The sequence below is a fragment of the Helianthus annuus genome, chromosome 10 (genome assembly GCF_002127325.2).
Source record: "Helianthus annuus cultivar XRQ/B chromosome 10, HanXRQr2.0-SUNRISE, whole genome shotgun sequence".
In the NCBI taxonomy this organism is placed as follows: domain Eukaryota; kingdom Viridiplantae; phylum Streptophyta; class Magnoliopsida; order Asterales; family Asteraceae; genus Helianthus; species Helianthus annuus.
In genome coordinates, this window is record NC_035442.2 from 119,428,235 (window position 1) to 119,500,323 (window position 72,089).

Genomic DNA, 72,089 nt, shown 5'->3' on the forward strand with positions numbered 1-72,089 from the left:
AAGAAGAATAAGGCAGCTGTGATTGTCAGCTCCCGAGGTTTTATGCCGGCGATCTAGATTGATCAAGGGCTTTCCTCGTATATCTCGTGTCACCCCCTTTACTTTTTGCTCACTGTTTAATCATAGATACAGCTCAATATCCTGAGCCGTATCCTGAATACTATTTTTCCAAACAACTTAACCAACATATTTTCAACACACTTTTTAGCACACTACCTCACTTAACTAATTTGATCACTTAATTGCTTCGGTAATTTTTGGCCAAAACAATTTGGCGCCCACCGTGGGGCAAGTGGTGCTCTCTTTACTAAATTTTTTTGTGAAATCGCTAATCAGTTTTCTGTTTTCAAAACTTTTTGCCACATTGTTTACAATGGCCTCAAGATCAAACATGAGCTCCTCCACTGTGTCTGCTACAACTTCTGCTACTACTAGTCCGGTGCTTCCACCACCTCCTCCAAGGATGCAATCTTCTTCACAACCTCAGGATGTTATCCCTACTCGGAGTATTCAGGGATCTGCTCCGATTTTGGCTTCTAATGATGAAATTCTAACCTTATTTGGAAGTATGCAGGAACAAATGAGGCAGCAACAGGAAACAAACCAAATGCTGTTGAGGGAAATACAACTCATGAAGTCTGGCTCGAGCAGATCTGCCGAGGATATCGTCACCCCACTACAACCCAGAACTTTGAACTTCAGTTCGGCTGTGTACACTGAGGATAATAGGGGGAATATTGTGCCCAGCCTTCCTCAGAATCATACTCCTGAAATACCCTCCTCGGTCAGAATGTCAACCATGAGGAGCTCAGGATATGCTTCAGGATATGGGCAGAATCCTCAGATGGGTAATGTGTCAAATAATAATAATACTCATGCTGCTAACAATAGTGGATCTTTGCAGGATACAGGTGTAAGATCAGCATTTACCAGGGAGCTTCAGAAGTTGAAGGACATGATATCCAGCGTGCCTGGAGTGGTCCAGCCAATCCCGAAAGTGTCCCAAGACAGCCACAAGATTTCTCGCTTTGCATATCCTATCTGTGATGCTGAGATCCCAAAGAGATTTCAAACCCCCAACATGAAGCTTTATGATGGAACTACGGATCCTGAAGAACATATTGCCCAGTATAGGGAGAGAATGGAGATTAATCCTATCCATCCGGAGCTCAAGGAAGCTTGCTTGTGCAAGGGTTTTGGTTCTACCTTAACAGTATCGGCCTTGAAATGGCTCCTAAATGTTCCTTCTCATTCGATTACATCATTTGATCACCTAGTGAATTTATTTAATAGTCAGTTTTCTTGTAGTAGAAGCTTTAAAAAACTAACAAGTGACCTTTACAGGATAACACAGGGGCCACAAGAATCCCTAAGGGATTATGTGAACAAGTTCAGTCGGGAATCTTTAGACATTCCACATCTTGATGTTGCAACAGCTGTGCAAGTTTTCAAGATGGGGCTGCAAAAAGATTCTCAATTTTACCAAGACCTTGTAATGAACCCATGCAGGAACTTGGACGAAGCTCGAAACAGGGCCCTAAGATATATTCGATTGGAGGATGACAGAAAGATGCAAGAGAGGATGAACTCATCCAACACCTATGAGACAACTAACAGGAAGTCAGAATCCTCATTTAAGCCATATCGCCCTAAGCCATATGGTAGAAATGAAAATAAGAAAGTGAATGCTGTCGAAGATGAGGATCCTGAAGAATATCCTGAATTATCTGAATATTGCTTTTCTGTTAACATTCCTGAATTGATGTATGCCATGCAGGGTTTAGGAGACAAGGCGAGGTGGCCTCGAAAGAATCAACAAAAAGCTGATTGGAAAGATAAGTCAAAATGGTGTGCCCTCTACGAAGATTTCGGACATGTGACTGAGGATTGCATTGCCCTAAGGAAAGAAATAAGCTATCTTCTGAGCAAGGGGCATCTGAAAGATCTCTTAGGAAGAAAGAAGAATAAGGGTCAGGATACTGAGAAGGATCCTGAACGAGCAGCCTCACCTCCCGCGGATGCCAAGATAATCAACTTCATTTCGGGAGGATCCGACATTTGTGGGACTTCGTATTCGGCGGCGAAGAGACATGCAAAAGAAGCTAAGGCTGAAAGGGGAGACAAACTTGTCAGGATGACTACCCTCACAACTGACAAAGTGATCACATTTGATGCTGATGATAGGGATACTGTCTAGGATCCTCATCATGATGCTCTAGTAATAACGTTATATGTGGCTAACCATTTTATACGCAGGATATTGGTTGATAATGGCAGCTCCGTCAATATAATCCAACTAGAGACTCTGAAGAGAATGAATGTATCTCCGATGGATATCACTTCGAAGTCCACCGTGCTTGCTGGGTTCAGTGGAGAGGCTAGGAACACAGTGGGAGAGATAAAGTTACCAGTATATGTTGAAGGAGTCAACTCGATACAACGTTTCTGTGTGATGGATTCTCTATCCTGCTATAACATCATACTGGGAAGACCATGGATTCATGATATGAAGGCCGTGCCATCAACATATCACCAATGCATCAAGATCCCTACCCCTTGGGGAGTTGTCAAAGTCGATAGTGATCAGCAGGAGGCGAAAGAATGTTACTCATCCTCGATGAAATCCTCGACCAAGCCTAGTGCAGCATAGCAATTAAAGATGCGGGCCCAGGATATCGTGGAGGATCCGGAGCAGGATGTGAAGAAAATTATCCTGGATCAGGATAATCCTGATATCTCGGTGCTCGTAGGAACCAATATCCCTCAGGATATTGAAGAGCAGTTAACTAACTTTTTGAAATGCAGGATGTCAACGTTTGCATGGAAGCATGAGGATATGACAGGTATATCCAAAGACATTATCACTCACAAGCTTGGAATTGACAGTTCATTCAAGCCTGTTCAGCAAAAAAGAAGGAAATTTGCTCCAGAGCGGAATACTATTATCCAAGAGGAAGTTGAAAGACTGTTGAAGTCCAGGATGATCAGAGAAGTTAAATTTCCAAGATGGCTAGCAAACGTAGTCGTGGTACAGAAGAAAAATGGGAAATGGAGAGTCTGTGTAGACTACACAGACTTGAACAAGGCTTGTCCTAAAGACCCATTTCCTCTTCCTCACATTGATGCAATGGTGGATGCTACTGCCGGGCATGAAATGTTGACCTTCATGGATGCATCCTCAGGATTTCAGCAAATTCAAATGGAACCTTCTGACCAGGAGGATACTGCCTTCATGACACCAACAGGTATTTATTGTTATACGGCTATGCCTTTTGGTTTGAAAAATGCAGGTGCAACATACCAGAGATTGGTAAATATGATGTTTAAAGACAAGCTGGGGGACACCATGGAGGTATACATTGACGATATGGTGGTAAAATCAAAGAAATCCCAGGATCACCTCCAGGATATTAAAGGAGCATTTGATATCCTGGACCAATATAACATGAAGCTAAATCCTGCTAAGTGTCATTTCGGAGTGGGGGCAGGAAAATTTCTAGGATATATGGTGACCAAAAGAGGAATAGAGGAATGCAAAGAGTTTTATGATATATTAAAGCCATCTTGGATATTAAATCACCCTCAAACATGAAAGATGTTCAACGATTAACAGGGAGATTGGCAGCATTAAATAGATTTATTTCAAGATCCTCAGAGAAATGCAAAGAGTTTTATGATATCCTGAAAAAGAACAAGAAATTTGAATGGGGTGAGAAGCATGAAGCAGCCCTGCAGGATTTGAAGCAATATCTTTCAACTGCACCTCTACTGATGAAGCCTGAGAATGGTGAACCACTATCCCTATACCTCGCAGTATCAGGGAATGCTGTAAGTGCCGTCCTTGTAAAGGATCATGAAGGTCAGCAATATCCTGTTTATTATGTTAGTAAAAGTTTGTTAAATGCTGAAACTAGGTATTCTCATTTAGAAAAATTGATACTAGCATTAGTTATGGCATCAACGATGCTTAGACATTACTTTGAGACACATAGGATTCATGTTAAAACAAATTATCATGTCAAAAATGTGCTTAGGAAACCAGAGATGTCAGGCAGGATGGCCAAGTGGTCAGTGAAGTTGAGTGCTTATGATTTAGTGTATGAACCTAGAAATGCCATAAAGTCTCAGGCTTTAGCTGACTTTGTGGCTGATTTCAGTAGTGACATTCAGGATGAGGTAGACCTAGAAGTCCAACAGTTAGGAGAATCTTCAGGATCCTGGACGTTATATACTGATGGTGCATCTAATGTAAGAGGAGTAGGATTGGGAATACTACTAAAATCGCCACAGGGGGACATATTACCCCAGGCTATTAGGTGTGAGTTCCCTGCTACTGATAATGAAGCAGAGTATGAGGCTTTAATTACAAGATTAGAATTGGCTAAGAATATGAGTATCAAGAATTTGCAAGTATATGTTGACTCCTTGTTAATTACTAATCATTTTAATGGATCCTATGCAGTCAAGGGTGAGAAATTAATCGAATACCTCGATATTCTCAAAAAATTAGCAGGATATTTCGATGTTTTTACACTTGAACAGGTACCAAGGGAGGATAATGCTGAAGCAGATGCCTTAGCAAACCTGGGATCATCGATCAGGATACCAGACAGGACCCAAATACCAATATTACATATCTTGTATCTTGCAACGAATCCTCAGGATAAATAAGTAGCAGGTATTCAGGATCCTAGAGCAGAGTATCCTGAAAAGGATCCTAAATCCTGGATGACTCCAATCATGAGATATCTCAAGGAAGGACATATCCCCGGAGATGAAAATCCTAAGGCATTTAGGATGAAGGTACCACGATTCACTATTATAAACAATGTTTTATACAAGAAATCTCTTGCAGGACCGTATTTGAGGTGCTTGGAGGGTCCTGAAGCCAAAGAAGTACTTCAGGATATATACATGAAGGGGATTGTGGTAACCACACTGGGGGCAGGTCATTGTTCTCCAAAGTATTAAGGACAGGATATTATTGGCCAACGATGAGGAAAGATGCTGCAGAATATGCTCGAAGGTGTGATGTATGTCAAAGGCATAGTAACATACTACATCAACCAGCTGAACCACTATATCCTGTAGCGTCCCCTTGGCCGTTCATGAAATGTGGGATGGATATAGTAGGGAAGTTACCAAAAGCTCCAGGAGGAAAAGTCTTTATGCTAGCAATGACGGATTATTTCTCTAAGTGGATTGAAGCTGAAGCATTTGTCCAAGTTAGAGACCAAGAAGTAGTATCCTTCATAAAGAGGAATATCCTGACCAGGTTTGGGGTACCAGCTGAAATCATTTGTGATAATGGGTCTCAGTTTATAAGCAAGAGGACTACTGACTTTTGCAAGAGTTGGAGAATCAAAATGATCACGTCTACTCCGGTGCATCCTCAAGCGAATGGACAAGCAGAATCCTCAAACAAGATAATTGTCAATAACTTAAAGAAGAGACTTGGAGCCAAAAAAGGAAGATGGGCAGAAGAATTACCCTTTGTTTTGTGGGCTGATAGGACAACGATAAAGAATGCGATAGGCCAAACCCCGTTTTCCTTGGTATTTGGAGCAGAAGCAATGATTCCAACGGAAATGGCGATACCTACCCCAAGATCTATCCTACAGGCATCTGAATAGAATCCTGAAGCCTTATGTCAAGATTTGGATACTATAGATGAAAAAAGGGATGCAAGAAGGCTAAGGATGGCAGCATATCAACAAAGAATATCCAGAGCATATAAGAAGAATATAAGGACTAGGAGATTTCGAGTTGGTGATTGGGTGCTAAGAAAGGCTTTTCAAAATACCACTAATCCTGCCGATGGCAAGCTAGCTCCAAAATGGGAAGGACCATATGAAGTTGAGTCAGAAGCAGGGAAAGGAGCATATAGACTCAAGAATATGGAAGGGGATATGCTACCGAGATACTGGAATGCAATACACTTAAAGCTCTATTTCAAGTAAGAATAGAATTTAATTTCTATCTCAGAGTGGTATGTATTCTGTCTCTTTTAAATATATTTGTGTATTATCTTGAACCCAATACTGACTTAAGCATCGGAGGGGTGTTAGCCAGGCTAACACCCACCTTAGTTTATAGTTGTTTTGCAGCATATGCTCCAGGATATAGCTCCAGGATTTGCACTCAGGATAAATTGAAAGATTAGAGGATCATGTTTAAGGGATCCTGATCCCTTCAAAGGTTTAAAGGTACCTCACCTGGAGCGCAAGTTATCTAGGTATAGTTCAAGGTAGCGGGACCAGTTCATGTAAAAGTGGCTGACAATTTCGTTACTGTTGGCTATATCCTGGATCCTGAAGGTATATGAGGATTGATCACCCTCTCTCACGAAAGGGTATGTTCATACTCTCTAAGGTTTAAAGGTTTTCACCTTTCTAAGATTTGGAGTTTATACACTCTCGCCTGTAGCGCATGAAACTCAGGGTTTATCCCCAGGATATCAGGGTTTATCCCCAGAATATTAAGGGTTTACCCCCAGTATGCTAAGGATTCATTTTCAGGATATCAAGGTTCTTGCCTCGAGGTGTTTGGAATTTACTCAAGCCAAAGTATGAATACGTTTGCATTTCTGTGTCATACACAGGGGACATACATTATACTATTCAAAGGTTGGATCCAAGTTTATAAGTGTGCACTGGGGACATTCCTAAGGTGGAAGATTGGAGTTGACTCTCTAAGAGTCTTTGGTATGATCTCTCCTTTTTTCAAAAGACTTAAGTTTTCTAAGTTATATGATGATATCCTGACCAGGATATCTCTTAGGATACTTGTCAGGATATTCTCAGATGGTGTTCCCATAATATTTCCAAGAGTTCTCAAACAAAACAGTTTTCATAAGTAAAATTGGTGTCCTAATAACAACAATAGTAAGGCCAAAAGAAAAGTTATATTATTAGCATAGCAAAAGTTTGTGCTTTTGGTTTCATCTCAAACCGAGATCCATCCACCAAAAGCACAATTAGTCTTTAAAATATTTACCCAACAGTTGAAGGTTTCATCTCAAACCGAGACCCATCCACCTCCAACTGTTGTATAGTTCAAAAAACATGCAGGAATGTAAATTGTTCAGGTGCAGAAAGTAAAGTGCGGAAAAAGTAAAATGTTTAGGGGATTACAGACCAACATTCAAATTCGAAAAGGTGGGCTCCGGCCTTGGCACGTATATCCATCATTGCCCACCCGAATGCCCTCACACAGCGGCATCTTCTCCAACCTTCTCTGCCTTCTCAGCTTCAGCATCCTGAGCAGCATCCTCACCAGCATCCATTCCAGCATCCGCTCCAGAATCCTTCTTATCTCCAGCCTTGTCCACCACCTCTGCTGACTTAGAGGATTCTCCGGCTTCAGCAGGAACTGGCACAGCTTTGCCTCCAAGCTCCTTCAGCTTGGCCACCCAGGATTCAACCGGCCAGGATGGGCATACAAGGCCTGTCTCCTTGGCCTCGTAGGCCATCTTGATGCGAGCTTGTAGCAGGGAGACGATAGCAGAGGCTTTGATTCCTTCTCGGAAAGAAACCATGGCCTGTTCGTGATCCATTTGGAGGGTGGCAAGTTTGAGCTCAGCATCTTGGGTGACCTTCTTTAGCATGCCCTCGTAGTGCCGGGACTTTGCTTCAGCGATGGCACCTTGGTCAGCAACGGTGCTTTCGAGCTGTTTAATCCTGGCTTCGTGGAGTGCAACAATACCACAAGCATCATTGTACAGGTGGAGCAAATGCTGGAGGCCCTGCACATTAAATTCAGGTATGAGTCAGAATATATTAGTCAGGATATCCTGTCAGGATATCCTATCAGGATATATAGCAGGATATTACCTTGTTGAGGAAGGATGTCATTGGCTCTAAGGAGTCAGAAAAGCTGAGTTCATCGTAGGAGAACCCCTCTAGGCTTGGAGCACTGACCTCAGGACCTTTCCTCTTTTTTGCTGTGGAAGCACGAGTCCTCGGATTAGCCTTAGGAGCCGGGAGTGGCTTGGAGCTGGTGGCAGCAGGTGTTTCTTTCTTGACCGTGACTGGAGTAGGATAGTTGTCAAGTTCGTCAAGGTCTAGATAGACTGGAACCTTGCTGGAGTCTGCATACAGGGAGTAAAAATTTCTCCTAAGTATTTCAAATAAAAAACATGTATGTACAGGATATTTTGCAGGATCCTTACCAGACATGTTTGCACTAGAAAGAGGACTTGGAGATGGCGGAGACGGGTTGAAACTTCTTTCAGCCTCTGGAAGGAGTCTGATGGCGTCAATCATTTTTTGTGAATCAACAAGAGGAGGTGCAATCTTCCTAAAATCAGCTGCATATACAACAGAAAAAAGAAAGTTGATCAGTTCAGGATATGAAACAAGATAAGAGGCAGGATCATCCTTAAACCCTAAATCCTACCCTTTTTCAACCATTTCAATGGATATTTCGTTCCACCAGGGATTGAGTCCCTTTTTACAAAGAAGAACTTGGATTGCCAATTATCCTCGTTCCTGGTGGCACGAAGTATCAGCGGGTCGCCGGAAGTGGAGTAAAACAAAAAGCTACATGATCCGTGGCATCTAAGCCGGTAAGCTAAAGGGAGATCATGAACGAAAAGATCAGGAATGTGGTTTTTCTTGATCTGGTCAAAAACGGACAGAACACGCCAAAGCATTGGCATTGTTTGACTAAAGGAGATTTTGGTAATGTTGAAAAATTCCGTGATGAAGTCTGGAAAGGGGAACTGTAACCCTAAAGTGAAGGGAAAGGCACTAAAGCACAACCACTCATTGGAAACCATATCCGATCGGATTTCCTGGTCGAACGGCCGGAATACCGTTCCTTCCGGAAAGATACCGGAGGATTTGAAAGCCGCCAAGTGGGCACTATCAAAAGAGCATATCTCTTTCTCCGGTTCTTGGAGAAGATTCTGCTGGATAAATGTGGGAGTTGAGTCTCCGGAACTAGATCTTGTCTGTCTCGGCATTTGATCGCCTGAATTATTGACCGGAAAAGGAGGATGGAGATGAAGATTAGAGAGAGAATGTTTACCTTTTCTTTTTCGAAAGTGATTAAAAAAGAGATGGGGATGAGAGGATATAGGATGTAATGAGTAAATATAGGCTGAGTAAGTTGCAAACGGTCACATCATGGGTCTTATCTCTTAATTACCTCGATCTCCATGAAAAATGTAACCGTTAGTGGTGAGGATACTAAACGGTGACATTTTTGGAGACAATTGTTATGGGTGAAATTCTGAGCCCATATCCTGAGAAATATCTTGGATTATATCTTGGTTATATGATATCTGTTCACATCCGGGATGCTGATTCAGGATATTGGTAACATCCTGAATTGTATCCTTAGGATCACTAACGGATTATGTGCAGGTACGTGGGTTAGAAGCTAGCAACGTTCACAAGGAATCATTTCGCGGAAGACTCGGTCCAAGTCGTTCGGATAAAGACGTTGAAGCCGCATTACTCGGTCTACAACGTTTACAATGGAATATTCGGAGCATCCCATATTTATAGGAATTTTCGTTTGTAATCTGTTACTATAAATAGGTGGGTATACCAGATCGAATAGGACATCACATCAACACTCACTACACTCTTACACTTGTTCTTTAGCAATTTTCACTCTCGCATTGTAACACTTAGCGATCTGGTCAATATCCTGCACTGTATCCTGAAGTTTAAAGCAATAAGAAGAACAAGGCAGCTGCGATTGTCAGCTCCTGAGGTTTTATGCCGACGATCTAGATTGATCAAGGGTTTTCCTCGTATATCTCGTGTCACCCCCTTTACTTTTTGCTCACTGTTTGATCATAGATACAACTCAATATCCTGAGCCGTATCCTGAATACTATTTTTCCAAACAACTTAACCAACATATTTTCAACACACTTTTTAGCACAGTACCTCACTTAACTAATTTGATCACTTAATTGCTTCGGTAATTTTTGACCAAAACAGTTATGTCTATGTAACTCTTTCTAGTTGGATTTATGCACAATTGTTAAAGGAAACCGGAACCTAAGATGGTCATTTTCTCTCAATCTGTTAAACAACCAATTTTGATTCGCAATTAGTTAGTAATTTAGTTCTTAAAACCAAACAATCCAAACTCTTGAATTTTAATTTCTGCAAATTAGTTTAATTGTAGCTAAATCACAAAGCTATAGAATCAACAAACTTTCCACAAATTCCGTGTGTTCGATACTCATTTGCTGCTATCTATTAGTTGTAATTTGGATTAAATTTGCGTGTGACTACGACAACACGTCAAATTTTGGCTCCGTTTCCGGGGAGTAGTGCGCAACGTGTGTTAATTTAGTAGTTTTGTTTTGTTATTTTTGGGTTTACGCTGGTTGTGTTTAGTGTGCAGGTACTTCAAGTGTATGCATACTAGGGGCTCTCACAAGTCATCACCGCTATCGTTTGATCTGGAAATTGAAAGAACTTTGCGTCAAAACAGAGTTTTGTTAAGAGAAAACAAGATCGTTGGTTCACCCACTTCACCCATTACACCAAGAAACATTATGGTTGATTTACAAATCCCACCCACAACGGGTCAAATGACCTCATCATTCATTCCTACATCAATACAACCTTCACCAAATACAACCATGCCTAATTCCACTACCGATCTTACTCCATCACATGATGTTACACCAACCAATACTACTACACCACCTATTACTACCCAAGTTGAACCTATTCTTACCTTTAGCCCTTCTATTACAATTCCCCCATTCTCACATTTTTTCCCAAGTACGGGTCAATCATCTTCTACCTATCCACTACCACAAAGCTCAACCGTCATTCATGCTAATTCTACATATCGACCACCGAACCAACCGGGTTTCCAATATTCGTCTTTTCCATTTGTGCAATCTTCGGGAATAGGAGGAGATGGGTATGATGGTGGTTATGAAGAAGAATTTGGAGGGTACGAAGAAGAAGGTTTTTACTATGGGAGTGATGGAGGTAATTTGGGACCTCAAGGAGGAGCGGGTCAACAAAGTCAACCACTACAACAAATTCAAGATATGGGTAGACTACCGGTTGGGATACAACATATTCGACCACAAGTGCCACAATTGCAATGTCCTACGCCTTTACATCAAGTGCGTCCACAAAATACACAACCTCAATATCAAAGGCCGATTCAACAACCACCAATGCAACAATACCAATTTCAGCCGCCATTTGCACCCCAAGGGCCTATGCAAGGGCAAATGGGTCAACCAAGAGCACCATTGGGTGCCCCTCGAAGACATCACCGGGAGGTAGTACGGGGAATCGAAGCTCATTTCTGACCCATTATCACTAACAATCCTTCTCCGGTAGTCATTCCTCATCACGCAGATGGAAGGACTTTTGAGGTTAGAACAACCGCTCTCCAAAGTTTTCCAAAGTTTAAGGGGTTAGCAACGGAAGAACCTTACTTTCATTTGGAGACATATGACTCCATATGCAACACTATTGGAGGTCAAGGGTTTTCATCGGACAATGTCAAGTTGGTTCTCTTCCAATTTTCTTTGGAAGATAAAGCGAAAAGATGGTTTCACACTTTGCCCTCCACGCCCATTTTTACATGGGCCGACATGCCACAAATTTTCTTGGACGAGTTCTACCCTTCTCAAAAGACCAATGATGCAAGGAGAGGTTTGAGAAGCTTCCAACAACAATCGGGGGAAATGTTTCATGAGGCTTTTGAAAGGTTTAACATGATGTTAAGGAATTGTCCTCATCACGGTATCCAACTTTGGGAGTTGTTGAACGCATTTCACGAAGGGTTGAGTTCGGAGGATGCTCGTGACTTGATGTCGATGACTAACGGTACATTCGGTACAAACTTTGAGCATGATGATTGGGCATTCTTAGAGCAAATGGCAGTTAAGACATGTGATAGCAAGGCCATAAGTGCATGGAGTACAGAGTGGAGGCGTTCAAACCATGAATCAAGTGTACAACGTGTGCACTAATTGCAATGAAATAGGCCACACAGCGGAGGTGTGTTTAGTAGGAGTGGTGGAAGAACAAGTGGAAGAGGTGAATGCTATTCAAGGGGGTGGTCGAAACTTTAACATGAATTCGAACACATACCACTCCGGGTTACGAAATCATCCTAACTTCCGTTACGGGAACCCGGCAAACCAAGCTAACCCAAATTTTCAAGGAGCTCAAGGTAACTTTGCACCTCGCCAACAATTCAATCAAGGTAACTATCGGGGTGGAAATAATTATGGCTACCAAGGGAAATTTCAACAAGCGGGTCAAAGTGGTTTGTGTTAAGCTTCATCAAGCGGGAATGAGGTTATGGATATGCTTCGGGCAATGCAACAAGACTTGCAAAAAAGGAATCAACTTGATAAAGTCCGGATGCAAAAATATGAAGTTCGTGACAAACGTATTCAAACACTAACAACCCAAATGGGTCAATTAGCAACCGACGTGGTGGAGTTGAAGAAAAGCAAGGGTCAACTTCTTAGCGACACTAAAGTAAATCCTTCCCATAGTCGTCACGAGGTAATAATGTTAATATTAATCATATTAGTGTGTTAAGAAGTGGCAAAGAATTTAAAGCAAATTTGTCATCGGGTTTGGTTGAAGGGGTGGTTGAGGATGTAACGGGTAATGAAAGTGAAGAAGACGAAGTTTCACCGATTGTGTCTAAGGAATCAAATGTTAAAAAACCGGGGTTAGGTGAAAGTGAAAAAGATAAAAAGATGAAGGGGAGCCGAGTCAAGTCCCGTTTCCATCGGCTCTACTTGACCCGAGTAAGAAAAATTTTATTTCATCAAGGGGTCCCCAAAAAGAAGAGTTGTGGGACATTTTCAAACAAGTGAAAGTTAATCTTCCATTACTTGATGCAATAAAACAAGTGCCCGCCTATGCTAAATTTTTAAAAGAATTGTGCACACAAAGAAGGCAACAAAAGAAAAAGATGCCTAAGCGGGTCGACTTAACCAGGCAAGTTAGTGCGGTATTGAATGGGGAGTTTCCTCCTAAGCTCCAAGATCCGGGTACACCATTAATAAATATTCAATTGGTAATTTTCAAATGTCAAAGGCGTTACTAGATCTTGGATCCGGAGTGAGCATTTTACCGGGGGGCTTATATGACCAATATGACTTTGGTCCATTAGCAAGGGTAGAGACAACGGTTGTGTTAGCCGATTTGTCTCATAAGCTACCTCGGGGGATGGTTTAAGATGTAATAGTGAAAATTGATGAGTTTACTACCCGGTTGACTTTTTAGTCTTAGACTACTCATCCGTGGACCCGAAACAACAACCAAATGTTATTTTGGGTCGGCCATTTTTGAGCACCGCGCATGCCGTGATTGATTGTCCATTTGGTACGGTCGATATGACTTTTGGAAATTGGAAAATGAGATTGGATGTTTTTACTAGAAATTCTAACTCTAATGGTGTTGATGAGTGTTTCAAGGCAGATTTAGTCGACGGATGCAACCCGCATGAGTATGAGGAGGATAGTATGGATATGTGTGTTTGTGATTTTTCTGAACAGGTACATGGTTGTGCATTACGGGTTGAAGAGGAGAAACAAGATGCTATGGCATTGAAGGAGGGTCGACCGCCATGGACCCATCAATTTGAAAGCTTGCCGGTGGAAATAAATTCGAGTACTAAACCATCATTGGAGGAACCACCAAAGTTGGAGCTCAAAGACTTACCAAGCCATTTGAAGTACGCATTTCTAGGGGATAATGACACTCTACTGGTCATTATTGCCTCTAACTTGGAGATGGCACAAGAACAAGCTCTATTGGAAGTCTTGAAAGCAAAAAAAAGGAGCTATAGGATGGACGATTGCCGATTTAAAAGGAATTAGTCCATCAATCGTCATGCACAAAATCATCACCACCGAAGAGGCAAAACCAACAAGGGAAGCACAACGAAGATTGAATCCGAACCTAAGGGAAGTGGTAAAAAAATGAGGTAATTAAGTGGTTAGACGCGGGAATTATCTATCCTATTTCGGATAGTGCTTGGGTAAGTCCTACCCAAGTTGTGCCTAAGAAGGCCGGCATTCAACTAATCAAAGATGAAAATGGTGAACAAATAGCCACCCGACCGGTCACCGGGTGGCGTGTTTGTATTGATTACCGCAAATTGAATGCCGCCACTTCTAAGGACCATTTTCCGCTACCTTTTATTGACCAAATCATTAAAAAATTATCGGGTCAAAAATATTACTGCTTTTTGGACGGGTATTCGGGTTACAATTGATACGTGGTCGAAAACCGGTGCTTGTAATTGTTTAATTTGATGTTTTTACACAAGTTTTAGTTTCGAATTGCCTACTCTTGATTAGATATGTGTTTTGCAGGTCTATTGGAGTTTAAGGAGCTTTTTGGGAGCTTTACGAGTCACCGGAGCGAAAACGGGACCACCGGGAAGCGAAACGGGTCAACCGGGAGCAAGGAGTGCGAAAAACAGAGAGAATGGTTTATGGGCACCGTCGCCGACGCCCATATGGGCCGTCGCCGACGGCTGGTGTAAATGTCCGTCGCCTGAACTTCACCGTAAGCAGCAAATTAGGCCGTCGACCAAGTTTTGAGTTCCACACACCGTCGGCGACGGCTCCTTAGTCCGTCGGCGACGGTCCTCATAAATGGGCATCGCGAATTTTGTTGTTTTGTTGATTGGGACGAGTTAAAAGAGTTTTTCACCAACCAAGAACGGGAGTTACACAATTCTGGGAGGTTTGAACTTCACCTTAGAGCCATTATTGATCATTCTTCACCTACTATTTCCATCTATCATCCTCTCTACAACCCGAATCAAGAACAATTCATCATCATCTTCTTGATTCGAAACCCTAGCTCCACGAATTCCCCATTCCATCAATTCACTCATCCATTCACCATCACCAATCATCCAAATCCCTAACCTTCATCCATCAATCCATCTTCAAGCTTCACAATGATCCAATTCATGCTTCCAACATCTGGTGATCAAGTTTCTTCGATCATGCTTGGCTAATTTCTTGGAGGTTTCACCCCGGTGTAGACTTTTGTAAGGTTTAGGGTTTATTATGTTTTGTTAATTGTTTCGTGACAACTTGAATTGCGTTTGAATCTTAGACAATTGTCCTACGTTGGTATTGAATTTGCAAACTGTCGAGTGAATGATTAAATTTGACTTTGTGAAATGAGTACACGTATTTATGCCTTGTCTTTTGGTAGGATTTGCTAGTCCAAAGTAACGAAGTGTATCATGGTCCGTTGTTTACGACGTTGATAGCGATTGACACCTAAGCCTTGTGATTGTGATCCGTTAATGAACTATTTCCAGTGAAACTAATTAAAATACATAGTAACCCTAAGTCTTGCAATTGTTGAAACCGGGTGTGAACCTTGTTTTCTCATTATTGTTCAAACAATCATTTTCAATTCTTGCATTTAGTAATCTCGAGTAGTTAATTTAATTAATCATTTTAGTAATTCTAATTCACATCTTCCAATCAAACAAAAACACAAAAATATATCTTAGCAATCTTCATAATTGTGACAACTTCATAATTCAATCAAATCCGTACACAAACCACATACTCTTCGTGGTTCGACCCCTCACTACCACTAGCTATTTGTTAAGGGTAATTAGGGTATATAAATATTATCTTTGACCGGAGCGCGACACTCCGATCAACAATCAAATTGTAATACACCCGGATGACCAACACAAGACCACCTTCACTTGTCCATATGGCACCTTTGCCTTTCGGCGAATGCTGTTTGGCTTGTGTAATGCACCGGTAACTTTCCAACGATGTATGATGAGTATTTTCTCGGACATGGTTGGAGAGTCGCTTGAAGTTTTTATGGATGACTTTTCAATTTTTGGCACTAGTTTTGAATCTTGTCTCAACGAGTTACAAAAAGTTTTAAAAAGATGTGTTGAGAAAAATTTGGTGCTTAGTTGAGAGAAAGTCATTTCATGGTGCAAGAGGGTATTGTGTTAGGCCACGTAATTTCGGAGAGTGGGATGGAGGTAGATAAAGCAAAGATTCGGGTAATTTCATCTCTACCTCCACCAAAGAACGTTAAAGGGGTAAGGTCGTTTTTGGGACACGCGGGTTTCTATTGAAGGTTTATTAAAGGTTTTAGTGTAATTACAAAACCTTTATGTAATTTGTTGTTGAAAGATGTCCCTTTTGATTTTACTAACGAATGTTTGCAAGCATTTAATGTTTTGAAGGAACATTTGGTGAAAGTTCCCATCTTGCAACCACCGGATTGGTCAAAGCCATTTGAAATCATGGGTGACGCAAGCGACACTACAATTGGTGCAGTTTTGGGTCAAAGAATTGATAAAAAGCCGGTGGTGATTTACTATGCAAGTAAGACGTTGTCCGAAGCGCAACTGAATTACACCACAACCGAAAAGGAGTTATTAGCGGTGGTGTATGCTTTGGATAAGTTCCGTTCTTACATTTTGGGAAGCAAAGTGGTTGTGTACTCGGACCATAGTGCGGTCCGGTATTTGATGGATAAAAAAGATGCGATGCCCCGTTTGATCTGTTGGGTGTTATTACTACAAGAATTCGAATTAGAAATTCGAGATAAAAAAGGAAGTGAAAACGTAGTGGCGGATCACTTGTCTCCAATTCCGGTGGAAGGGATTGATTATTTGAGCGAGATAAATGAAAGGTTTCTCGATGAGCAACAACTAGCCATGTCTACTTTTGTTGCACCGTGGTATGCCCACTATGTGAATTACTTAGCCACGGGTGCCATCTCAAATCATTGGACCAAAAAAAGAAGACAACAATTTATGGTCCAAGTAAAGCAATACATTTGGGATGAGCCGGACCTTTTCAAGATTGGGCCCGCTCAAGTCATTCGGAGGTGTGTGCCCGAAACGGAGGTGTTAGAGATCTTGACTCATGCCCACTCATCCGCTTGTGGAGGTCATTTTAGTGGCCATAAAACGGGCTACAGGGTTTTTCATGTAGGTTTTATTGGCCCACAATTTTCAAGGATGCATGCAAGTTTGCAAGGAATTGTGTCAATTGCCAAAAGATGGGGAGTATTTCAAAGAGGGACGAGATGCCATTGCAACCGATTTTGGTTGTTGCAATCCCCGAGGATGAACCTTACAGTGTTCCCGGTTATCACTCACCGGAACATGTAAGCATTCATACGGAAAACTCGGATGATGGGGGTTACTATGATGATCGAATGAACGATGATGAAGATTGGGGATACATCAATAGGGGTAACGTCTACAACGCAAGAGGGTACGAAGATGAAGAGTTCGGCTATCAAAATGCCAACTACATTGGGGAAGAAGAGTATGGTTACGGGAATAGAAGGAATGACGGTTATGGGAATAACCGCCAACCACGAAACAACAACCAACGGAACCGAAATGAAGGGTATGACAATAACAATAATAACGGATACCCCAATCGGATTCCTCGTTTCATGGGAGGTGGCAATCAAAGAGGTAATCAAGGTGGGAATCAAGTAAGGGGTGATAGAAGGGATGAGAGGCGAGATGAAAGAAGAGATGATAGGGGTGGTGATCGAAGAGGTAACCGAAGGCCGGGAGATCAAGAGGTCAATGGTCCTTATCGTCGTCAACAACCTCCACGGGGGGTAAATGACCGTTTCAGGCCGATTGTCACCGAGAACGATTCGCCTATTGTTTGTGAGCGAAGGATGTTTGATTGTAAACCACATTACATCAACATACTTCCTCATTTCAATGGGAGGTCTAACGATGAGCCTTACACACATCTTGCGGAATTTTCTTCGGTTTGCAATACTATTGGGGGACATAACTTTGCTCTAGAAGAAGTCAAACTTCGCTTATTCCAATTTTCACTAAAGGATAAAGCGAAGCAGTGGTTTCTTACACTCCCAGCAAATAGTATTCGCACGTGGGGAGAAATGCAACAAGCGTTCCTCGATGAATACTACGCAATGGCGAAGACCGATGATGCTCGTGATGAAATTAGGTCTTTTCGCCAATTATCGGGTGAACCATTACATGAGGCCTTTACAAGATTTAGAGAAATGATGCGAAGATGCCCTCATCATCAAATCGAAAAGTGGGAGTTAGTTAAATGCTTTGTGCGGGGTCTAGATAACAATACATGGAATCGACTTGAATCCACAAGCAATGGGACCCTTCTAAGCAACCATGAAGATGATGATTGGGAGTTTTTGGAACGAATGAGCAAGCGCTCGAAAGAGAAAGAATCGGCCGACCGAGCCAAGAAGCATCCTGTTTCCCGGTCACTTCCCGATCTTGATTCTAAAGATCGGATTTCTACATTAGAGCGGGAAATGGCTCGAATGAAGAAGAAAGAAGTAAACGCGGTTCAATTTGAAGTATGTGAAGATTGTGGTGATATTGGGCATAGAGCGGAACAATGCCCAACGGGGTCGAGTGACTACACCGAAGAAGTTAATCAAGTGTATGGGGACCGAAAGCAATATGACATGAACTCCAACACTTACCATCCGGGTTTAGAAATCACCCTAATTTTCGGTATGGTAATTCTTCGAATCAAATGAACCCGAATTTTCAATCGGGTAATCAAGGTGGTCAAGGTGGATCCTCGTATAATAATCGCCAAGGTGGTAACCAAGGGGGTTACCAAAGGAATTACAATCAAGGGGGTAACCAAGGATATCAAAGTCGTGAAAGCAACTATCAACGGGGTTACAACCAAAGTGGAAATGGGGGTGGTGCATCAAACTCCCAAGGTGATGAGTCGATAAGTTCGAAGTTTGATGCTATCATGAATGCCGTGAGTAATCTTACCAATTCACAACAAGCTCTTACTAACTCACAACAAGCTCTTACCAATTCATATCAAGAGTTCAAGGCCGAAGTGAAGAAAGAGTTTGAAGTGAAGGATAAATCTCAAAAGGCATTAGAGAAGCAAGTAGGGCAACTCGCTCAAGAGATGGCTCAAATGCGTGGAAGTGGAGGAGGACTCCCAAGTGATACCACGATGAACCCCAAGCACCAAGGGTTAAGCTCGAGGAACACACGTGAGGTACCAATTAATCAAATTTCTTTGCGTAGTGGTCGAGTCATAGATAGTTGTGTTGAGCCACAATCACCCAAGTTTGTTGAAGGGGTGGTGGAAGATGCGAGTGATGATGAAGGTAAAAACGGGCAAACGGGTCAAAAGAAAAATGATCTAAAAATTAATACTAACACCCCCGTTGAGACCGTTCCTGTCCCAAAGGCTAAGGAAAAGGGCGTGGAGGTTAATACCGCCCCTTATCCCGAAGCTTTGTTGGGACCATCTAAGAAAGTGGTAAACAAGAGAGGTCCACATCAAGAAGAGATGTGGGAAATTTTTAAACAAGTTAAAATTAGCTTACCACTCTTAGATGCTATTAAGCAAATACCTTCATATGCTAAATACTTGAAGGATTTATGTACCCAAAAGAGGACTCACAAGTTTCCTAAGAAACTTGATTTAACTGAAAATGTGAGTTCAATTCTTTCGGGTGCACTTCCACCAAAACTTCAAGATCCGGGGGCGCCCATTATTTCTATACAAGTGGGTGAATTCAAAATGACACGGGCACTTTCGGATCTTGGGGCAAGTGTGAGTATCTTGCCGGGTAGTTTATATGACCAATACGATTTTGGTCCACTTCAAGTGTCTAACACCACCGTGGTGCTAGCCGATTTGACTCCTAAACTACCCCGTGGGATAGTCACGGATGTAATAGTCAAGGTCGAGGACTTTTACTATCCGGTGGACTTTCTTGTGTTAGATTATGTTTCTTTGGACCGAACCAAGCAACCAACGGTGATCCTTGGTCGACCATTTTTGGCAACATCAAATGCCCAAATTAATTGCAAATCGGGCACGGTCGACATGACTTTTGGTAACCGTCGGTTGCGGTTAAATGTCTTTTCAAGATTAACGGATCCTCTAGTTGGCGATGAATGTTACATGGCGGACATCGTTGACGAGTGTATACCTCTATGTGACACTAGTGTCGAAGAGGAAAGCACAATAGAGGAGTGTTTCATGTTTGACAGGTTGCAAGGAGAAACAAATCGGAGCATGGATGAAGAGATGAAGGAATTGGAGGTTTTGGCGGCAAGGGAAGGAAGACCTACTTGGACACATCAAGTGGAAAGTCTTCCGGAAAACATCGACACAAAGTTAAAGCCATCATTGGAAGAGCCTCCGGTATTAGAGTTGAAGGTGCTACCCAAGCACCTTAAGTATGCTTATGTGGATGAAGGTAGCACGCTCCCGGTAATTATTGCATCCAATTTAACCGGGGAGCAAGAAGAAAAGTTGATGAAGATATTGGTCATCCATAGAGCCGCTATCGGATGGACCATTGCAGATTTGAAGGGAATTAGTCCCTCGGTGGTGATGCACAAGATCATCACGGAAGATGGTATGAGTCCTTCCCGTGACACCCAAAGAAGATTAAACCCAAATATGCGAGAGGTGGTCAAGAAGGAAGTGTTGAAGTGGCTCGATGCGGGTATCATATACCCTATCTCGGATAGCCAGTGGGTGAGCCCGACACAAACAGTTCCAAAAAAGGCGGGTATTCAGGTCGTCACAAATGACGCAGGTGAAGAGGTCGCCACTCGGCCGGTAACCGGGTGGCGTATTTGTATTGATTATAGGAAGTTAAATGCTGCAACTTCCAAAGATCATTTCCCTTTACCTTTTATTGACCAAATAGTTGAGAAATTGGCCGGACAAAAATTTTATTGTTTTCTGGATGGCTATTCCGGATACAATCAAATTGCCATACATCCGGAAGACCAAGCAAAGACTACCTTTACTTGTCCATACGGTACTTTCGCATTTAGGCGAATGCCGTTTGGACTTTGTAATGCCCCCGCCACCTTTCAAAGGTGTATGATGAGTATCTTTTCGGATATGGTGGGGGAGTCTTTGGAAATCTTCATGGATGATTTCTCAATATTCGGATCATCATTTGATACATGCCTTGACCAACTCGAAAAAGTTTTGAAAAGATGTGTTGAAAAGAATCTTGTTTTGAGTTGGGAAAGAGCCATTTCATGGTTCAAGAGGGGATTGTGTTGGGGCATGTAGTGTCGAGTCGTGGGATAGAGGTTGACCGTGCAAAAGTGCAAGTCATCTCTACTTTACCTTATCCCATGAATGTTAAGGGTATTCGATCATTTTTGGGTCATGCGGGGTTTTATAGGAGATTTATAAAAGGCTTTAGTGATATAACTAAACCTCTTTGTAAATTATTGTTAAAGAATCAACCATTTGAATTTAACCAAGAATGTCAAAATGCTTTTAATGTGTTAAAACAAAAGTTGGTTGAGGCCCCAATCTTGCAATCACCGAATTGGTCATTACCATTCGAAATTATGTGTGATGCAAGTGATTATGCGGTGGGGGTCGTGTTGGGTCAAAGGGTAGATAAGAAACCGGTTGCCATTTACTACGCAAGTAAGACTCTCTCGGATGCACAATTGAATTACACAACTACCGAGAAAGAGCTACTTGCGGTGGTATATGCGTTGGACAAGTTTCGTGCTTATATATGGGGTACTAAGGTCATTGTTTATTCTGACCATTCTGCAGTTAGATATCTCATGGACAAGAAAGATGCGAAGCCGAGACTAATCCGATGGGTTCTTTTGCTACAAGAGTTTGATTTGGAGATCCGAGACAAGAAAGGGAGTGAAAATGTGGTCGCGGACCATTTGTCTCGGTTGAGTGTGGAGGATTCTTCCCATGAAGAAATTAATGAGAATTTTCCCGATGAGCAAATTTTAAAAGTTGGAATATTACCATGGTATGCTAATATTGTCAACTATTTGGTTACAGGTGACTTGCCGGCTCATTGGGACAGAAGGAAGAGGTTGCACTTCCTATCTCAAATCAAGTACTACAAGTTGGAAGAACCGGACTTATTCAAGTTTTGTCCGGATCAAGTCGTTCGAAGATGCATACCCGACGAGGAGATTCCTAGCGTCTTGATGCACTTGCATTCATTTGCTTGTGGGGGCCATTTCAGTGGTCACAAAACCGGGCACAAAGTGCTCAATAGCGGCCTTTATTGGCCGACTATTTTCAAAGATGCTTTTAATTTTGCTAAAAATTGCATAAAGTGTCAAAAATTAGGGAGTATATCAAAGAGGGATGAAATGCCCATGCAACCGATCCTCATTGTAGATATTTTTGATGTGTGGGGGATCGATTTCATGGGTCCATTCCCTAATTCGCATGGCAATTTATACATTTTGGTGGCGGTCGATTATGTATCCAAATGGGTCGAAGCGATTGCCACCAAAACGAATGACCACACCGTTGTTTGCAATTTTGTTCAAACGAATATAATTTCTAGACTTGGGGTTCCCCGGGTGATTATTAGTGATGGGGGATCTCATTTCAAGAACTTTAATTTTGGCAAACTTTTGAAAAGGTATGGTGTTGACCATCGAATTGCTACTCCCTACCACCCACAAACAAGCGGTCAAGTCGAGGTTTCCAATAGGCAAATAAAAGAAATTTTGCAAAAGACCGTTCGACCCGACCGAAAGGATTGGTCAACAAAGTTGAATGATGCTTTATGGGCTTATAGAACGGCTCATAAAACACCAATTGGAACCACTCCTTATCGCTTAGTTTATGGGCGGAATTGTCACTTGCCGGTTGAACTTGTGCATCGTGCTTGGTGGGCTATTAAAGAAGTTAATATGAAATACGATGATGCAGGTAAAGAGCGGAAATTAAAGCTTTGCGAGTTGGAGGAGCTTAGGGAAGAAGCGAATGAGTGTGCCTCAAAATACAAGGATGACATGAAGAGGGCACATGACGCGAAGTTGAAGCCAAAGGAATTTGAAGTGGGTCAAAAGGTTTGGCTCTACAATTCAAGGATTAAATACTTTCCCAGAAAGCTCAAGAGTAAGTGGATGGGCCCGTATGTGATTACACGGGTCGGAAGGCTTGGAGATGTTACAATCAAGGACCCGAAGGATGGGTCGAAGCAAACAGTTAACGGGCATCGCCTTAAACCATTCCTTGATGGTAACAATGAGAAAAAGGATGAGAATGTTGAGTTGGTAAACTTCGTGGTAAGTGTACCAACTTATGAGGTCAACTGAAAGGACCGGTAATGAGTTTTGTAAAGTTATGTACATTTGATTTAATTGTCTGATTATTTTTAGTGTGAATCGTTTCATTTCCTACTAATCTCTCTTGATTGTGTGAAGTCCAAGCATTCCGAACGGGTCATGGAGATACAAGGTATGTTTTTAGGCTTGTTTATGTGCATTGAGGACAATACACGAATTTTTGGGGGGTGGTAGGACCGTTGACGGTTATTGCGTTTAAAAATTTTAACTTATAAAAATTCACAAAAAGATTTTTAATAATTTTTAGGATTTTTTAGTGTACATAGGCCCTTTGTTAAAAAGTCATTATTTTCCTCCTATTTTCAAAAAAAAAATTTATTAAAATTGAAAAATAAAAAATGGAAGATACAAGAGCCGTCGCCGACGGCTGGGGTCTTCGTCGCCCACGGCTTCTCAAAAGCACCGTAGCCTCAATTTCACCGTAAGCAGCAAGATAAGCCGTCGCCAGCCCCATGCTTTCCAAGGACCGTCGCCGACGGACCATTACACCGTCGCCGACGGTGTGTATTTAGTCACCCGATGCTGAACATGTTTTGTGGCCTATAAGTCGCATCCAAACTCAATTGTGAGTATCCAAACTCAAACCGAATGCTCTTTTCACCACACAAATAACCCGGAAACCTGACCATATGTCCCAAACATCTCACAATATCATCAAATCAGTAACCTACGTATTCTCTCTCCTGCATCTTCACCTTCTTCCCCAATTTCTCTCTAGAACCCTAAATCTTCTCTTCTCCATAACTTCCTCAAATCTCCATCAAATCACTTGATTCTTGAGTCTATCTTGAGTGATTTTCAGAGAGGAACAAAACCCCCATAACAAATTTCATCAATTCTTGCTCGTTTGCAAGGTTTCTGGACGTGTGTTTTAGGGTTTTGAAGAGTGTTCATCCAAGTTTCTTGTTTTACACTTTTCTTTAGTTCTTCTTGTCAATATTCATTAAAGGTATGAACTTTCACTTAATTTATGCATGATTTTCATATGTGCTGTTGATTTGGGTGGGATTTGAGCATGCTTAGTTTTAGTGATGTGATTACACTAAGATTTTGGCATGATTGAACATAGAAGTGATGTTGAACATTGTTGAACCATGATTTTCTTTTGAAAAATCTTAGGATTAAGCATGTTGAGTTAATATAGATGATAAAATGAGCAACTTTGAAAGTTTAAAAAGGCGATTTTACATCTAAAAATTTGATTGAAGTTCAACATTGCATACCATGTTCAAAGTTTGAGATTGTTGAAGGTTGGAATGTACTAATTGTTGTTGTGTTTGTTTTGTGACTGTAGCCATGTTCCGAGGGGGAAAGAAAGCAAAGACTTCCGGTCAAGGTTCATCTTCGGGAGCCGGTTCGGGCTCCGGGGTATATCAAAGACGTTGGGAACAACTTAGTAATGTAGAAGAAGGCGATGGGCAACTTGAAAGACAAGATTGGGATTGGGAAGAGGCTAAGAACAGTGTGTCGGCCTCGGCATGGAAGGAAGAGAAAACAAAGGCCCTTTCTCGATACAAGAATAAGAGGTTGGAAGCCAAGATGTGGAAGATGAAAATGGTTACGGGCATTTCAAAACCCGTACCCGACAGGGCGGTTTGTGAACGTACGGTAGATGTTGAAGAGTTTAGGAAGATTGGTATAGTGCAAAGGTTTGAGAAACTTGGTTGGGAACGGGTGATTGACTGGTGTGATGACATCACCACTCGGGTATACTTGGGGGCAGTTTGTGAGTGGCTATCCACCCTTCGTTTTGAACACTCTGATCAGCCGGCTCATAGGTGGAAGTTGATTGGTAACATTGGAAAAGCTCAAATGGTCATGTCCTTCGAGCATATGAATGCTATTGCGAGGTTTGATTCGCTCGGGGTTGATGCGTATGACTATTATGGATACAATCAATTCTTAGACAACAAGAGAAACGAGTCTGATCTAGTGAGTCTTTTAGAGGATACATTACCCGGTTCTGGGGGTGCAGGTAATGCAAGGGCAGATATGTCTCTGATGGGAAAGACATTGCAAGGTATCTCGTTGGAGAACATTATGGTACGGTTCGGAGACCGTGGAACGGTGAAGGCACCCGACTGTCGGTTTGTGCATGCATTGTTATATGGGACGCCCAAGCTCTCGTGGCGTCAAATTGTTATGATTAACACCTGGGACACACGGGAATCGTTTAAGCGCAAAATGATTCCTTACGCAAGGTTGATCAGCGCCATGATTCTCCAACAAAATGCATTACCTCAAGACTCACTATGGGTATCCAAGCCCATTGATCAATTCAACTTCGCCTCTATGAGGCGACAGTGGAACATAACCGTGAAAGCTTTTGGGCATTTGCACACGGTTGAAGATGAGCAAGGGGATAGTTATCGGTTCAACGACAAAGAGGGTGATGAAGAAGGTGATGAAGAAGGGGGCGATGAGGAGATGCCCGATGTTGAGGAGGACATTGATCCTTCCGGTCCACGGGGACCGAGGCGTAGGTACAGGAAAAAGCATAGGGAAATCTCTGCTAATGTGGCAGATTTTGTGAATCAAAGGCAAATACCGTCGTATCGGTTGTGGAACCGTGGGGATCAAGCAATCTACGACAATGTGTCGGCGGGTATTGGTGAAGCAAGAGAGTACCATGCTAGTCGGAAGGAATGGGAAGAGGCGCAAGGGGCGTACTCACAACAACAATGGGGTTTTCAATCATCTTTCCGCGAGAGGGTGGAAAAGCAGTTGGAGGAACAGCAGTTGCAATATGCGTTGCAACAATCACAAATGGAACGCATGATACAGCTGCAAGAAGAGGAAAGGGCCAGCAGACAAGCATGAGAGGAAGAGGATGCTAGGCGCCGAAATGCATAGGCAGAGTTGGACCAACGCCGATGGGGGGCGTTGGCTTTCTCCAACCAGATGGCGATTAATAATTTCAAGGTGCTCCATGACCAAGAACGCCATCAACGAGATTATCAAGCCGGGCTTCCATATGCTGAACATTCGGGGTGGACCGATTACCCCAACCTTCCTCACCCGCAAGGGCCATCCGATCCAACCCCTCATTGGCCCGAAGCAGTCGGCTCGAGTTTTGTTCCGATGCCGTACCAACCGCCACCTCAACAAGAGTCAAGCCCGATGGATAACTATAGGGATATGTTTGAGGCCCTTACTGGTTATCCGTACCAGCCAAATCCGCCCATGAACCCGAATGAGAGATATCAGCGGTAGAGGCGAGGTACGTCTTTTGTTGTTGTTGTTGTATATTATTACTTTGTTTTTGTTGTTTTTCATTTTGTTATTTAAATTATCGTCTAGTTAAATGAACTTTGTGGGTGTGTTCCTTATATAACCCTCACGAGACCTCTCGTCCTCCCAAGCTATTGGGGGGTTTAAAAGGGCTTGTTGCATAAGCTAAATGCAACCGTGATTCCTACGAAAGTGAGTTAGGTTTGTTATTGTTGTAAATTATTTTTCCACATAAATCAAAGTAAATTAATGTATGACTTGGTAATATTTTCATAAAAGTGGTAGAACTAGGTAGCTAATAAATTTTAATGGTTGTGAGAAGCATGTTTCTACACAAGGGTTAAGATTTGTAGGTACATGATGTTCGTGGGACGACCGCTTTCTTGAAGAGAGAAGAGCACACGAGGAATGAGCTCAAAAATCAGGTGCATACGTTTCTTTTTACTTTTGATTTTTAGTTAGCACATAAGTGGATTGTAATTTGTATTTTAATTTCCGGGGTGAAATTTTGGGGAGGTTAGTCGTGTCACATCCCTTGTGCGTTTTCAAACTCTGGTTCTTACACATTGAGGACAATGTTTACCTCAAGTGTGGGGATGGGGGAGTAGTAAAAATTTTCGATTTTGACCCATTCATTTAAACACTACACATTGAGGACAATGTTTACCTCAAGTGTGGGGATGGGGGAAAAATTTCAAAAATTTTTCAAACAGTTCTTGTCTCAAAAGCGATCGTAAAAAAAACACAAGTAACTAAGTCAACGAGGGATGTCACAAACCATTTGGTCTTTTTTCATGGTCAAGTTCAAGTTAATAGCATGACGGGTATTTAGTGGGTGGCTATTTGGGAATAATCCGCCTAAGAAACTAGTTGTTTATGCATGTCACATACCATACCTTTCTAGATATGTGAGAATTTGAGCCACTTTTATATCATAGATTACATGTTTGTGTTTCTTTGTTTGAGTGGACCATTAGTCATATATTGTAGAACTTGCAACTTTTGATACGTTTAAGACTATAGACCGAATACAAGCACGAGAATGATTAAGGCATTAGGTAAACCTTTTCTCTTAAAACCATTTATCTATCCTTACCCAAATAAATCCCCTAGTTGCCCAATTTGAGCCTAAACCTTTCGTTTGACCACCTATAGCCCATAACCATAAGCCTTTTCTTTTTAAACCCGTGTGATGAAAATTCGATTCTAGGAATTCAAGTTTGTATAGTTGCTTTGAAAAAAAAAATCCATCAAAATCAGAAAATGTTATGAAAAAGAGTAGAAATTGAGAAAAATACAAAAAGAAGTGTTAGTAGTCGTTGAATAAAAGGCGAAAGTTGTTGCCTCATAGTTGATAGTTATATCTAGTTTTGTTTAGTTTAGTGGTTTGTAATAAAAATCGAATTTTTCATCACCTTAGCCACTTTAAATATCCTATTTCCTACCCTTAGCCTGGCCCCGTTACAACCCTTACAAAGACCTTTTGACTTGTGCTTAGTGTTCGTGATCAATAGTGGAGAATGATTGAGTTGCAAGCTTATGCGGGTATATGTTCTAATCGGTTTGAGTGCATATTCTTTGAAGTGCTAATACATTATAAACATTAGCCAATTTGTAAGCCGAGTGGAGAGAACATTGTGAGGGATGTGCATGAACTGTTAGTTTCACGGGCGGATTAATCTTGGGTAACCATTTGTGCATCTAAAAGCACCTTACCATTAAATGCATTGAACATTGTAAAGAGTTTGAACTTTAGCATGACATTCGACCTTAACCTTTGTCTCGGGAATGGGATGTATATTCGTTGTTCGACCCACGTGAAAGTGAAAAACAGATTTGCTTGAGGGCAAGCAAAAGGCAAGTGTGGGGATGTGATACGTGGTCGAAAACCGGTGCTTGTAATTGTTTAATTTGATGTTTTTACACAAGTTTTAGTTTCGAATTGCCTACTCTTGATTAGATATGTGTTTTGCAGGTCTATTGGAGTTTAAGGAGCTTTTCGGGAGCTTTACGAGTCATCGGAGCGAAAACGGGACCACCGGAAGCGAAACGGGCCAACCGGGAGCAAGGAGTGCGAAAAACAGAGAGAATGGTTTATGGGCACCGTCGCCGACGCCCATATGGGCCGTCGCCGACGGCTGGTGTAAATTTCCGTCGCCTGAACTTCACCGTAAGCAGCAAATTAGGCCGTCGGCCAAGTTTTGAGTTCCACACACCGTCGGCGACGGCTCCTTAGTCCGTCGGCGACGGTCCTCATAAATGGGCATCGCGAATTTTGTTGTTTTGTTGATTGGGACGAGTTAAAAGAGTTTTTCACCAACCAAGAACGGGAGTTACACAATTCTGGGAGGTTTGAACTTCACCTTAGAGCCATTATTGATCATTCTTCACCTACCATTTCCATCTATCATCCTCTCTACAACCCGAATCAAGAACAATTCATCATCATCTTCTTGATTCGAAACCCTAGCTCCACGAATTCCCCAATCCATCAATTCACTCATCCATTCACCATCACCAATCATCCAAATCCCTAACCTTCATCCATCAATCCATCTTCAAGCTTCACAATGATCTAATTCATGCTTCCAACATCCGGTGATCAAGTTTCTTCGATCATGCTTGGCTAATTTCTTGGAGGTTTCACCCCGGTGTAGACATTTGTAAGGTTTAGGGTTTATTATGTTTTGTTAATTGTTTCGTGACAACTTGAATTGCGTTTGAATCTTAGACAATTGTCCTACGTTGGTATTGAATTTGCAAACTGTCGAGTGAATGATTAAATTTGACTTTGTGAAATGAGTACACGTATTTATGCCTTGTCTTTTGGTAGGATTTGCTAGTCCAAAGTAACGAAGTGTATCATGGTTCGTTGTTTACGACGTTGATAGCGATTGACACCTAAGCTTTGTGATTGTGATCCGTTAATGAACTATTTCAAGTGAAACTAATTAAAATACATAGTAACCCTAAGTCTTGCAATTGTTGAAACCGGGTGTGAACCTTGTTTTCTCATTATTGTTCAAACAATCATTTTCAATTCTTGCATTTAGTAATCTCGAGTAGTTAATTTAATTAATCATTTTAGTAATTCTAATTCACATCTTCCAATCAAACAAAAACACAAAAATATATCTTAGCAATCTTCATAATTGTGACAACTTCATAATTCAATCAAATCCGTACACAAACCACATACTCTTCGTGGTTCGACCCCTCACTACCACTAGATATTTGTTAAGGGTAATTAGGGTATATAAATATTATCTTTGACCGGAGCGCGACACTCCGATCAACAATCAAATTGCAATACACCCGGATGACCAACACAAGACCACCTTCACTTGTCCATATGGCACCTTTGCCTTTCGGCGAATGCCGTTTGGCTTGTGTAATGCACCGGCAACTTTCCAACGATGTATGATGAATATTTTCTCGGACATGGTTGGAGAGTCGCTTGAAGTTTTTATGGATGACTTTTCAATTTTTGGCACTAGTTTTGAATCTTGTCTCAACGAGTTACAAAAAGTTTTAAAAAGATGTGTTGAGAAAAATTTGGTGCTTAGTTGAGAGAAAGTCATTTCATGGTGCAAGAGGGTATTGTGTTAGGCCACGTAATTTCGGAGAGGGGGATGGAGGTAGATAAAGCAAAGATTCGGGTAATTTCATCTCTACCTCCACCAAAGAACGTTAAAGGGGTAAGGTCGTTTTTGGGACACGCGGGTTTCTATTGAAGGTTTATTAAAGGTTTTAGTGTAATTACAAAACCTTTATGTAATTTGTTGTTGAAAGATGTCCCTTTTGATTTTACTAACGAATGTTTGCAAGCATTTAATGTTTTGAAGGAACATTTGGTGAAAGTTCCCATCTTGCAACCACCGGATTGGTCAAAGCCATTTGAAATCATGTGTGACGCAAGCGACACTACAATTGGTGCAGTTTTGGGTCAAAGAATTGATAAAAAGCCAGTGGTGATTTACTATGCAAGTAAGACGTTGTCCGAAGCGCAACTGAATTACACCACAACCGAAAAGGAGTTATTAGCGGTGGTGTATGCTTTGGATAAGTTCCGTTCTTACATTTTGGGAAGCAAAGTGGTTGTGTACTCGGACCATAGTGCGGTCCGGTATTTGATGGATAAAAAAGATGCGAAGCCCCGTTTGATCCGTTGGGTGTTATTACTACAAGAATTCGAATTAGAAATTCGAGATAAAAAAGGAAGTGAAAACGTAGTGGCGGATCACTTGTCTCCAATTCCGGTGGAAGGGATTGATGATTTGAGCGAGATAAATGAAAGGTTTCTCGATGAGCAACAACTAGCCATGTCTACTTTTGTTGCACCGTGGTATGCCCACTATGTGAATTACTTAGCCACGGGTGCCATCTCAAATCATTGGACCAAAAAAAGAAGACAACAATTTATGGTCCAAGTAAAGCAATACATTTGGGATGAGCCGGACCTTTTCAAGATTGGGCTCGCTCAAGTCATTCGGAGGTGTGTGCCCGAAACGGAGGTGTTAGAGATCTTGACTCATGCCCACTCATCCGCTTGTGGAGGTCATTTTAGTGGCCATAAAACGGGCTACAGGGTTCTTTCATGTGGGTTTTATTGGCCCACAATTTTCAAGGATGCATGCGAGTTTGCAAGGAATTGTGTCAATTGCCAAAAGATGGGGAGTATTTCAAAGAGGGACGAGATGTCGTTGCAACCGATTTTGGTTGTTGAAATATTTGATGTATGGGGCATTGACTTTATGGGTCCCTTCCCGAATTCCAATGGGTTCTTGTACATTCTAGTGGCGGTGGATTATGTCTCGAAATGGATTGAAGCTATTGCAACAAGAACAAATGATCATTCGGTTGTTTGTAAATTTGTTCAATTCAACATCTTTGCCCGTTTTGGTATTCCGAGAGTTATCATTAGTGATGGTGGGTCGCATTTCAAGAATTTCAATTTCGGAAAACTATTGAAGCGGTACAACGTGAACCACCGGATTGCTACACCGTACCATCCGTAAACAAGTGGACAAGTCGAAGTGTCCAACCGTCAAATTAAAGAAATTCTCATGAAGACGGTTCGAACGGATAGGAAGGATTGGTTAAGCAAATTAGATGATGCATTGTGGGCATACCAGACGGCCTACAAAACTCCAATTGGTACAACACCTTACCGGATGGTGTATGGAAAGGGTTGTCACTTACCAATGGAGTTAGCTCATCGGGCACATTGGGCAATCAAAACGGTGAATGCAGATTACGATGAAGCGGGGAAGATACGGAAGTTGCAACTAAGTGAGATAGAAGAAATTCGAGACGAAGCTTACGAGTGTGCATCGGCATACAAGGATAAGCTTAAAAAGGTCCATGATGCAAAGCTGAGAAAGCAGACCTTTGAAGTGGGTCAAAAGGTGTGGTTGTACAATTCGCGATTAAAGATGTTTGTAGGCAAATTAAAAAACAAATGGATGGGCCCATATGTCATTCGGCGAGTCGGTAGATTTGGTGATGTTGATATTCAAGATGAGCAAACCAACAAGCAACAAACGGTGAATGGACATCGGTTAAAGCCTTACTTGGAAGGAAACGACATCAATAACTTGGAGCTTGACAAAGTGGGCTACATTCTACGCCCGGTAGATGAAGAACAACCATGAGAGGCCCAGGTTTGGTAGTGTACATAGTTAGTTTATTTTGTTTGTTTGTTTTGTTTAGTTTGCACAATTACCGTATTCGCTTGAAGCTCGTGTTTGAAACAAGTGTGGGGACGTTCGTATGAATAGTTCTAGCATAGTGTTGAGGACAACATGGGATTTTCGAGGGGGTAGGGTAATTTTCAATGTTTTTGAAAAATATTAAAAACAAAAAAAAATTAAAAAATTAGAAAACTGAAAAAAAAAGAAAAAAAAAGAAGAAAGAAAAAAAAGCAATGAAAAAAAAGTGATGTGTGAGTTGTCTTGTATATAGAAGTTTATGTCTTGTTTGTTTGTTTCATTGTGTAATAAAAGACCGGGTTAAGTCCTTCGCTACTACATATATATTTTCATTTCCTACCCGTATACCTAGCCACGTTACAACCTCAAAGTCCCTTTGATTTACATTCATATTTGGCACTTGTTAGGTGGAAGACCGATTTAGGTACAAGCATATAGTTGTGCAATCACCCGTTTGCCTTTTGTGTGTCTAGCTTATCTTTGCTGGTGCTTACTTGTTGCCGAGAGGAGAGATAGCGAGGGGTGTGTTGTTTGGGTGTTAGGAAAGGGTTAGTAAAAAGATGACATGTTTATGCTTGATTTATGTTGATCGCTTATGCATTTGAAAATGGTTTTGATAGGTTGCTTAGGGCAAGCAACGGTTAAGTGTGGGGATGTGACGGGTGGTCCATAGGACAACCCTTAAGTGTGTTAAAATACAAGTTAATTCCCCATTTAATCATGTAATTGTCTTGAATTAGATGACTACAGTTGCTTATGTTTCAGGTGCGTTTGGAGCTTAAAAAAGAAGAAAACGCCGCTTTGGATGGAATGGAATGGAGCGGGATACACAAGGATGGAAAGAAGAAACAAAAGAAAGAACTCAGGGGTCCACCCCTTACGGTGGCTACCGTAATTTACGGTAGCCCCTGAATCCTTCCATTTCCTCACCGTAAGGCAGTAGCGGAGTAGCGTACCAATCCTGAAGCTACCATAATTTACGGTAGGTACCGTAAATTACGGTAGAGCCTGACGCAAAAAGTGTAACTGCCCTATAATAAACCGTTTTCAATTGTCTTTTCATATCTATCATCATTGGGAACGTTTCTCTGGAGTTCTTGGGCGAAATTTAGCTTGTGCAAGTGATTGGGAACATTTCTAAACAATTCGGTTTGTATTTTGATTCATATGAACATTGATTTTGTTGGAATGATGATTCACCAAGCCATGTCCGGCTAAACTTTCAGTGATCATCTTAGGTGAAGGTTCCTACTATGACTTTTGTGTGTTTCCTTTTATTTCTAGAATAATAAAATTGGTGTGTTGCTATGTTTATTATGATGTATGAATGTTTGATTGTAACTTGTTAATTGATGTTTTGATTCTAGTCTAAATCGTACATTCTTGGTGTCGTTGACAATCGAGATATCACGGGAAGGGTTAGGGTTGGATATTGATTAATTGATCATCGGGTAACAACCTCGCATTTATATAATCCGAGTACTTTGTTCCCTTTTATCACAACAAATGTTTATGCATGAGTTATGTCTATGTAACTCTTTCTAGTTGGATTTATGCACAATTGTTAAAGGAAACCGGAACATAAGATGGTCATTTTCTCTCAATCTGTTAAACAACCAATTTTGATTTGCAATTAGTTAGTAATTTAGTTCTTAAAACCAAACAATCCAAACTCTTTAATTTAAAATTTCTGCAAATTAGTTTAATTGTAGTTAAATCACAAAGCTATAGAATCAACACACTTTCTACAAACTCCCTGTGTTCGATACCCATTTGCTGCTATCTATTAGTTGTAATTTGGATTAAATTTGCGTGTGACTACGATAGCACGTCAGGGGGGGGGTGTGACAGTTGTCAAAATTCCATGTATCCGTACAATAATTAAACAGTAATTAGTGCTTTAATGACTGTGCTGATTTAAATTAATGATATGAATGCTTTCTGATTATTGTCATAATACATACATGTGCATCACATATTGCATGATGTCATATCATTATTGCATGCAATAGTTTATAATTCAAATGATGCACGAAACAAAGTTAGCACAGTTATCAGACAAATAAGAAATACTGACGGGAGTTCAGTACTTAGACAGACATGGTATTGAGACACAGAATGAGCCAGAAACCAAGAGTTACACTAGTATAGTGTATAGGAAAGTAAGGATCATAAAACTGCCTTCCTAGTGATAGTTTAAGTGCCGGAAAGTGCCTAAAACTCACATAAACTGCAGAATTCAGCAAAATTCAGCATTTAAACAACTTAATGTTATGCAGAATTATTGTTTAATGGTCCAGAATACTTTCCTAAGTGTCGGGAATCAAAACTGTCACAAAAGGTAACATAAAGCTCACTAAACTGCATAGTTTAGCACCTTAATGAACCGGTAACCAACCGAACAACCAGACACTACCCGAAACACCAAATTTTCACTAGAAGCATTGTTTTATCATTTCCGAGCTAGTTATGGTCCCTGAACATCATAACACATCATATAACAACATAACAACTAAAAACACTAACTACACACTTGAAATCTAACCAATTAACTTAACTTACCATTACATGCTAACCAAGACCCCCCCCCCCATTGGCGACGGTTCAAGGGTGGCCCCCACCCTTGATTTTCTTTGCATATTTTATTTGGTCATGTCTCAAGCTTTAGTGAACATATTATCCAAAAGATTAAGTAGTGTTGGGAGTTTATATAATTAACCAAGAGTTCATCATTCTTTCATTTCTCACAAACAAACCAACACTCAAAACTCTCTCCTCTCCTCTCCCCACTCACGCCCGAAACCACCACCATCAACACCATCATCTTCAAGTCTTGTTCTTTTATTTACAAGTGATACAAGCATGCTAGGAGCTTAACTAAGGAGCATGGTGCCATTGTAGATTGAAGGACCTCTCTCTTGTGCTTTTAATCACCAAGTTTATCATCATCATCATTCTTGATCTCTTCCCTAGCCTTGTGCTAGTAGTAAGACCCTTCTAATCTCATTTTACTTCTTGTTATGTTGGTTAAAAGTGTATGTAAAAGACTTATCATGAAGAACATCAAAGATCAAGAACATAATCTCTAACATAAAGCTCTAAATCATAATGATCTATGTTGTTTAAGTGTATGTATGCTTCTTGATTGTTGATTATTTGTGTTTATGATGTTAAACATCATATGGAACTTGCTAGATTGTGATTAAACACATGATCTAGCAAGATGAGAGGATGATCTTATGAAAGGTCAAGATGATCATCCTTTATGTTCATCATGAACTTGAAAACAAAGATGATTTTGTGGAAAATGATTATGAATACATGTTATTAGTTTAATACATGGATGATTTCATAACTAGTTTTCTCAAGAAACTAAGTTAAATTACAAGATTTACATAACCATGATTTTTAAAGAAATAAATCACATTTTTAGTGTTAAATCAAGTGTAGAAACATGTTATAAACAAGAAAAATTCAAGAAAAAATATTTTTAGAAAATCATGTCACAAGTTGTGAAAGTCTAAAATTTGCAAGAATGTGATTTTTAAATAAATAAACACACTTTAAAGGGTAACTAAGCTTACTTAACACCCTACTAAGTTACTACAAATTTTTATAAATTTTTAAGTTCATGAAGTAGTGTAAAATGCATGATTTTGGAACTTGGTAAGTATTGTTTGATTTGTTGATGATTTGTGATGATTTTTAAAAGAAAATGATATGCTTTGAAAGCATGGAAACCTCCATTTTTAAGGGGAAACTATAGCAAAATTTTTCTAGAATTTAAACACTTAGAAAAATATCGTTAAACAAGTGTTTATGAGTAAATTTTAAACATGGTTTTTCATATAAAATTTGCCATAATTTTTGTTACAAAAATTATAAATATTGGAGGTTGGTTTTTGATAATTAAAAGTGACTAAATATGTATTTAGGAAAATATATATTTAGATGTCACAAGTTGTGTGATTACATGTATATTATGTGTATTAGTTATATTATTTTAGGACTTGAAATAATATAACTCACCAAAATACCAAAAATTACAATACAAAATATTACAAATATTCCAAGAAAACGAATATATAATTTATACCCAAAAATTGGAATAAACCGAACAAGGAATGTAAACTACAAAATATTCCGGAATTATATATGTGTATATATATATATATATATATATATATATTGACAAGTGAGTGAAACGGTATTTTGGAAACCAAGGAAACGAAAAATATGATTTTTATAATTATTACAAAATATATCATATTTTTGTCAAGAAGAAAATATATTATTTTTAGGTAAAGAAAAATATATATGTTTTCTTGAACAATTAGAAAATATAATATTTTTGAAGAAAATATATATTTTCTTAAATAAATTTAGAACATATTAATTTGGGGTGATAAATGGATTTATAAATATTTTCTAAGTTAAACTTGAAAATATATTATTTTTGAAGTTTATATGAAAATACAATTATTTTTGCCAAGGGAAAAGTTATAGATAATTTCCTATAAAAGTTTTTCTTAAAATATATTTATATTTTAAGAATATATATGTTGGTGATTTTTATTGGTTAAGAATAATATTCCGGAAAATATAAATACAAAATTAAGTATAAGAATACTTAATAAATACAATAAAAATACGTATTCTCGTATGTATAAATACACACCGGAATACGCCACCAATACTTGGCAAAATACACAAGTTTAAGAATACATGTATAAGCATACCTATCCTTGGGGAAAATATTCTTTGAAGAGTTACTAAACAAATAAGTTAAAATATATTATTTTAACAAATATTCCAATAATTAATAATTATAATTTAAGTTAAAATATTATTATTTTAACAAATAATTATATACTTTGGAATAATATTTATGACACCAAGAAATGTAACTCAAAGATACTAAATAAGACTAAAAGTCAAGGTACGACCCATCCGTCTAACAAACCGTAGCACGTGTGTAGGTAGTCGTGCGACCTAGAAGAAGCTTTGAGTTATTTGATCGAAGAACGCAAGATTGTGAGTTCATGTCCCCTTTTCTTTTAACTGTTTTCAGTTTTATAACTTCGAGGGTGAAATACATGTTACAAATGTTATGATGATTACAAATGGTATGGTTAGCTAAGGAATGAACTGTTAGATCATGTGAATGGGTAGGCGTTGACTTGAGACCATTAATCCTTTATAAGGACCGAGGGGCATGAGTGATAGATCTATTTGGGTGTTGCTAGCCCCACCCATGGGTCCGCGAGTTGACCGCATGTGGTGACTATGTCGTTCCAGCCGGGAGGCCCGGTACGAAATACGCAAAGGATTGAGTCTTCCTACACCGTTACACACACATTAATGACCTTGCAAATCATTAATTGATCTGTTCATATTCGCTTTCATACCGGGTTTACAAATACATACTTACAAATGTTTACAAGGTTATTCGTGCATGCATACAAAACACATGAACTCGCTCAACTTTTGTTGACGTTTTCAAACTACATGTATTTCAGGGAATTGAAAATGGATCTGGCGGGCGTTGAAGGTTTTTTCAAGTATTGTCTTCAATAAATGATGTCATCACATCTTTTGTAGGGGTTGGAATGGATGTCTCATCCTAGATAAGACATACATTTCAAAGCCTTGTTTTATCGTTGTATCGTGTTAAGTCCTTTATGGAACTTTAAATAATTTGGATGGTTTGTATTACGAATTTGAAGTCTTGGATTTCTGTTAAACAATGTTGGCTGTAATGTTTTGAAACTCTTTAATGGATGAACGTCATGGTTTCTATCATTTAGTTGTTTGATATAACTGAATGCAATGATATCAAGCAAGTCACACGTAATCACGCTTCCGCAAAAGTTAGGGTGTGACAGGGGGGTGGGGGTTAGGTTTTTTTAGGTTTTTGGGGGTGGGTGGTTTAGGTTTTTGGGTGATGGTGGGGTGGGGATGGGTGTTTAGGTTTTGGATGGTGATGTAGTGGGTTTAGGTTTTAGGTTATTAGACACTTGTCAATCTATAAAGCCTTCTTTCACTTCTTACAATTAGAATCCTTTATAGAATAATTTAACCCTACAATATAGTATAGATAATTACCAAAAAATACATCAACATTTATTTATTAAGTTCCAACCTATCTTTCTTGTCTCTATCAACATTTTTTACACTTGCTTTTTTTTTTTTAAATCTATATCAACATTTATCTAACTCAAGCCACACAGGATGGAAGACGTGTATGAGCCTGGAGCCGAGGTGGTAGAAAGCCACGCGTGGGACATAACGCCGCACTACCATTGTCCACGGTATTGGTAATTTGGTGTAGAGAACTCCACAATTGGCACACAATCAAATGACTTTATACACATTGAACGCCATAAATATCCTAGATCTACTGAAGGGGTATGGTCTCAGATCTCACGTCAGCATGACCGCGAGTGACCATTACCCTTATCAAAAACCCCCACCAGCAAGAACTTATCTGTGTCCGTGCGGGCACGCGCGAACACAGCGGTCGAATCCAATCGGTCAAGCGATAGGAAAATAAGAGGCATAAGCGATGCGGCCTGGCACCGCATCCTATGTGTGTCTCCTTACCTGGTGTATGAAAATGGGTGCACAACGATGCGGCCTCGCACCGCATCCTGTGAACGTTTTCATCAATACAAGGGATCTGGACAACAGCAACAGTCACCACAAGTGGCGATGCGGCCTGGCACCGCATCCCGCAAACTTAGCCAGAGTGAGAACGCGGAAACAACGGTAGTTACCGCAGGCAGCAATGCAGCGCAACACCGCATCCTGCCCACGAGGCAAGTGGGACTGACACCACAGAGCAAGTGGCACCAATGACAGTCGCTTGTCAGGCTATACGTAAGCGACAGACTGACACTAAAGTAGGATGTGGCTTCACCTCCACAACCGACAAGCCTGACACACCTGCATAAGGGCAGCACGTCGTCAGTCCGTCCATTCAACTCCTCCTTCACTCCTCGGCTATAAATACCAACCCCAAACCAGGTTTGAGGTATCTCTTCACAACTCTCTCACTACTACTACTATCACACTTTGCTTCCCAAGCAAATTACTGATTCTCACGCCGGAGAGTGGTAACAAGGAGCACCCCCCACCCCAGCCTCCTTGTTACGAGTCACGTCTTGTTTCCTTGTGCAGGAGATCAACCAGCGGACGATCTAGCCAGCGATCCTCGAGAGGAAGGGATTAACTCTTCTTGACGAGACCAGTGAGTTAACCCTGCCCGGTTAACCATTGTTTCATCATCTACATGTTCAAACGACGACATAAGGGGGGTCGGAGTGATTGCGGGGAACCCTTCGGGGATGTGGAATCACCGAGTGGTGATTGAATGCCGGGCCCAAATCAGTGAGTGGGGAGTTGATCATTCGGTGTATAGTCACCGATGAGAGGAGAGATACAACCAAACAATTTTTTTTTTTAAATTGAGGGGGTGTTTAAATCGTTCCTAGTGTTTGAGTAGAAAATAAGGAGTGAAGGGGGGGGGGGAGTTGAAATGGTATGAGATTATCGGGTAGAGAAAACTCAAACACCCTAAAGTGTTTTAATCATACCCTCCACGCTAAACATACTTGATTAGTCGTTGATATTCGATGACATGATAAACGGAGTATCACTCGACTCTTCCTTAAGGTTAGAGCAACACAATACATGTACGGTTAGTAACTTACTGATGATATATATCCCAAGTATGCTACTTTGGTCAAATCCTTTACATGCTCGCAAGATGAGAAAAAAAAAAGAAAACAATTAGAGCAGGCTCAAGTAGATGTTGGAAAGGATATTGAATGAGCATTAAGTGTCCTAAAATAACGATATCATGAAACCTCGGAACCAGGGGCGGACTTAGGTGAAGCCCAAGGTGGGCGAGCGCACCCCTTGAAAAAAAAAGTTAGTGTGATTTTTAGGCAAAAACCTTGACCGCACCCCCTGAAAATATGTTTAAACCACTCATCCGCACCCCCAGCAAATAATATATGGGTCCGCCACTGCTCGGAACACGCATGGAAGCTCCATAGAATACAATGTGCAGTACATGTTTATTATCTCACACAAGATGATCTTAGGGGAGGAACAGGGGCCGAACTAGCATTCAACGAGCTGATAGCACGGGCTACGACTCAACTTCGTATCGGTAGTGTGTTTTTTGTCGGTTTTATATAGAGGATACCCTAAACAACTACGAGGATACCACTGACAAAAAAAAAAAAAAAAAAAAAAAAAAAAAAAAAAAAAAACTTTAGCCCAAAGTAAATAATAAACCTTTGAATGTAAGCCCAATTGTTATGTAAGCCCAAGTCCCAACCCAACTAATATTTTAGCCCAAAACAAATAATAACCCTTTGAATATGGGGCAGGGGCGCGGCAATAGATTTGTGGAAACCAAACGTCATACAAGGCACAAGCATCTGAACTCCATAACATCAGCAGCGACAAAGTGCCGAAACTGATCAAAATTCGACAAAGTGTAACCCGTGTGAGACTGATAAAAAAATCGTACAAGCAATCAAGCATAACTGGTCATAATTTCGATTTTCGAACAAGTAGAAGCAGCGGTGTAGTCGCAGAACCGATCAAAATTCGAACCAACATCGACTGATCAAAATTCGCAGATTGTTTGTGAGTATTCTTTTTTTCTTGTGCTTTGATAGTTTGATTTCTTGGTTAGTTTGTGCTTCGATATTTTGAATTTTGTTAGGTTATTCAGAATTTTGGTGATGATGATTAAAAAATTCTAAATGAAACAACTCCGAATGTTGATAATAATAATATTGATGCAAGTCCGATCTAAAAATTAAAAATAAACCTAGCCCAATCTAAAACCTAAAAACTTATTGCCAATATTAATTCATAAAGCCTAGCCTCAATGTAAAATGTAAAATGCTTAATATTGATTCATTAACCTAAATACTAATAACGTTAAAAAAACAAGTTTATAAGATTTAATTCGGTAAAGCCTAAGGGCCTTTTTTTGGCTCGCCCAGAGCACTTGAATTTTCAGGATCGGCCCCGCCCCGTAAGGTAGGTAAAAAAAATTCCGTTCTCTAAATGTACAGTAAAAAAATTGGGATATCCCTGCATATTTCTTATAGTTCCGCCACTGGGGAGGAAGGTGAAACAATATGCAAGTACAATTAAAATGAGTTTGAAGCATCAATCGGGTTAAAAGAATTTAGTGAATCACTAAAACATGTTAAATAAATGCAACAAATAATAATCTTGAAGCGGATTTGGTGGTACATATCATCACTTCACGTCAACAATCAAGTCCCGTGTTAGAAGTTGTTATTCTGTTTCTAAGCATTCTTTTAATTATTATTATGCATGTCTTTTAACTGTTAATGTATTGTAAATTATCAATGGAATTTTAACTAAAATGTATTTTTATTTATTATGCATGTATATTTTATTTTTTTACAAATCATAAAAATTAAAACTTTTATTTATATTTAAAAAATAAAGTTGACATGATAGTGTAAATTTAGTGGAGCAGTGAAAACACACCCACAAATGTGAAGGTAAGTGAAAATGATGTGATGTTAATATTTTTTTAACGATAAACGTGGATTACTGACAGATCACTGGAGTATCATCATGTCATTAGTATTACTGGAGTATTATCGTGTCATCAGTGGAATCACCCGATTATATCTATCTTCATTAAGGAAACTCAATATAAATATAGAAAAACCCCTTTGTAAGAATCAAACTAAAGACCTATTGATTTCAAAATCTTATCTCACCTAAAAGTTTCACTAGGCTATAAAGTCATGTAGAGTGTGATATTAATATGATAGTGAAAATTCAAGCAGAACGTGGAATCACACCCAACGCATATTCTTAGATTTTACAATATGATTGTCTATATAGGTTAGGTTCATTTATTACTGCAATAAATGTTTTTCTCTATTTCAACTAATATTACATTTATTGATCGAGCACGTGGGTTCTGGTGGTAGGAGGGACGAGGCTCGTAATTAGGCCACTCGAGGCGCTATGTGGTGACACATTAACCACACGTTGTTTAGTGTGAAACACTGTCGCCACTCTTGTCTATCAAGCGTGATCATTAAAACGCGTTGTAGTCATAACGCGTGATCATTACCGTTGATATTCGAATGTTATGTGACCGTTGATGATGAAAAAATAAAAAAATTGAACACTATATATATACCATCCACACAAATACATATTTCATCCACACAAATACATAATTTTATACCACTTTCTTGCATAAAAATGGAATTTCCAACCGATTCGTTTCTGCTAGACACCGATAGCTCTTCGTCTTCCGATGATGTCCAACAAAACTTGCGCAATGAAGAAATTCACTTTCGGTTGAGATATGATTTAATTGAATTTGTATGTTCTCTAGGTTTGGAATTTCTGGATTCGGACAAGGAGTAGGTTTTCTTTATGTATCTTATTTTTATATGTATTTTTAAGTTGTAACCTAAAATATGTCTAGAAATATTGTCTTTTATTTAAATAAAATTATTATTATTAATTTATTATTTAAAAAATAAAAAAATCCATCACTAGTAATGGAATCAAGTTCAATGACGTGGCGGACAATGATTGGGTGTGGTGAGTGATGGAAAGTGGAGCACCCTTACCCCCTTAAGATGGACACGCAACACATAGTGTGTTTCACGACTCCATATCTTTTTTTTAGTGGCAAATTTGGATCATTGACGGACCACTGGAGTATCATCGTGTCACCAGCGGAACCATCCGATCATATCCATCTCCACTAGTCATAATGCCTATACACCAAATCAGGAGGAAACCCAATAAACATGGGAAAAACCCCGCTTGTAGGAATCGAACCCAGGACCAATTGGTCCCAAAGTCTTATCCCACCCCCCAAGATCATTACGGGAATAACAAGCTTTTATTAACCTATTTTCGGAAAGCCAACTCCCACAAACCTAGTAAAATTACATCAAAACCACACCAACGTCCACAATACTAGAACCCTCCACAACAATGAAAATACATTTTTCTAACACACCTTGATACTAGTAGACCACAAAACCTAGTTGTTTAAGTTTAATAACGAAAAATAAAAAAAAATTATTACCCATATGTCTTACGGGTGCAAATTTGCCTGAAATGAATAAGTTTCTAGCGATAGTGATCATTGATCAAGCAAAATTAGCAAGAAATGTATAGTATCTAGATGTAAAGCCTATGTAAAAACACGGGTGGTTTTTAAAAAAATTACATACGACATTTTATTAAACCGACGAATGACTATATATTTTTTAAGGTTTAATTAAAAATAGATTATAAAAAAGGGGGAACATCTTTTAAATAACAAATAAATAACAAACATGTTTAATCGTTTTAAAACAATAAACCGAAACCTAAATACAATTGAGCACACATTGTTCTATATTCCATGGTTGTAAATCTTGAAACATCTCTTGATGCAAGATCCTTCATTGTGGGGGTATATTGTTCCATAAATTTTTCATCTTCGTTTCTTAAAATACAACCATCACTACATGATCCTACACAGAGAATAAGATGAAACTCGTTATGATATGCTTCAACTTATCTTTTATTGACACTAGTTACCAAAACCACACCAACCTTTGTAACATCCCGAAAATGGGTTTGTTAATCAAACCACGTTAATTTTGATGAGCGGGTAAACTACCGTTAGTGGTAAAAGTTAAACCGTAAACATTAAGATTTAATTAAACAAACCTAATGTTAAATAAATAGTAAATAAGTGCTTTATAAGAAACAGTTTATTAAATGCCCGAGTCAGCTAATGATATGTTTGTCACACCCTGTCTTTTGCGGAAGCGTATGATGTGTGACCGGTTTAATATCATTGCATTCAATCGTAATAAACAACTACATGATCAAAACGATGTTCATCCATTCATAAAATTTACGTATTACAAACATTGTTTATTCAATTTTTTAAAACACAACCTTCGACTAGGTTACAAACCAACAAAAGTGGATGACATCTAAAATTCTAGTTACGACACCTGCGTCCAAGATCCATCCTGTTACTTGAAATACATGTAATTTTGGAAAACATCAACAAAAAGTTGAGCGAGTTTATGCGTCTTGTTTTGTAATGTAATTCTTGTAAATCTTTGAAAGACTCCTTTGTAAACAGGTATGAAAAGCGTGTATGAACATGAATGTTTTACAAGAACTTTGAAGCATGTGAGGACATAGGGAGCACTCGTTATGGCTCATAGGGAGCACTCGTAATGGCTTGTAGGGGGCACTCGTAATGGCTCATACCCTTGTCGATTTTCCTCGACTGTGTCGATTAACCTCGACTGTGTCAATTTACCTTGACTGTGTCGATTACCCTCGACTGTGTCGATTAACCTCGACCGGGACTCCGAAGCACTACTAGGTACTAGTTGTGACCATGAGTGGGGTTCGGCCGTACCCGTTAGATCTAACCCTCGTCCCTAATTATGTATTTACAACTTGGTACTAGTTTTCACCAAGAATTTATGGCATTTTGAATATTAAGTCTAAGCACACATGATCTAGTATTTCATAGGCGTTTCATACCGTTTAAGCATTTGTAACATGTATTCCACCCCCGAGAGTTATAAAACCAAAATCAGTTAAAGAAAAGGAGGAGCATGAACTCACTGTTTTGCGTCTTCAGTACTAGTAACTCAAATCTCATCAGAAATACGACTACCTACAATGTGCTAGGGTCTATTAGACGAGCGGGCTGTGCCTTGCCTTAGTATTCATGTTTTGAGTTACGTTTTCTTTATGTCTTTACATCATCCAGAGTTATAATACTTTTCAAGTATTTGTTTTAGTGTTTCCTTCCCAAGGATGGGAGTGTTTCATACATGTATCCTCATATTCTTGTATTTGTAGTTTCCAAAATAATATATTTTCACTTAGAAAATATACGTAGACTTGTTTTGTCCAAAAATAATGTATCGTCAAGAAAATATATATTTTTCTTCATAAATCATATATCTTCTGAAATATTCTAAGAAAATATATTTTACTTCCAAAAGTAATATATTTCCTTTTTGTCAAAAATATGATATACTTTGTAATAATAATGAAAATCATATTTTCACCTCTGTCGTTTCCAAAATAATATTTACCAAAAATATATTTGTAATGGTATTTTACGGAATATTTTATAAGTTACGTTCTTGTTCGGTTGTCAATATTTAAGCGTGTAACTTATATACCTTATTCCTTGTAATTTTTGGTATTATTTTGGTGTTGTAAGTTCTTGGTATTTGTAAGTTATATTATTTTCCTTAAAATAATATAACTTTTTCACATAATCACACACAATGTCTTTAATGTAAATATATATTCTAAATACATATTTACCCATTTTTATTTGTAAAAACCAACCTCCAATGCTTGTATTTTTGTTACAAAAATCTATGGCAAAGTTTATATGGAAAATCATAGTTAAAAATACACTTGTAAACACTTGTTTAGAAAATATTTTCTAAGTGTTGGTATTTTTGAAAAATTTCGCCATAGTTTCCTTTGTAAATGGAGGTGTCCATGCTATTTAGCATATCATTTTCTTTTGTAAAATCATCACCAATCATTCAACACTTACCATATGTCAAAAATATGAAATTTATACTATGTCATGAACTTGAAACCTAGTAAAAATTTGTAGTAACTTACTAGTGTACTTAGTAAGTTTAGTTACCCTTTAAAGTGTGGTTATTTATTTAAAAATATCATTCTTGAAGAATTTAGATCTTCACAACTTGTAAAGTGATTTTCTAAAAATATTTCTTCTTGAATTTTTCTTGTTAAATATATATTTCTACACTTGATTAACCACTAAAAATATGATTAGTTTCACGATCTTGTAAATCTTGTAAATAACTTTAGTTTCTTGAAAATATTATTCTTGGAATCTCTTATTTTCAAGTCTTATAACATGTATCACAAATCATTATCCACTAAAACAAGTTTATTTTCAAGTTCATGTTTAACATAAAGGATGATCCTTACAAATTTCTCAAGATCTATCCTTACACTTGCTAGATCATGTGTTTAATCATCATCTAGCAAGCTTCATATGGTGATCTACACCACAAACACAAGAAATCATCAAACAAACTCAATACATGCACTAGAACAACTTGATCTTCATGTTTTAGAGCTTTATGTTCATGTTTATGCTTATGTTTCTTTATGATTTTTAGTTTACCAAGTTACTTCATACTTTAACAACTAAAATTGTGAGTAAAAACAAGATCAATGGAACTTACTACTAGCACTATGGCTAGGGAAGAACAAGTATGAAGATGATGAAGAAGTAGAGTGGATAAAAGCTCCTAGATGAGGTCCTTCCACTTCCAATGCTTCCAAGCCTCCTAAATATGCTTAAGACACCTTGTAGTATGCTTGGATCTTGAAGGAATGGATTGAAAATGGGGAGGTTAGAAGAGGGTGTTTGGGCCGTGAGTTATGGGGTGGAGAGGAAGAAAGAAAGTTGCTTGAATGGAGGTGATGGTCATGAGTTATGGTCTTTTGGTTATAAGGAGATTACTTCCACCATTAAGGAAAGCATATGGCATATTGTTGGTATATTCCTAAACACAATCTAATAAAATATATCAAAGAAATCAAATGTGGGACCTGTGTCCCCTAACCGGCCATTAAAGTGGGGGGGGGGGTCTAGTTGGATCTTGATTCTTAGTTACTTAATCTAGTTACATATTAAGTGATATGTTTAGGGATTTTAAGTGTTTAAGTGTTTTATGATGTAATATGGTGTTTGGTGATCATACTAGCTTTGTAACACTAAAACAATGCTTCTAGTGAAAACTTGATGTTTCGGGTAGTGTCCGGTTGTTCGGTTCGATACCGTTCCGTTAAAGTGCTAAGTTATTCCGTATTGTGTCCTTTATGTAACTTTTTGTGACACTTTTAATTCCCGACACTAAGGAAAGCATACAGGACCATTTTGCCATATTTTTGCAGGTAATAATCTTGTTAAATGCTGAATTTTTGTTGATTTGTGCAGAATTCTGCACTTTATGTGGGTTTTATGCACTTTGTCTATCACTTAGGCATGCAGTTTTGTGGTCCTTACTTCCCTACACACTATACTAGTGTAATACGTCATCTCTAGCTCATACAGGGCCTCAAAATATCGTCTGTCTATGTACTGAACGTTGTCAGCATTTTTAGTTTGTCTGGTAATGGTGCCAATTCTGTTCTGTGTATCATCTGAACTATCTCGTGTTGCATGTAGCAACGAATAAAGTCTTGTATCATGAAATGCCATTGTATATATATATATATGTATGTATATAACAGTAATCAAAATTTCATTTGTCTCGTAAACTAGATCATGCACAATTATTTAAGCACAAATTACTGTTCAATTAGTGTACGAAATGCACCGAAAAGTGACGGTTGTCACAATGTTGCTAAATAGTGAAACCATGAATGGTGGCCCTGTTTCTAACAAAACCATACATGAAGGGCTAAAATGGCTAATTTGAAAAGTTGTTTTATTAAAACAAAAACAAAACACAAAAACACACACATGTAGGTGTGTGTGTGCGCGCGCGCGTACAGAGAAGAGGTAGAAGGGGGAAACCCTTGTTCTTGATAATCTTCTCAAAATCACTCAATCCATCGAAATTGAAGCACTTATAATGCATGTTTGAAGTTTTGTTGAGTACTACTTGATGTCTGATTTTTGCAATTAATTTTTATGATCAAGTTTTAAAAGTGGAACTCGCTAACTACATACAACGGCAAGTGAACTTGACGTGAAAATAGTATAACTAGCAAGACCGAGTATCGAACCGTGGATTATAAACTGGTACTTATAATAATTAACCCTAATCACAATTCTAGTCCTAAATTGATTTTAAGAATTTGGTTTTATTTTAGAATTATTTAACTAATATTTTAAGTAAATTTACTAACTTAATAGAACTAACGAACACGAAGGCAACTAAGATTGTGAATTCAACCAGGAAAGATGAACAAACCACATAGGTAGGAATCACTAATGACACGTGAAGACAATTATCTAACCAATGACTTAGGTGGTGTTTGCTTTTTAGAAAAAGTACTTCACAACCTCTTTTGTCTTCTCCACGCAGACCACGCGCAGACGTAGAAGTCTGCAGCCTGTTTGTTTTTTTTGGAAGAGGTTTCATTAAAAAACCTCTTCCCTACTACTTCCTCGTGCAGACAAGGCCCAACATCTTCATTCCTCTTCTCCAATCCTCCCTCTTTCAAAACACTGAACCCTAGCACCCATCTCCTCCTCCAGCGCACCTCACCTCCTCCGCCACCCCTTCCACCTCCGCCGCCCTACACCTCCGCCACCCCCTCCACCTTCGTCGCCCTCCTCCTCCAGCCGACACCCACCTCCGTCCGGAAAAAGTCCATATCACGAACCACTGCTGAGATCGACGATATTATAAATCATATGCATGGCTTAGATCCCGTTCGTTTTGAGCAGAATTGCCTGGAAAATCAATTGCGAGGTAAAACTATGTTATTATTGTTCGATTTGATTGTAATGTTTGATTTCTGTTCGGTTTTGGAGAATAGTTTGACTCGAAAAGCAACTGTGAGATAAAATTAGGTTATAATTGTTCAATTTGATTTTCGATTTTTGTTCAATTTTGTAATAGAATTTAGCTAAATTAGGTTATTAATGTTCAGTTTGATCACAATTCTTCAATTTTTGTTTGGTCTCGGAGTAGAATTTAACTCGAAAACCAAATGCAGAAGTTAAAAAAACAAACAGTCTTCTTCTTGCAGACTGCAGAGGTTTGGTCCACCTCTTCTGCTACAGATGTCTGCAGATGTGGTCCGTAGACTGCAGACGTTTTACCTCTGAAAAAACAAACAGCACCTTAGGTTTCGTTTTCTAACTGACTACTCCCTTGTGAGAGAGAATAAATCCTATAATGATTAAGTGACAAGGAAAGTGATCCACAAACTCAAGAACCTAAAAACCGACCAATGAAAACACCCAAAACATGTGATGGAGTGCTATGAGGAAACAAGCCTAACCAACCCTCTAGATGTGAAGCAAGCTATAAGATGATACACCAAAATTCTTGGACTGACCGACACACGAAAAAGTAGACGAACCCCAAGTTATCGGGTACTCAACACTACCAAACAATGTACAGAATTACCTAACAACTTCTAATTATCTTTCGAATCAAAGAAGATGGGTGCACCCTAAAGTCTAGCTGATTTTAAATTGATTTTATGTTATGAATTGTTACCAAGTTCAAACAATTAGATTGAGAATCGCGAATAAACAACCTAAAAGCGAATTTTAACACAAATATAAGTGACTTATTCCTACCAAAAGCATCAAATTCATCAACCAAATCAATAAATTCAGCAAAACAATAACATACACAATCAATTCTAGCAACAACTTAGAACCAATTTACTCCAAAACATTGTCAAAATCAAATAGTCAAAATAAACGTCAAACACGCGTCATTTAATCATCTGAACCTAAGCAGCTTAAAAAGTTTTAGCCTCTAAACATTATTTCAGATTCAAAACAAAGTTTAAAGAACGAAAACAAGTTGTTCATAATTGTTTAAAACGAAGAGAATTGGAACCAGAAATGTTACGGGTTGCAATCTTAACCTTGAAAAATCTCCAATCTGCGAATTCAATAGTTACGTACTCCTCTCAAACTGTTGCAGCCCTCTGATGTATCCATCTTGTATTCGTCCAAAGCAACCTTTCTGATGTCCCCTTTTGCAGCCATTCCTTTTCTTCTTCTTCTTCTTCTTTTTCTTTTTTTTTTTATTTATTTATTTTTTTTACAATAGGGTAAACCATGATATATTGTATCACAACTAGGTGATGCCCCACCCGCATTGCGGGGAGATGATCGAATAATTCTCAACCAATAAAAAAACAGTACTATAGTTTTGCTAAAAAGAAAAAGTAAAACGATGACAAGACCGAAATTTTGAGCTCAGGGCAAAACAATAATTTGTAAGGACAAATGAGCAAGTGTTAGGCAGCTCCTTGACATGATTTTTAGCTGGGGGCAAAGTCATATTTTTTTTAGTAAAATCGTACTTTTTAGCTAGGGGAAAATAAGATTTTTATTTTGCACTGGGGGCAACAACGTCGTTTTGAATTGAGGGTAATATCGTAATTTTCAATCAAGGGGAAAATCATAAATTTTAACCGGGGGCAAAAGCATAATTATATTTTGAACGGGGGGCAAAGACGTAATTTTAAATTGGGGTCAAAACTGTAATTTTAAAGTTGGTATAAAATAATAAACTGGTATAAAATCGTAATTTTGAGCCAGAGGGAAAAACAAATTTTTATTTTGAACTGGGGCGAAAACGTAATTTTGGCTGAGGGTAAAAGCGTAATTTTTTACGGAGGGCGAAATCGTATTTTTTATTAGCTGGGGGCAAAAGGGTAAATGTATTTTGAAGTTGGGGCAAAAACGCTTTTATTAACGGGGGGCAGAACTGTAAATTTAAAGTGGGTATAAAATAGTAAACTGGTTGGTCCAATGGGTATTGTTCGCCGCTCATTTGATCCAATGGTAGAGAAACACTATTCCGGGGTAAAAACGTAATTTTAAAACGTGTATAAAATAATAAACTGTTTGATCCAATAAGGGAGGGCCGGCCGCCCATTTCAGCCAACGGCTGTGAAGCCCTATTCCCACCATGGGAATTGTATACGTAGGTAATATAAACATAAATATAAAATTCCAGTTTCCACCGCCGGCCGAATTGCAATTTCCTAGACTACAACCCAATACTTCACACAATTGCCTCAACTTCAGCGATTTCTTTCTTTTTATTTGTTGAACCTCTACAAAATATATTAATATTATTTGTTCACAACCAAAATCCATTCATCTCTGCATCTCTTGTTTTATCTAGGCTAATGTCATGCGAACATCCATCTTCAAGTGGGCCCTTCCCAATTAATTCCTACAATATTGTCAAATTAGTGTACGACCCAATTGCAAAACATATACATATGTATTCATTGACTACTTGTTTCACTCAAAACCCATTAATAAATAACAATAAATGTGAGCTTACCAAATTGATATCTTTTTCTTTTCTTTTGTCGTGAACCACTTTTAAAACTAGAGGAGCAATTTTGACCCAAAGCCTTCCAAGTGGGTCAATTTGGGTTGTTTTTAAAATTATATGGGTTGGTTTGGGTAAGATATTTTAACTAAATGGGTCACAATGGGTCACTTGAAATCTCATCTTGTTATTTTCGGGTCAAAGCGGGTCGACAACATTAAAGAAATGGGTCGATGTGGGTTACGACATGAAATAGGTTTTGGATCGGAACGGGTTCAGTTCAAATTGAGTTTCGGGCCGAGACGGGTTTCGGCATGACGCAGGTTTTGGATCGGAACGGGGTCGGTTCGGGTCGGGTTTCGGGCCGACACGGATTTCTGCACGGGACGGCTTTCGGATCGCAACGGGTTTTGGGCCGACACGACTTTCCGCACGAGACGAGTTTCGGGTCGAGACAAGTTTCGTACCGTTTCGACGCGAACTGTTTTGACACGAACCATTTCGACCCGTACCGTTTCGACCAGTACCGTTTCGAATCAAACCGTTTCGACCAGTACCGTTTCAACCAGTACCGTTTCGAATCGAACCGTTTCGACGCGAACTGTTTCGACCTGTACCGTTTCGACGCGAACTGTTTCGGCGCGAACCGCTTCGACCTGTACCGTTTCGACCAGTACCATCAGACGATTTAGTGAAATATGTATCCTTTCAAGGTTTAGTGAAATATGTATGCTGTCAAGGTTTGAAAACAATTTTGTTTTTATGTACGTGGCTCACGTATGAATCAGACGATTTTGAAAACTTTATAAAACTCATTTTTAAGGGTTTTATGATTCTTGCGAAATTCATTTAGACCAACCGCAGTGGCAAACAAAATGGGCGTTTTCTTTGCCCAATCACCCCCAATCACGCCGCGTAACCATTACGCATGGGCGTGTTTGGCTTCTTTTTTGTTTGGGCGTTTTATAAAACACGCTGGATGGGGAAATGCTTCTCCAATCATATTTCAGTTTGCATTAATTGGCCAGTAAGAATTTTAAGTTCTTTTTTTTTTTAATTTTATTTTATTACAAAATATAATGCCCAATAATGTCCCTTCCCCACTACATCCATTTTAGAAAACGCCCAATAATGCCCCATTACTAACTAGGCTGTCACATGGCGCAAAACGCCCAAGGGTGAATATTGCCCACTATGCATGGTCTTAGTGAAGGATGGAAAAGAAGACAAACATGTTTATTTCAAAAAACACATAAAAGATCTTATTTAAAGTAAGTTAGCATAGTATAGAGAGGAAGGGAAACAAACAGTGGATCTTAATTCAAATAAAAAAAATATTCGATTTTAATAATACAAGTACATTATTCTAAGGTTACCAATCCGGACCCGTTTTAACCCGATAAAATTGCCCCTGTGTGTACAATCACTTTTAAAAAAAAACATTTTTAACCAACCCGTTCCGACCCGAACCCGTTCCAACCCGAACCCGTTTTGATCCGAACCCGTTTCGACCCAAACCAAAACAACCCTTTTTTTAATTGACCTGTTTTGACCCGAATCCGTTTCGACCCGAACCGTTTTGACCCATGACCCGACCCGACCCTTTTGCCAGGTCTATTTAAAACTTTCACTCCATTATTAATTTGTAAATGAGTTCATTTAATATGTTATTAAAACATATAAAACTTGTAGAAATTGATTGTCCATTATTTCACTTACCAATCAAGCTAACAATTTTATCATATGATCCCTAGATAACAAGTCTCATTTATTTTAGCTCGGTTTTTATAAAAAAATCATTAAACTTTAACTACGAACAACTACAAGTGGATTTTAATAAAAAATAACCGTAAAGCCACTCAAAAGTATAGGAATAATTATATAAAATATGTATATAGTAGAGCATATCAAATATCCCCACACTTAAACTTTTTTTTTTGTCTCGAAAAAAAACTTTGCAATGGAATCAAAATCAAGACCAATGGTTCCAAAAACTATAGATTACTTAAGTTCAGATTTTGAAAAAAAACATGTTTTTATATTTAAAGTTGATTTTGAAAAGGCATATGATTCCATAAATTGGAAGTTTCTACTTTCCAACCTAAAAGCTATGAACTTTCCTCTTTTATGGAGAAAATGGATCGGAGCGAGCCTTAAGTCAAGCAGAGCATCCGTCTTGGTAAATAGATCGCCTACGGATGAATTTAAATTATCTCGGGGGTTACGCCAAGGGGATCTGCTGTCACCTTTTCTCTTTATTTTGGCATTAGAAGCTTTGGATGTCATAATGAAAAGGGCTATAAAGATTGGGGTATTTAAAGGGGTTTCGTTAACAAATGGGGGCCAATGATTTCACATCTTTGTTATGCGGATGATGCAATATTTCTAGGTGAATGGTCTGATAGGAATATTAAAAGTTAAACAGGATATTAAGATTTTTTTATCTATGTTCGGGGTTGAAGGTTAACTTAAATAAATGTAATTTATTCGGGGTTGGTGTCCATGAAGAGAAAATTGAACAAATGGCGGGAGTAATAAATTGTAAGGCTGGGAAAGTATCTTTTATTTTCTTTGGGATTCCGGTTGGGGCAAATATGAAAAGAATAAAATACTGGAAACCTATAATAGATAAATTTAATTCTAAGCTTTCATCCTGGAAGGCTAGATGTTTATCAATGGCGGGTAGAATTGTTTTAGCGAAAGCGGTTCTCGAGGCATTACCAAACTACTATTTATCTCTATTCCTAGCCCCTAAAAAAGTGATAAATGATCTTGAAGCGATTAGGAGGGACTTCGTTTGGGGTAAAAAGAACGGGAAGTGAAAAATGAGATGGGTTGCATGGGATAAAATGGTAAAAGCAAAAGGGTATGGGGGATTAGGGATAAGGGATATTAGGAGCACAAACCTCGCTTTATTAGCGAAGTGGTGGTGGAAGTTTAAAGAAAACCCGGGAGCTCTCTGGGTTAAAGTGGTTGAAGCCATCCATTCAAAGAAAAGGCCAGTTATGTTTATTCCTTCAAAAAATAAGTTATGTCGTATGTGGAAAGATATTATTGGGGTAGACAAGGAGTTAACGAAGTTGCATTTGTCGTTAAGTAAAAACCTGATTGTAAAGCTGGGTAATGGAAAAAACACAAAATTCCGGGTTCACATGTGGGCTGGGGAAACAAATCTAAGGGACAGGTTCCCTTCTATTTTTGGTTTGGCAAAAGATAAAAACATACAAGTCTACGAATGTGCTACAAAAATTGGAGAAAGGCATGGCTGGGCTTGGGAGTGGGTTCGTGGGCCAAAGAATGCTCAAGAGTGGGCCCAATATCTGGAGCTGTTGGGAGTATTAAACGACTACAACATAAGTGAGAAGGAAGATTCATGGAGATGGAAACTGAAAGAAAACGAATTACTTTCGGTCTCGATTCTTAGGAGTGAAATACACAGAAGAGAAGAGAAGCGATAGAAGGCGATGTGGAATGGACATTTTGGAATAAATTGGTGCCGCCAAAAGACAATTTATTTGTCTGGAGAGCTGCAAAGAATCATATCCCGGCTAAACTAGAGTTGGCCCGTAGAGGGATTGCTTTAGAGAATGGAATGTGCTTGAGGTGTGGTGTCGAGGAGGAATCGGTAGAACATTTATTATTTAACTGCATACTAGCTCGTGCAACATGGTGGAACATTATGGTATGGTTAAAACTAATGATCAACAAGAGATTAACAACTGTGAAGACATTTTTCGGCGAGTGGAGGCATTCAAAGGATCGACAGCATGGAAGAATGTAATTAAGGCTATTATAATGACAACGATGTGGCAAATATGGAAATCGAGGAATTCGCTTGAATTTAATGATTGCGATCTATCTGTATGGAACACGGTGGAAGAAATATATGAGAATTCGTTTATGTGGATCAAGGAAAGATCAAAGATAGCAGGTCTCGTTTGGGAGAGATGGAAGGATTTTAATGTTAGAGATGTCATAATTTAATTGTTTGTTTCGGTCTCATTTTTATTTTCTGTATTTGTACCTTGGGTTTTTTTAGCTCCGCTAGCCCTTTTTTCTATTATCATAGAATCTTTGCCGTTCAAAAAAAAAAAAAAAACTTAAGTTCAGATATATCAACGTATAAACCACGATTACCGGTATTGTGATCCTCTTAAACCCAACCGCCAACCTATCAGGCCCCTTTCATGCTAGCTTTATGTTCAACTTAACAATCCATCTAAAGGTCTCACATTTAAGGTTCACAAATCCACCTAATCCCATATCAAGCTTATAAGGAAAAGATTAAAAATTTACCACTTTATATAAATGACCCTTATGTATTTTAAATTAAATTTTTGATGGAATGATGGAATGATGGATGATGATGAGCTTTAGCCATCTTTTTCTCATGTTTAACTCAGAGGGCATTATCACCAAGTCGCTATCCCAGTGGGAAACACCATGAGCCTTACATTATTTCTTTAACTTCCACCTAGCGGGTATACCCCACCCGAGTCACCATCCCAGTGGTTAATACCATAGGCTTCAGTCATCTTTATAAAAATAGCTCAATTGAATGGATGATGGAATTTGTTTTAGGCACCACCAGAATCCGGATTTATTCTCGTAAAAAGGATAACGTGTGCCAATTTAATTAAAAATACTTATAGGCTATTTACTTATAGTGGTTCCTTTTATACTATCAACAGTTTCGGCTTTTCTATATCTCCTAAGATGAGAACCCACAAGACTTCATAATTTAAAATTAAGGTAATGTTAAGAACAATCTAGGGAATCCTCTAAGTTGGCTGGGCCTACCGGTATATCCCAGAAAATACGTCTTTTATCTATATATATCTCATATATATAATATTTTGAAAACCAAAAATCCTAATTTTTCTATCATTTTCCATTTATTTACAAAAAATTTTAGGAACATTTTTTATTTTTTTTCAATTTTTTTGGATTTTTTTTGTATTTTTAGTTTTTTTTAACTCAAATCTACCTAAAAAGACGAAGTCTGCCATTCCCACACTTAAATCACACATTGTCCTCAATGTGGATGGAAAACCCGCTAAAAATAAAGCAGAAATAAAAACCTAAAATAATATACAAAATAGAAACAACAAGAATTGGAAAAGACTTAGCTGGTTAGGATAACAATCAGTGCCAGCTGCGCGTGTCTTCGTTCCAACCAAACATGATCGTATAGCATTCCATTCACGATCATCTCTGACAAACTGGTACACTTGGGTTGCCTTTACAAAAAGATTACAACTCCAAAATCCCCACCCGAATAGAGATTAAGTACGTGCGGGTCAAACAAACCTGCACAAGATAGAACAAACAAACCCAGGCGTAAAACTGACTCAAAATAAAAGACCGACTCAATAAGACTAAAATGGACAAAAATAACAACAAACCAGAAACTAAAATGTACAAACTCTACAAACAAACTCTCAACTCACTCTCAAGTACCAACTAATGGGAGGTCAAGCTCCTCCAACAATCTTTCCTCTCCTGGTCCCTCGATATAGTGCTTTAGACGATGACCATTCACCTTAAACGTCTTACCATCCCCACTCTTCAACTCAACCGTACCATATGAAAAAAGCATGAACAATTATGTACGACCCCACCACCTAGACCTAAGTTTACCTGGAAACAATCTTAATCTAGAATTAAAAAGAAGGACTTTGTCTCCCGGTTTAAACTCCTTATTTCCTCTCATCTTACTATCATGCAACCTCTTCATCTTCTCCTTATAGCTAGTGATCTCATATATGCCTCATCTCTAAACTCCTCTAACTCATGCAACTGGAGAAACCGATGTCTACCCGCACTGTCCATATCAAGATTAACTGCTCTCAACGCCCAATATGTGCGGTGTTCCAACTCCATCGGTAGATGACAAGCCTTCCCATAAACCATCCTAAAAGGTGTAGTACATATAGGAGTCTTAAATGAAGTTATGAAAGCCCATAATGCGTCATCTAACTTATCAGACCAATCCAGCCGATTTTGTCCGACAGTTTTCTCCAAAATCTGCTTAATACCCCAGTTAGTGTTCTCCACTTGCCCACTCATCTGTGGATGATAGGCAGTTGAAAGCCGGTGAGTGACACCATAGCGTTTCAACGCCTTTTCCATCTGGGCATTACAAAAGTGGGTACCTCTATCACTGATAAGCGCCTTTGGGGTACCAAAGCGAGCAAACAATTTCTTCAAAAATCTCACTACAACCCTCGCGTCATTTTTAGGTAAGGCTTGAGCCTCAACCCATTTCGACACATAATCTATAGCAAGGAGGATATATCGGTTCCCTCTAAACATCAGGAATGGACCCATGAAAACAATACCCCAGATATCAAAAACCTCCACTACATGCATTGGATTTTGGGGCATCTCATTCCGGGATGAGATATTACCTACTCTCTGACAAGCATCACAGTTCCTAACCAAGTCATGAGCATCTCGAAACACCATCAGCCAATAGAATCCAGAATCCAACACCTTCCTCGCAGTGCAAGAAGCTCCATAATGTCCTCTCCAGCAATACATCTCCTCACAACCTAATAAACTCCAATACGAAAAAGATGCGGATCATCTTTTCAGCATCAACCACCCGTTTCTTAGATTCATCCATCTTCTCATAAGAAATCACTATAACTCTTCCATCAACACGACGTGTAGGAGCAACGTATCCATCAATCATACAGCTCCACAACCTAGAATCCTCACTTTGAACAAATGCCTCAAACTCTTTCTTCCATACAGCATATTGCGAGACTTTTAACAGTTGTGCGATTTATTCACAGCCCCCCTTACATTATCCATTTTGACCATGTTTAACACGCAGCTTAAAAGTTTAAATGGATTTTGGTAATCTGCGTCAAAATCCAAATCTAACTTCTCTACTAGTCCTTGTCGCGTTTTTTACCGTAACCGTACTGTTAAAACCGTCAAATTTTTTTCCGAAAACTGTTTTTTACCAAATTATACCGTTAGACTCGTCTCGAGATTACGAACAATGATATATAATGTCCAAAACCTATTTCGGGATTTTCCAGAGTCTGTCCTAAAAATCAACTGAGCCTAACTGTGCAAACGGTTTGCTTAGATTGTTTACGGATCGTTTTTTATTTACAAAAACGTTAAATACTCTATACGCAACCAATTACTCCACAAAAATAAATACTCCACCTTTTTTAATTACTCCAACAAATACACTGGTTAGCCAATTATGCTGAAGTTAATTATGCTGGCACTGAGTAAATACGCTGGCGAGATCAAATACGCCGGTTAATTACGCTAGCTGATCAGTTCACTATTACGACGACTAACAAATTCGTTGATCACCGTGATAATGTCGCTGAGGACTATTACCACAGTTACCAAAGTCGCCTTTGGATTTAATTATGCTGTTCAGTCGGTGTAATTATTAAATATGCTGGTCAGTCAGTGTAATTGTTAAATATGCTGAAAATCCAATCTTTTCAAAATTTGAGAAGATTTTATCCAGATTCTCCAAATCTTTTTAACACTTTCCTGCAAAATCAAACAACCAAAATCAGCAAAATTTTGATAAAAATATGAATAACACAACGAAGAACATGAAGAACAAATCTTTAAATCTTCAAGTTTTTCTTCAAATCTTCAAGTTTTTCTTCAAAATCTTCAACTTTCCTGCAACCAAAACACTCAAAACAGCAAAATTAAATACACAATAAGATCAAAATAACCCTAAAATTTTCGAAAATCCCAAGAACAAACTCCAAAAATTTCGAAATTTCTTTAACAACTCTCCAAAACCCTAGTTTTCTGCAGCAGTCAATTCTGAACCGAGCCAATCAAGAGCCTAATGCTCTGATACCAATTGTAGGTCCCTTAATCCGTATGGATCTTCACAGAATTGTCTATCTAACCTAGAGTGTGGAATCCTCTAGATCAAATTTGCACAGAAAATAGTAGAAACAGAATTGAAATTAAACAGTCTTCTATTGATTATCCAAACTAGAAGTTTTACAATCAATTCAAGACTCACAACCTCACAGCCACTCTCTGTGATCTTGCTTAAAACCCTAAATTCGAAATCTCACTCTCTCTCTATGTTTTCTTCTCTAAAATTCCAAGAAGACTAAAACCTTAATCACAAACATGTTTATATATCACATGTCTGTGAACTAGGCTTCCTACTGGGCTAGACCATTCTCCAAGCCCATTACAACAACAAACTCACTAACCAGTATGTTAAGCCCATTACAAAATATCCAAAGACTAAGTAATTAAACTATTAAGCTATTGTCACAGAATATGCACCAACATTTTTTCAACATAAGCTCTTGATATCAAATATTGATCAATTCTAAACATAAATATAATAGAAACAACATGAAGGATTTTGTGTACTCGTTAATCCCGAGATGGCAGAGATCGTTGTAGCCATGATAAGATCCAATCGGGTTCCCCTTTTGGATATATGGTGATTGATAGACTTTTAGTAGAGAGAGATGATTTGTGAGTGATGTTATGGAATGATTGTGAGCCAAGCTTTGCAGCTCTCTAATAAGCTTTTTTTATACACTCAAGAGGAAACCCTATTATTCTTATAAGGGTAAATACATCCATCAAATATATGCTAATTAAGTGAATATGGGCATTAAGGTCATTGATCATTTATAATAAAAATAATAATAATGGAGATATGAATTTATAATTTATATATATTCTTACAAATCCGTTTGAAAAAGACATTAGAACGGTAATTAAAACAATGCATCGAAATTCGTTGCTCTGACTTATTTTTAATACGAAGCCCATTTTTATTGGGTCGTATTATTAGCATACCTTGGAATATTAAATCGACACCTTCAATACGTATCGTATAGGCCTATACGATGCGTATTAGGGTTGATTCAAACTTCAAGGTCAGTCAAAGGCTGACAATGTCTCCATTATAAAAAGTAATACGTATCGTATAGGCCTATACGATTCGCCACGATACGCAATAATACGATACTTAAAGATAAAAAATAATAAAGATTTTAAAAATCATTAAAACAAAAATAACCAATAATAAACACCAATAACAAACCCAAAACACCAAAAACCAAACACAACACACCAAAAAATAAACTTCAAAAATTCAGTGCCTTAATACGCATCATAGAGGCCTATACGATGCGTATTAGGCCAGCCGCCAGATAACACCTGTGTCACACCACAACCGATGGCGGAAACATCAGGGCGCGACACTGAGCAAAACAGATTATCCAGAAGTTTCCACAACAACTACGATTACCAATTATTTAAAGCATCATGTCCCATACCATGACATAATAAGTAGCATAGTTATTACAGATAAAATCAAGACAAATAGTTCTGTTTCGATAACTCATAATTTAAATACAGACGATTCGTTTATTAGTTTCTAGACCTTTCCTAGCCTCGATTTCACAGCAAGCCAAGTATTTTAACATCTTAAGCACCTGCCACATACGTTGAAGTAAAAGTCAATACACATAGTGTAAAGGTGAGCATACAAGTTTAATAGATATAATAGAGTTCAAAATCGTTTACGCATAACCAGCACATACAATATGTGAAATGATGCACGTAAATTATCGACATGATCCTATCAATACCAATGACTGCGGGTTGACTGCGCAAGGCAGTTCGTAGTACATATTCACCACTGTAAATCATGTGATTAATTGTCCTTAACAACCCCTGAGTGAACAGGTGCTGAGTCCAAACTATAGTACTATCGTTGCTAAGGCAGGTAGACAACAATCCATGTGTAAACATAACAAAGAAGCATTCATTAAGTCACATATAACATGCAATAGTGGTTAGCGTTAAAGTATTGCATAGTGTGTTCGATGTGATTTAGAATAAGTAACGTATGTAACACCCAAAAGTGCGTAAAGCAAAAAGGGTTCGAGTATACTCACAACGATGATGGATTGAAGGGAGCGCTAGAGTGAGTTTAGCCTGATCATAACGATAGCATAAACGATAAGCGGCGCGTAAAACGGTTAAATAAACGATACCTTGCACTGTGTGTCGAGTGGTGATCCGGTCGGATGGCAATCCGATCGGATGGCCTGTTGATCAGATGACAACCCGCTCGGATGGCCATCCGATCGGATGGCCATTCGATTGGATTGTCATCTCGTTTGGTGAGGATGTGTTTGTGTATGATGGTTTGTCTTTTGAAGTTTTCGTTGTAGTATTTTGAAAACAGAGAAGTATCTCTACCTTTCAGGTCGATCAATCGACCAGCGGTCTGATCGGGCGATGATCCGTTCGGCGAGATATTTCTCGGAGAACAAGTTCACAGCCGTGTTGTCACTCGATCGGGTAGCCTACCGATCGGGTGGCAATCTGTTGGAACTAGTAATGCATTGAAAATTGTTTTAGTGTTGAAGTCCAAACATCACATGGTCGGATGGTAATCCGATCGGATGGCAATCCGATCGGACAGCAATCCGTTCGATCTTCAAAACTTTAAAAGTTGAAATAAATGTTAAGTGTGGGACCAAGGTGCAAGCCGATCAGGTGGCTGTCCGATCGGGTGGCAATCCGATCGGATGGCTGTCCGATCGGAAGGCAATCCGTCCCTGTCGACCCGATCGTCTTTACACTTGGTGGTTTCGATAGTTTAAAGTTTTGGTCGAGACGATGTGATACGTGCTATGCAACAGAGCCTCGTCAAGCCCCAAGTAACCCGATCGGACATGAGTCACCCTAGTCCGGTCAGTCCGTGGTTCGAGCCGGTGGTTCATGCTTAACCCGAAATTTGTAGTCTCTTGGATAGAATTCAGATCTGGAACTAACACACTACTAAGAATGAGTAGAAGTTCAGAACAAGCTCCGATTCTATCGGTTTTGAGGGCATTGAGTGTAAAAGAGTTGAAAGAAAGCTTGAAAACCATCTTTCCAATCCTTTCCACCATGAATATGTTCAGATCTATGCAAGATCTTTGTTTATTTATGTGGAAATCGTCCAAATCTAATTTGTTTTTGGTGGATTGAAACCAAAACATGAAGTTCATAAGAACCCCATGATGACATCATCGTAGAACACCTCAATTCCAGTGATTTCACGGTTAAAAGTTAACATTCAAAAGATAGAAAGGTGTAGGAGTGCGTGTAGATCAAGAAAGTACAAGATTTAGGTTGAAAACTTACAAGAATCGCGAGAAATCAGAAGAAAAGTGGGCTGGAGCAAGCTGGGTCGAGTGAGAGCTGTCACATCAAGTGATGTGACATATGAGGGGTATTTATAGGGTTTCCCAAAAAGGAAAGTGGGGAAAGTGGCTGGTCGATCGGGTGGCAACTCGATCGGTTGGCCACTCGATTCAAGTGTTCGGCGCGACGAGTTCTGCTGTTTCGATTTGCGCGTTGAGCGTTGCGATGCGTTAGAGTTTCCCTTTTAAATTACTTTTAATCCCAACTACTATATCTAACATACAATCATCATAATTAACTTGCGTTTAACGTATGCGATTCGATTGCGATTACGTTTCGATTAATCACCACAATATAAACATAAATAAACATGCACAAGTAACACATAAGTAACACACACACGTAAAACAATATCCAGAATGCATAATTCGAGTTGTGAATGCGATTGCGATAAGCGATAAAGCGATAAAACACGCGATACACATCGATTAAACCTCGATTATAACAAGTACTCCACATAATACAACTAACGTAACAACACAAAAAGACTATCTACAAGTGAAAGAAGTCAAAACATGAATTGAGCAAGGAGTGACAGATCGCAATTAGCAATCTTTCTCCCTTTGACTTCAATCTTGACTTTGACTTTGACTTTCGAAACACGAGGTGTTACAACCTGCACCTGTCAGTCTGCCATGTCTTTTACTTTATTTAATACGCATCGTATAGACCTATACGATGCGTATTGAATTTAAAAAGTGTGCGGATAAACACGGCCGGTGTGCCAATAGAATTTCCCTTTTTATTTCATGTGGGTACCCTTTGAAAATAATGCAGTTAATGATGATTTTCTGGTTGCTGCTAACTGATGGTGACAGTGTGTTCATTTTATATCTTCTTTTGCGAGATTACAGTTTTCTTTATTTCAATTTCTTTATTTTGTTTTTTTATTTCTCTTTTATTTTATTTTATTTGGGTTGGATGGGGTTGTTGTGAGGAGGTTTATTTAAATAATTTAGCAAGCTTCCTAAATTGTCCTTGATTTTATTTAGTTGCATCTCTAGTGGTTATGATCTATCATGTTCTTAATTAATTGACTTAATTACACAGATAGACCTTGTGGGTTATAACTAGTTTTGTCTTTGGGTACTAACATTTTTTTAACAGGTTCAGTTTCATGGTTTCAATTTTGTAACACCTTTGGGTACTAACACCAAACTTAGTTAATTTTTATGTTAAATTTCAGTAAAATGACTAAAATACATTTCCATCTTAAAAGGACCATTTATGTCATTACTCTATAATTAATTTCAAGGACCATTTATGTCATTACTCTATTATTAAAATGACCATTTATGTACACATCTCTCTTCTTTTCCGTTGGGTGGCATATGATTATTATGGAGACTGCGACTTGTTTGTCCCACATGATTTAATGCCAAAATTCTATCGGCAGCCATTGTAACACCCCGTGTTACCGAATGTCAAAGTCAAAGTAAGGATTGACCTCTTTGACTATAGTTAGTCTATACTAGGTTGGTGTTTCTGTTACTTGTATTATGTGGAGTAAGTGTTATTAATCAAAGTAATCGAATGTTTATCGACGCGAAACGATTTACGCGAGAAATCGGAAGAAAAGTGGGCTGGAGCGAGCTGGGTCGAGTGAGAGCTGTCTCATCAAGTGATGTGACATATGAGGGGTATTTATAGGGTTTCCCAAAAAGGAAAGTGGGGAAAGTAGCTGGTCGATCGGGTGGCAACTCGATCGGTTGGCCACTCGATTCAAGTGTTCGGCGCGACGAGTTCTGCTGTTTCGATTTGCGCGTTGTGCGTTGCGATGCGATAGAGTTTCCCTTTTAAATTACTTTTAATCCCAACTACTATATCTAACATACAATCATCATAATTAACTTGCGTTTAGCGTTTGCGATTCGATTGCGATTGAGTTACGATTGCGTTTCGATTAATCACCTCAACATAAACATAAATAAACATGTACAAGTAACACATAAGTAACACACACATGTAAACCAATATCCAGAACGCATAATTCGAACTGCGAATGCGATTGCGATAAGCGATAAAGCGATAAAACATGCGATACACATCGATTAAACCTCGATTATTACAAGTACTCCACATAATACAACTAACGTAACAACACAAAAAGACTATCTACAAGTCAAAAAGTCAAAACAGGAATTGAGCAAGGAGTGACAGATCGCAATTAGCAATCTTTTCTCCCTTTGACTTCAATCTTGACTTTGACTTTCGAAACACGGGGTGTTACAGCCTCCCCTACTTAAGGGAATTTCATCCCGAAATTAGGCCGAAGCCGTAACAAACAACTGCGGGTACCTTGCCTTCATGTCGCTTTCGAGTTCCCAGGTGAACTCTGCGCCACGTTTGCCTTCCCATCGAACCTTCACAATGGGAATGCGCGAGCGTCTGAGCTGCTTGGTTTGGCGGTCCATGATCTCGACAGGCTTTTCCATGAAGTGTAGTGTTTCGTTTACTTGAAGATCCTCAAGTGGTACATACAATTCATGCTCAGCCAGGCACTTTCTGAGGTTTGACACATGGAAAATCGGGTGGACGTTGCTAAGTTCCTCCGGTAGTTCGAGTCTGTAGGCCACCTTTCCGATTCTTTCTAGAATCTTGATGGGTCCAACATATCGAGGCGCGAGTTTCCCTTTCTTGCCGAATCTGACCACACCCTTCCAAGGTGATACCTTTAGGAGTACGTGATCGCCAACGTCAAATTCAAGGGGCTTGCGTCGTCTATCGGCGTAACTTTTCAGATGACTCCGAGCTTTTAGCAGATTTTCTCGAATTTGGAGGATTTTGTCAGTCGTTTCTTGCAATAGCTCAGGACCGGTTAGTTGCGAGTGTCCGATCTCGTGCCACACAATAGGCGATCGACATTTTCTTTCGTATATTGCCTCAAATGGTGCCATTTGAATGCTGGAATGATAACTATTATTGTACGAGAATTCGACTAGAGGTAAGTATGCGTCCTAATTACGACCGAAATCTATGACACACGAACGGAGCATGTCTTCAAGGGTACGAATCGTTCTTTCAGTCTGACCGTCGGTTTGAGGATGAAAAGCGGTAGTTAGATTAAGTGTAGTACCGAGAGCTGTTTGAAACATTTCCCATAGGCGTGAGGTAAACCGAGCATCACGATCAGAGATGATGTCACGAGGCATCCCATGTCGACAAATGATCTCATTGGTGTAGATTCGGGCTAATCTTTCTACATTGTAGTTTTCTCGTATCGGCAGAAAATGAGTAGATTTGGTCAAACGGTCAACGACAACCCAGATGCTGTCGTGACTTGATGGCGTGCGCGGAAGTTTCGTTATAAAGTCCATAGCTATGCTCTCCCATTTCCACATGGGAATCTCGAGTTGGACGAGTAAGCCAGAGGGTCTTTGGTGCTCAGCCTTGACTTTCGAGCAAGTCAGGCAATTCGAAACATAGAGAGCGATATCCCTCTTCATGCCCGGCCACCAGTATTTGTAGCGCAGGTCCTGGTACATTTTATCGGCACCGGGATGAATAGAATATCGGGATTTGTGGGCTTCGTCCATCAAAATCTGTCGTAAATCGGTCCGCTTAGGGATCCAAATTCGGTCCAGATAATGGAATATCCCATTCGACTTATTCACTAGCTGGGCTCCGTCATTGAGAATCCTTTCCTTCTTCAAAGTGTGTTCAGTAAAACAAGCATGTTGGGCTTCGCGGATGAGGGTTTCGAGATGATGCTGGGCGGGAATATTACGAGCGCTGTGCAAATAGCTTCGTCGGCTTAGAGTGTCGGCAACGACATTTGCTTTGCTTGGATGATAACGAATCTCAAAGTCATAATCGCTTAGAAGTTCTACCCACCGGCGTTGACGCATATTTAGTTCTTTCTGGTCAAAGATATGCTGTAGGCTCCTATGATCGGTGAAGATCGTACACTTGGTACCATATAGGTAGTGTCGCAAAATCTTCAACGCAAAGACAACTGCGCCTAGCTCGAGGTCGTGGGTTGTATAGTTCTTCTCGTGGATCGACGAGATGCGTAGGCGATAACCCTGTCTCATTGCATGAGAACACAACCAAGACCAAGGTTAGAGGCATCACAATAGACAATGTGTAGGATCGGTTAGGATCGGTTTCGACCTGAATGAGTCGTTCGGAAGAGCTCTCGTACGTTTCAGAGGCGGAAACTAAGAAACGCACTTGAAAAACAGCTTGAAATACACTATAATCCTCTTGTATATTCAATTAACAATGTTTACAATTAGAGGAAATACCGGCAGCACTTCGGTATCACTTTGACCAATCGTTACAAATGAACTCAATTGAACCCTATATATACTACATGACCCCTTCCGTTTGAAACCTCAAACGGACACTAGTTCAAACGGCCTTGTTCAAACGGTCACTATTACAAATGGAAGCTTTCATTCAAACGGTTAACATCTTCTCAGACGGAAGCCTCTGATTGGACCTGAAATGAACTTATCTAATTGGACCATCAAATGGTATCACCTCATTGGACCATCAAATGGTTACTTCTAATTGGACCTTCATATCTTTTGTGTCTTCAAACGGCTAACATACAATTCCTATATCATGACATCTCATGTGATGTCACCTAGGTGATGTCACTTGTGATGTCACCTATGTGATGTCACATGTGATGTCATGCTTGATCGGATCCGCACTGAGACCAAGACTCGACATAAGACGAAGACGACAGATGACTGCACCAACAGACTCCCCCTCAAATGTTGACGAGTCTTAAGTGTCGAGTCTTCAACATCTTCAGTCTTTATCAGTCTGAACGCTCTCTGAAATATCTCACAGTGCAAGCATCCTCAACTCTTTCTCTTTCTCTTTTCATCATCATCAACAGACTCCTCACGAACAATCTCTACTCGGATGCCTTCAGACTCCCCCTTTCGATATGCTGGGATCGCAGTCTGGCATGTTGAAATCACAAAGTCTTCAGGTATCAGAACCTGCCACTCTATCTTCGGATATCCTGCACATTCTCTACCCAAAAATAAATTCTCTGATGATAACATGTAAAAAACAATCTCACCATCTAATGAATCACTTGCAGAACTTATACAATCAAAGAATGATTTTACAATGTTAACCTTTGATGAACCATTTGAAGATATATCATTTTAATTTCAAAACAACACACTCTCCCAAACCATTTGTTTATCATGTTTAGCACTCGGAATTTTGAAAATTAGCTCTCCAACACCAGTTGTCGAAAATCTTTTTGTATTTTTCAAAAATTTATGCTAAAACATACTGAAAATCTTTTTGGATTTTTGACATAAGAGAAATAAAATGCAGTAAAGAAATATTTACAAACATTATTTTTGAGAGTTTGTGTAAGAGGATCATATCAGCTTATGAGACAAATCACCAACACCGTTAAGCTTGATTTCATTTTAAGTTTTAAACAATTTACCTAGATTGTCAGTATACTGGTCCACTTAAATTTTCACACAAAGTTCAACTGATCCGAGATACGATATTAATGTCTTAGAAACTAAAACTTATCCGTGTGTCCCACTACTTGAATATACTCCCGTATCCAGATCCCAATATTCAGTCTTACAGGTGAATATACCACAAATGATATCTGTAAGGGGTTAGGTGCGAAACCGTGAGAGCTCAGGTCAGAACTTCCGTTCAGCAGAGAGATGACGGCTCGACTTTTGGTGGGTCCCCTTTAGAGGATCTTTTTTACAACAGCAATGACTATCAATTTTATTGTTTCATCGATTTGCTGAGGGCGGCGCTTTTTCAAGCATTTGCAGAAAGTATTATCCGGGGACTAGGTCAGTACTTCCATACAGCAGAAGTCCCGGGATAATACCCCAGATATCACTGAGCATAAAGACCTAGTATCTCAGAATAAGGGATCTTTCAAACAAGATTTCAGGGGTTACCTATATATCCAAGATGTTGTTACCCACAGAAGAAGCAAGTTTGAAATTTAGGTTTATATCTCATCACAGTTTATTAAATGTGCAAAAATCTACTGACACATCCACAGTAAGATTGTTTAACACTTTTAAACTTTCCAATTCTTTAGCATGTTGTGATACTCCACTGATGTACTATCATTTCCTCTTTTTCACAACAAACTCATTTTTGGATTTTATCATGTTTTTGTCTTTTTCAAATTTTCTAATGTTTTTGGATTTTCTGAAAATTTCTACTCCCCCTAAAATGAAAACACATTAAAGAAAATTAAAAAACAAACTGTACAGAAACATGACAACCGATATCAAATTGCATCAATTCGCCATTCACTTTGGCATAAACAATCAGAACTCCCCCTATCAACAAACTATTTTCTCATTTATATTTCAAAACACTTAAGTTTGTTTTAATCAAAATGAATTTTCCGGAAAATAAGTTTGGTTGATTTTACCACTTGCAAGTATATCAATACTAAGTTCGGGGATGTGGTTCATTATCTTGTCTCTCAAACACTTGTAGGAAAATGCAAGTACAAATTAATGTCCTTGATTTACCGTATGCACAAGTTATGCACAATCAATTCTTCTAACCACTTGTAAACAAACACAAACAAACTTTTTTTACCGTTTGCATGATTGACATTACCATAGTAAATTCCTCAAGAAAGATGCCGGTACCTGCTCCTCGCTTACTGACGGGTGGTCCATTGGACAACCCTTTGTAATGCTAAAACACAAGTTTATCCCCCATTTATGTGCGTAATTATCTTGAATTAGGTAACTACTGTTGTCTATGTCTCAGGTACGGCTTGGAGGCTTAAAGAGAGAAAAATGCAGTTTTAGAAGCTCTCGAGTCGAACGGGTTGGAGGTGCGGAGCAAAAGAAGAACAAAGCTTAAAACTCAGGCTTCCACCGTAAATTACGATCCCACCGTAATTTACGGTGGACCTGAAAATCATTTGGTCTCCACCGTAAATCAGTCTCTATGCACCGTAACATTCTGAAGTGTACCGTAATTTACGGTATGACCGTAAATTACGGTGGAGCCTGACGGGAAAAGTGTAACTGCCACTTTAATTAGTTTTGATGGGGTCTTTTCATCATTCCTCATCATTGGACGTTTGTGAAAGACTTGAGGGGCGAATTTTGGCTGTCTTGCTTGGTTTTGAACAATTGCTAACATTCGGTTTGTGTTTATGATTCCTATGAACATTAGATTTGTTGGTATGATGATTCACCAAACTATGTCCGGCTAAACTTTTCGGTGATCATCTTAGGTGAAGGTTTCTCTTGAACTTTTGTGTGTTTATTTCTGAATTTCTAGAATGATAACTTGCATTGCTTGAATATCATGGTGTATGTTTAATTGCTTGTAACTTGTTAATCGATATTGCAATTTCTAGTCTCAATCGTACGTTCTTGGTGCCGTTGGCAATCGAGATATCACGGGAAGGGTTAGGGTTGGTTATTGATTAATTGGTCATCGGGAAACAACCTCGCATTTATATAATCCGAGTACTTTGTTCCTTTTTATCACTTCAATTATCTATACACGAGTTATGTCTATGTAACTCTTTCTAGTTGGAATTACACACAACTGTTTAAAGAAACTGAATCCTAAGATGGTCATTGTTTCCCTAATCTGTTAAACAACCAACTTCAAATTGCTTTTAGTTATTAATTTAGTTTTCCAAAACAAATTAACTCTTGAATTTTAATTTCTGCAATTTTAGTTTAATAGTAGTTTAAGTACAAAGCTATACACTTGACATACTTTCCACATACTCCCTGAGTTCGATACCCTCTTACCACTATCTATAGTTGTTTTTGGGATTAAATTTGATTGTGCCCATGACAGTACGTCAAATTTTGGCGCCGTTGCCGGGGAGTAGTGCGCAACGTGTGTTAGTTTAATAGTTTTGTTTTGTTATTTTCAGGTTTACGCTGGTTGTGTTTTAGTGTGCAGGTACTTCAGGTGTATGCATACTAGGGGCTCTCACAGGTCATCACCGCTATCGTTTGATCCGGAAATTGAAAGAACGCTAAGACAAAACAGAGTTTTAGTACGAGAAAACAAGATCATTGGTTCACCCACTTCACCCATCACACCGAGAAACATCATGGCTGATTCTCAAATTCCACCTACAACGGGTCAATCATCCTCATCCTTTATACCTACTTCCACCCAACCATCACCAAACACCACATTACCTAATACCACCGCCGAATTCACACCATCCAATGTCACCCAACCAATCACCACTCAAGCTGAACCCGCCATCACCTACAACCCATCCACCACAATCCCACCATTATCCCACTTCTTTCCCCCAACTACGGGTCAATCATCATCCGCTTTCACAATTGCACCAAATTCAACTATTGTGCATACTACTTCATCTTTTAGACCACAACAATCGGGTTTTCAGTATTCGACCATCCCATTTGGGCAAACTTCGGGAATTCAAGGAGATGGTTATGATGAGGGATTTGAAGATTTTGAGGGGTATGATGAGGATGGGTATTTTTATGGAGGTTATGGTGATCAAGGGGAGTTTGGGTATGTTCAAAGTCAATCCCAAGGGATGGCAAGTGTTGGTGGAATGCCTCAACAACAACTCATACCACAACACATTCGGCCAAGACCACAAGGGCCACCAATGCAACAACCTATCCCATTGCAACAAGTCCGGCCACAAAATGTACAACCTAATGTTCAACAATTCCAAAGGCAAATTCAACGCCCACCGATGCCGCAACAGCAATTTCAACAACCAAATGCACCACAAGGGCATGTACCAAGGCCAGTGGGTCCTATTCGCCCAAGGGGTAGGTTTGGTGTACCAAGGAGACACCTTAGAGAAAATGTGAGAGGCATCGAAGCACATTTTCGGCCGGTAATCACTCAAAACCCTTCACCGGTAGTCATTCCTCATAATGATCAAGGGCGAACATTTGAAGTAAGGACCAACTCTTTGCAAAGTTTACCAAAGTACAAGGGGTTGGCAACGGAGGAGCCTTACTTTCATTTAGAGGCTTATGACTCGATTTGCAACACTCTTGGGAGTCAAGGGTTTTCGGCCGACGATATCAAATTGGTATTATTCCAATTTTCTTTGGAAGATAAGGCGAAGAAATGGTTTTACACGTTACCTTCGGCATCCATATATACATGGGGGGAGATGCAACAAACTTTCTTGGATGAGTTTTACACCGCCCAAAAGACTAACGATGCAAGAAAGGGGTTGAGAAGCTTCCAACAACAACATGGTGAGATGTTTCACGAGGCGTTTGAACGCTTCAATATGATGATAAAGAATTGCCCTCACCATGGAATTGAATTGTGGGAGTTGATGAATACCTTCCACGAGGGGTTGAGTGCCGAAGATGCACATGATTTGATGTCTATTACCGGTGGGACTTTTGGAACAAATTATGAGAACGATGATTGGGAGTTCTTGGAAAGCATGGCAACTACATCAAAGAGGAAAGCTCAAGCCTCAAGAAGAGCCCGACCGGCCATTGCCCGACCTCAAGTGCACGCCATAGATGATGGTAATGTTCAAACCACTAACCAAATTTATGATGTTTGTGCTTTGTGTAATGAAATAGGTCATGCGGCTGAAAATTGCCAAGGGATGTTGGAAGGGCAATACGAAGAAGTCCATGCGGTTCAAGGTCAAGGTCAAGGAGGAGGTGGTAGGAATTACAAC